Genomic DNA, 72089 nt, shown 5'->3' with positions numbered 1-72089 from the left:
CCACCCACCCACAAATAAAAATTTTATGATATATTTTCGTTGTTAATTTAAGTTAATATGTTTTTGTTATTTACTAATTTATGTGCTTCTATTTTTTCAGGAAAATGGCATCAAAGAAGATTTCTGTGAATATTTCTGGACCAAAGACTCTTAAAGGTGCATCTTCAAGAAACGTTTGTGAACAAACTCCACCTGAGCTCATGGCTACAAATCTTTAAAGTGCCTCAAGTGATAAGAATATGATTTCAGACTGGAAGAGTTCAAAAGGGGTGAAATTTCCATCAAGAATCTAGTATGTGAAAGAAAAAGAAAGCAAAAATGTCAATATATATCTATATATTGATATACCGAATGATAATGGAATTTTTGAGGTGATGGGAAGAGTCATAGATATGTGTTCGTACTAGACACTGAAGTTGTTTACATACTTACAAAAGCTCCCAAGTCACATGAAAGGATTAAATACCGACTATCATATTCATTTTATGACACGAGAGAGGTATCTACAAAGTTGTGTAAACAAATCATAAATGAGATGACAGAAAACATCGTAAGTATTGTTATTTATATTTGTATTTTGCGTTCTTGAAAGTGTCTCTCTATATTTTTTTAACTTTGTTTTTATTGACATGTGATATTTTGTTTGGCAGAATTTTGTTGAAAGTTGTTCAATTAGGTTGGGAGGCGTTCATTTCATAGAGCATGATATCATGAAAGTTGTTAGCAGTTTTTACTTAGTGTCAGAAGAAGATATGGAAAACAAGCAAAATGTAGTAATTGATGATGCTACAAAACTACATCCAAAGAATCAGATGAAAAGGCCTTTGGTGGATAAATCTAGCAAGGGTAAACAAGTTACTTTTGAGGACGATGAAGTTGAAACTGACAGTGAAGCATATGTTGCCATTACTAAAGATGACATTGGAACTGAGAAGAGCCATAAAAGACCAAAAGTAACAATGCCCAAGAATAAATCTGTTGGGAATGTTATGGCGAAGAAAAATAAAGTTGATGATTTTGAAGTAGTCGTTACCAGCAGTCAAGAACCTAGTGAAACTTCAAAAGAAAGTAGAGAAATCATTACACTAGGAGCTTATTTATAGAATGGCATTATCAAAACAAAACAAAATGCCATTCGACAGAATTTAACAAAGAAAAACTTAATTGATGGTGGTCGTACATTTCAGCTTAATGTCAGACAAACCTATAAGGCAAGTGAAGGACAATCTCAATATCAAGTCAGGAAGCCACATCATCTACATGTTCACAACTTGAAGACATTAATGAGGTACAATCCATATGCTCATGTGGTTAGTTATGTGCTTCTTGTTGATCCACTTCAAGTTCCCAACAAAGAAGCATTTGATAAGTCAAAATGTTTTGAATACAATTATTATGTGCTTGGGGGGAACCATTTTGTAGAAGCTCAAAGACAATTGATGGAGGAATATCCTAATAACCCATGTTTTGAAACAATAAAATGTATCATTTATGCTGGTTTATGAATTATTTCTATTTATTTTTAGATTATATTTTTCTTTTAAATAAAACATGTTGTTCTTGGTAGTATTTGTTATACAAATCATTATATTAACTTTTTGTTACTTTATCTATGCAGTCACAAAGTTTACATGAAAATTCAAGAACAAATGGTTAGATTGTTGAGTGAAGATAGTTGGGATGATGTTGTACGCAACTATCCAGATTCAACTTCTACATCAACATTAAAAGTTTTTTATCTTGCATTTAAAAAAGTATCTTGATTTATACATTCATTTTTATTCCTCTGTGTACTATTTTTCATTTATAACTTACACATATATTTGTTTATTTTATAAAATATGAGGAAGGATGATAATGGAGCACCAGATAGTTTCAAAACCTTTATTGAAAAAATAAAGATCGAAAGACTGAGGAAGCAACATATTAAGAATGTTGAACTTGATCCAACTCTTAATCATTTCATTTAGAATGGGCTAGACACTATTCAATATCAAGTAATACAAGGCAACTATGAAGTCATTGCTAAACTCATACCTGAAAGGGATTATGCTCTAGTCATTGTAGATATTCCCCATGGTTTCAATATTCCAAACATTGACTGTGATAGTGAACATTATACTTATCAAGCTCTTAGTAAAGTGGTTGCGGGATTTGTAGAAGTCATGTCATCACCATTATGGAGATTTGTGACATTTCATTCAGACACACAATTGGCAATGATATTGTCAAGCTTCAAGGGGAAAGCAAATTCAAGGATGCAGCTTACATGGTAAGACATTTAAAATGTATATTTGATTAATGTTGAAAAATTCATTTATGTACAAGTTAATTGAACTTTTACTATTTCATGTTATAGGCAAAAGTCAAATCTTCTTAATAATGAAGATCAACAATTTATAAATGATTGTGAGTTCACTCATATTGATAGTTGGGCAAAATATGATAGCCATATGTCTATGATTTTTAATCGGGTAGACGGAAAGAGTTATAGCAAAATACTGACTTATGATGCTGTTGTGAGAAAACTAACATATGAAGAGAAAAAAACAAAAGGAGAGATAGTTAACATTTATCAAAAACCACAATTATTGATTAACTATCTTATAGACATATGTTCAAATGAAGGAGATTGGGTTCTAGATTTATTTTCTGGCTCACGTAAGTTTTATTATATGGAATTGAATTTCAATATGTTATTTTTTAATTAATATGTCATTGTACTAATTTAGTTCATTATTTCTTTTGTGTTTGATAATTAGGTACAACACTAGCATGTTGCCTTCAAAAAGGAAGAAATTACATTGCAATTGAAAAAGATCCAGTATAGTGCGATTTCATTCAGCAAAGAATTAATGCTCTTCAATTTCTTCTAGATGCAATGCAAGAAATTGGGTTGAAGAAAGGGGACTTTAGTGAATCACATGTGGCAAAAAAGGAAAAGGAACCCCAACCACCATTACATGGAATGTTTGGAAAGACATACATTGGGAGATTCGCGGACATCAAAGATCCATTAGAAGAGAAAAAAGAGCAAAAGGAAGAAGAAAATATTGTGGAAGAAGACAATGATGAAACTCTAGAGGACGAAGAGTTTGGATTACGTTACATTGTTGATTAAATTTAAGTTATGCTTGGAAATCAAGCGTTGCAATGTTTTGAATTTGAAATTTTATGAGAAGAATAAACACTCAATTAAGGTTGTTATGCGTTCAATATTTGTAATATGTGATTTTCGCATTGATTTTTAAGTTAATCATTATTTTTTGAAAAAAAAAAGTGATTATTATTATTCTTTTGACATGAAATTCATTAAAAAAACTATTATTTAACCATTTTTAGTTAAAATCTTCATATAAAAATTGTTATTTTGACATGTCAATTCTAGCAAAAAAATTATCAAAACGTGTAATTTTTTAGTTATATTTATGTTAAAAATGGTTATTTTTATGTCCATTGTTAAAAAATATTGTTTTTTAGAAACAATTATTTCATGTGGATTGAAAAATTAATTAAGGATGTATAAATATGTAGAATATCAAACATTCAAAATATCGACCTTCTAATTTAAAAATTCAAAACAATAAAAACCTCATTACAAAAAAATTAAAAATTAAAATAAAAAAAAAAAATATGAAGAAAACGACCACTTCAAAAATTATCAAATTTACAAAATAATTATTTACATTTTATACATTAGAAAATTTAAAGCCAAAAATTAGGTCTTTTAAAAAAGGGTCTGATGCAGAATACCCACTTTTTCAAATCAGCATGAAAATCACTACCATTCTAAAATGTAATGTACATAAAAAAAATTAAAGTGCCAAAAACTATGCTCTAAAAAAAACGTGTGTTCTACATCACCCCTTTTCAAAATCAAGTCACTTTTTTGCTATCTCTATGAAATGGGTAACAATATCAGTTCCTGTTTCAAAGTTTACATTGTTTAACTCTAGTTAAGAGTTGAAGGAGTCAAACTTAGCCACTAGTAGGCTATTGGGTTGTTTTATAATTGGGCCACTAGGGGAAAAAGGGGTTTCATTCTATTCCAGTGCATTTTCTTATAGATGATTAGAGTCGCTGAGAGTGGATAGAGAGAGAGCAAATAGAGAGGTTTTGTACACTATAGTAACCGATGGGGAACTTGTCTCACTCTTTTCTACTTTCATCCATTTCCATTCAGAGAAAGCGAGAGCAACACAGCCTCACCTTCCGACTAGGTTTTCTCTAGTAAGGTTTCTCAGATCATATCTTATGTTCATTATGATTTTTGAGCTTTATTTTGTTGTTCTCTATTTTCCATATTTTATCTATTGCATACTTAATCATAACACAATGATTAATGAATCCATAAATCTAAGGAAATATTAACCCTCATAATGTATATTTCATATTTTCAAATATATCTTTAGTAAATCTATTGTGATGAACTATCCAATGGAATATCGGTGGTAGTTTGGAGATTACTTAATGCATTGCTACATTAATGATTGAACATGGTTAATCATGGTGAATCTCGTCAACCCTCTTCAACCATTAATGTAATATTAATATAAACATTAATGTAACATTAACATTAGCACCAATGTAGCATCAACACGTGGTTAACCATGGTTGACAAACATTAAGGTAATAATGTTCAACATTAATGTAACAAAAATACATTATTACATTAATGGTCAACCAAGGTCAACCTTGTCAATGAAGGTCAACCATAGTCAACTATTGCCAATCTAGTCAACACTCTTAAACCATAGTCAACCATCAATAATCGTTAGTAACCATGGACCATTTTCAACCATGGTTAATCCTCATCAACAACTTTTAACCATTAGTCAACCATAGTCAACCCCACACACGTCGATCATCAACTAGCACAACTATATTAATAAGGTGTACGCTAATCGACATAATTTTTTCAGCTTTCATATGCCAAGTGGTACCATTATAAGTGGAGAATGAAACCTATCGATATATATATCAACCACTTTATTAATGTGGTTGTGTTAGTTAATAGATGAATGGTAGGGATTTAATCTATATGCAATATCCACGTAATATTGTTAGTAGTAGTCAGGTTAGAAGCTTGAGATTTATCTCAAAGGTAGTTTGTGCCCTTTTGCATTTTTAATTAATTAAAAAAAGTTATATATATATATATATATATTTTGAAATAAGTTTTTTTTGGGCATGTAGTATTGGTAAGCCATGGTATTGACCAATGGTATTATAAGGAAACTTATTTATAGGTTAAGAATCTCCATTGTAAAGTTGGGGCACTCTATGGTTAAGAATTTTGTTACACAATTTTTTGATGTATATATGCTTAAATAGTATAATTCTTATTTTAACAATAATAATAATAATAATAATAATGATGATGATAATACATTTATATTTTTTTTTTCAAATATTGTTATAAGGTAAGTTTTTCGATATATATCATAGATTGATATCTATTAATATTTCTAGCCATTTAATTTGTATAATTGTACTAATTAAATTTAAAAAAATTAATTTACTAACAATATATTACCATATGTATATTTTAGATAAAGGTTTTGATTAATAATGACTTTTTCTAATATTATTTTTCCTATATTATTCTTAAAATTAATTAAAAAAAATTAAATATTTTTTTTAAATAATATCTTATAAATCTAAATAACAAACTACAACATGAATGGATACATTAACAAACATATACTTAAAAAAGTTACATTAACCTTAATCAAGATTTGTGTAACAAATATATTTACATTTTAAGTTGTAGTATCATACCATTATAGGAAAATTGATATAAAAACATTGAAAATTGATTCGATTTGATTTTTTTTTTTTTTTTCATAATCAATGCTATAGCTTGGTCATATTTACTGAAGTCTTATGTTGCAGGCTCATGTCAACAAAAATAAATTTTGATGAGGTTTAAGATCAAAATTGAACCTTCAAGACTTATCATAGTTCTATACAAATTTAAGGACTTTTTAAAACTTCTTAATATAATGGTACCCAATGACACTTACAAATTTATAGTATATTTATTACCACTAATACAAATTTATACAAGTTTAAAAACTTTTTAAAACTTCTTAATATAATGGTACCCAATGACGCTTACACATTTATAGTATATTTATTACCACTATTACAAGTTTAAGGACTTTTTAAAACTTCTTAATATAATGGTACCCAATGACACTTATAAATTTATAGTATATTTATTACCTACCATAAAATTTTAATATAATATTTTTGTTTTTCATAACTTTATAAATCATGAAAACTCTCCTTACATTTATAACAAGTCCATTTGTCACTAGTCTAGTCTATTTAATACTTAATATTTATCGTGAAAATGTGGTATGTCTAATCCACCAAACATTTGTGTGGTGTGACATCAATTCTAATAATCTCTTAAGAAGTTCTACGAAATAGTGAATTGTATTTTGTTGACCTTGATTTCTGATAAGGGAAAATACACACTTTATTCCATGTGCTATGAAAAAACAACATGGAATGTATTGTATGTGTTTTGGCATTGGTATGAAATTTGTGCTTGGTAGTGGAAGCCAACCTAATGCATTGTATGAAAGCACTCACAATGGGCGTAGAAGTGATAATTGGTGTTGGGTAGTTCATTCTCCATTCCAAATTTGCATGTCTATGCACCCTATGTTTATTTTTACAATTATAATTATTATTAACTTCATTTGTGTAGATTGTTTTGCGACCATAATAATTCTCATCATCTTTATTGATTGGAAACAAATTTATATTTATATTTTTTTGGGACGAATTTTATGGTAACAAATTTATATTTATATTTTTTGGGGAAGAATTTTATGGTATAAGTTAACATGAAAATAATAATTTAAATATATTATGATTTAGGTTTTGGTGGGATTATTTTTTTTCTTTAAATTATTTTATTTAAAAATTGGTTAAAAAATTTAAAAGAATCGTTGTAATTTTATATATCAATTATTAAAATTGCACAATCTAAATCTAAATGTAATAAATGTAATAAGGGTTTTTGAAGCATTGGATTTAATTTGCAATAAAAATGTAAACTTAGTAATTAAAAATTATAATTTCGGCAATTCTTTTATATCTAGATTCTAATGATAGTTGGTAGAAAAAGTTCAAATCATAAAATGTTGAGACTTCTCCATACATTATATATATATATATATATATATATATATATATATATATATATGGTCACTATGGAATTATTCCAATCCAATAACAAAACCTGGAAAACATTGGATATATGGAAAAAAACAATAGATATATGGCAATCCCTATAGAAGAGGAAGTGGGCATAAAAGAGGACAATATTTGTGCATATATCCTCATTTCTCACGTGTTGCGATTTATTTGCAAGGGAAAAAATGAAGAAATTGTATTTGAAGCCTATATAGAAAAAAATATGGGCCATGAAAAGTTACAAATTCATTTTTTTAGTGGAGCACCTATGCTCAAATTTTTATCGTCTTCCAAGGTCTATGGAAAGGCACCACATATCACCACCCGTCCTTGACCAATGATAAGGCCACAACCTTTTTTCCAAGTTACTTTTTCTAAACCCATGTCACCATCACCTATATATATCCGCTAATAAGGCTACATGTTCTTGTTGTTGGTTATCATAAACCCCTACCACTTGTCTTTTGGTTTGCTCCATCACCACCTCTAGATTTGTAGAATCACTAACTCTTTTCCCTTTCAGTTAGTGCCTCTTATTCCTCATCTTTTCTCTAGGACAACACATATTGATAAGCACCCTTAATTTGACAACTCACAAAAGAAATTGTTGTTGTTTGAATATAATAAATAATACCTATGACTGAATACCACATTCACCAACACTCACTTGCCAATTCTACTTGACTTATGGCAAAAAATAATCTTTTCTATAACGATCGATTTTTTCGACCCACAAGTTCTATAGATCTTTCTTCCACTAATACACATTGTTCTATTATATTCTTCTTCTTCATACCTTGACTTCAAACAAAATTTCACAAGTCAAATCACTTTCTTTCCTCACATAGTGGGTTTGTCCTCTCACAAAATGTTTTAGTTGTCTCCTTAATCATATTGTTTATTATTGTGGTAATGGATAAATTTATCTCCTTATATACATTGCTTTTCTACCCACTTAAGAGATTATCCATGGATGAGTTATTCTCTAGAAACTTACCAACAAATGAGCAATTCCATGGGCAAGTAATCCTGATAATGCTTTCATGCATCTTTTTGAGTTTGGAAAGTGGAAGCAATATGAGAAGCATAATGAAGCCATAACTTCATTAATATTAAAGTATCAAAGTCGTGCAATTATAATGCAATTGCTTAGAGACAAGGATTCCACCATAAGTAAGTGTGATACCACCATTGAAACCACTACAATAGCTAGTTTTGGTAGGGGTTGAGGTTAAAGGTTCCAAGTGGTGTCAAAGAAACCTACAAGAGCATTCAAAAACTAAATATTTTGATGTTTACAAATGTATGGTGTTCCAAAATTTACTTTTGATAGGTAAGGGGTGAAGAAACGTTGAATGGTATCCATTCTCACAAATATTTATAATGGGAGGTATACCAACAGGCTCATCTAAGAGAAATTTTGGGGCATAGTAAAATCAAATTGAACATAGCACAATCATAATAGTTATCCATCCAAAATAGTAACAAAATGGAGCTACTATTTGTAATTTATTCAAAATCTCAAAAGGCTTCCCATGCCCTTGAGAATGAAGACTTAAAATAAGCTTCTATAAAAACAAATAAATCATCAAATATTGTATCTCAAATGCACAAGGAAAAATCAAGGAATTAATCCTTTAGAATAACAAACATGTTACCTCTTCAACAATGATTTGTTAAACTCTTCACCATGTAAGCTCTTGTAACTATTATGAAATTCCTCCACCCTCATGTAAGTACGTGGTCATCCCCTAGGGTTTGCAAGGAAACCACCATGGAATTTTTGTCTCATCATAGCTCCACATGCACACAAAATAGAGTTTTTATATGGAACTTACATGTCATGACACATAATTCCATCTTCTTCCACTTCCAAATATGCTAATTTATAACATGAAAAGTATAAAAAGTGGCACTTGCAACTTTTAGTGTACATGTTGAAGATGATTTAGAATAACATGGTGAATACGACATATGATAAACAAGATCAGTAAACATGGAATGCGAGTCTTAGATTGGTTGCAAGAATAAAATATAGGTAATGACAATGGACACATGTGCATGTTATTTTGGATATACTTGCATATGAAAAATAACAAGAGAATAGACATTATCAAATAGACTAAAGAGGGTTAAAGTGTGGGAGAATTGAGTGAAAGGGATTCTAGTTTCCAAAATAATTATATCATATTCATATTTAGGCTTTGATTGATATTCATTCATGTACTTTGCCATGGTCAATGCCAAATCCAATAATGATATTTTTTATCATCATCGTCCTCATTTTCATTTTCATTTTTATTTAATTACATTTAGCATCCCTCCTTCCCATGTTTGGGGCCATTCCCATTCATTATGACGGCAATAATAACAAGCATGTCATCTCCCTTCTCAATTTCTCACCACAACACCTTTATCTCATTGGCTTTCAGTAGTGGGAGAGTGCCAAGGAAACCAATAACTACAAGAATAAGGAATCAATATAGAAGATCATCAATAATATGTATTAAATCAATTCATGATGAGCCATGGTTCTTTTTTTTGTTTTCTTTGCATATATAGAAATAAGAACCATTCTTTACTACATTTTGACCAATTTTCAATCTTAACAATGAAGAAAGGTGGTAAACCATAACAAACAAAACCACTATCATCTGCTTCAATGGAACAAATGAATTCCATGAATGTATGTGGCCACTTCATTAGATATTCTCTATAAGTTTAACTTAAGACCCAATAAATGCACCAATACCACACAATTGCAAATAATTTATCCAACAAACATATCATCCCTTATATTGGCTTTGGAATATATATATCTATATATATATATATGCCAAAACCAATATAAAGGATGATTATGTTTGTTAGGTAAATTATTTACAATTGTGAATAATAGTATTGTATTGGTATTGGTATTACAAGTATATATATATATAAACTTGTATCCCCTTGTATCCCCTATGATATTTACTAATATTTGATTTTAGTTAAATAAATTACTGTTATCGCCATCACAATAAGAAAGCATTGATTTTGCACATTGATGATGTTCAGTTCACACACTTTTTTAAATGACACACAAAGGTTTAGTTGTTTTCTCAATGGGTGCTATAATCTTGGTTTCATAGGGATGGCATTTACAATTCACTATCGTGTCTTGTCGTATTAACATGGCTTCAATGCTAAGCTCAATTATCATTATCATTGGTTAGGATCTACAAAATGCATTTAATATTATAATGAATGCAATCTTGATAATTATTATAGAAAACCTTCAAATAAAGGACCAAAGAACCAATGCCTACGCCAATGATGTTGCATAACTAGGGGAAACACCACTTTATTGAACTCTTGGACTTTGTTCATTATAGAACATCTATCGACTCCTTTACAAAATGACGTGATGAGGTTTCTAATCACACCATTTGGTAATGTTATGTGTAAATCCAATATGTATGGAAAGTTTAAATCCACTATCTAGCATGCTATGGACTTGCTAGAGTGAAAGATTACACTAAAACACGTTATTCAATTTATGGATTATCAGAAGAGAAACATGAAAAACTAATAGATTTTTTCCTATACACTATTGCATTGAGTGTGAAGATTGAGCTTTTAACTAAATTCTTTAGTGATGGACAATAGAGGTTATTTTCATTTAAGTGGTTTGAGTTAATAAGATAAATAACATAGATTTCCAACTCTTTCAATGTTGTCTATGTTGTTTGTAGGTTGTTTGATACATTACTAATGACAATATGTGCTAAGCATGAAATTTTATAAATTATGACAAAATTAAAAAAAAAAACAATGTGTTGTTTGAAATAACTTTTTTAGTAAGGAATTAATTGTTGAATTACTATTAAATGTCTCTCTAAAGAAAATATTGTCAGTTTCTTCAATGTCCTTGAAGGAAGAAAATCCTTCTATTTTGTTGTTTGTTCATTGAACTATAGAAAAATCTCCATTTCTCTTTCTTTAACTCCACAAGTGTTTCTACTTATTTTATTTTAAAAAATAAAAGGAGACCAAATTAGAAATTTGAGTTTATTGTTGTTTGTTTTTTCATTCCTTTATAGAAAGAAGGAGAAATTAGTGTAGAATATTAGATTTCGCTAGAGAAGTAATGACATTGCCATATTATAATGCAAAACTAACATCTATTTGCAAGCAACACAAGACTTGGATTTTGTAATAATAACAAAGTCTCTCAAGTATAGTCAAAATAATCCATCTTAAGACCTCTAACCAGATGAAAGTTAAGAAGGAAACTACCAATCATGAGAGGAAAGTTTCCTTGAAAACTACATAAATGGAAAAATAACAAAAGGAAGAAGAGCTTCAACAGAGAATTGAAGGAGAAAAACCAAGAGAAGTAGTCCTAGAAAGTGAACCTACAAGTATGGGGTTTTTATTTGTAAAAATACCAAAGGGAGATGAGAACCTAAAAGAACTCACCCATGAAGTACTAAAATCATGCAAAATATGTGAACGTAGAAGCCTTATACGTAACATCAACATGCCATACTCCATTTGAGTAAATGGAATCTTTATTGTGACAATCCCAAATCAAAACGAGGAGAATATCACTACTTTGGAGGAGATAAAAGTTTCCCTTGAATATGAGAAAGGAAGATTTTTGGGCTTGTAATCAATCATTTTTAGTCTTCAGTAAAATATCTTTAGTAACATTTCAACTATATGCAATAAGAGAAATGCAAAAAAAATTCATTTCCATACTTTTTTTTCATTAGATTTGTTAGATAATGGATATATTTGGATCTCTGTAATATCCCCTGGTTGATTTTGTATGTAAATAAAAATAAGACCAAGGTCATGGGACACGTATTCCAAGCTGAATGTTGGGAAAAACATAGTGATGGGTATCACTGGTGATTAATTAATGGCTATGGAAATTGGCAAAGGTATTGACAAAGGAAAAGTGACAATAATTGGTATTTTATTTATGAAAATAAAGGAAAATAGGAGAAAAGGGAGATGAAAGGTCACATATTTGCATGTGAGGAAAATTGAAAGAAAAATGAAGGAAAATGAAGAAAATAGAGGCCTCAATAATAAAAAGGCTTCTAAGGATCAGTTCACAACCTTTTGTCAATTTTAACTTAGAGCTTTCTTCTATTATTTCATTCTCTCATACTCTTGCACACTTAGAGAAATCTTGGAGCACTCTAGTTTTTACTTGGATTGGAGAAGAAAGCAAGCGAAAGCAGAGACGTGCAAGAAAGTATGTGGATCAACAACTACACCTGGATTGCTTTGAAGGTAACATGTTACATGTGTGATTTCCTTGTTGATTTATGAATGCACGGTATATGCATGTGATTTTCTAGTTATGTGTTGTCATTAGCCCAGAGGATTACCTGGATTGACAATGGTTTTAGCTTTGCCTTTCCATTTCTTGGATAACCATGGTGTTGTGGGTTTTTTCACTTGATTTTTTTCTAATTGGTGCTCATAATTCCTTATGGTTGTGGGTTGGAACAAATGCTCTAGAAGCCTTGGAACAACTTGGTTTGAGTTACTAGTCCTAGAGCCTAGGTTGGGACAAACGATCTGGAGCCCTTGTTGGGTTGAGTTACTAGTCCCTAGAGTTGGGTTGGACAAATGCTATGGAGCCTTGGAAGGTTGTGGGTTGAGTTACTAGTTCCTGGAGCCCTAAACAACTTGGGTAGAGACTGATCTAGTTGGTGTTAGTGATGTTCGACTCTGAGGTGGAACCGATAGTTGAGGGTTGAGGTGGTTTGGCCTTTCGAAGCCCTGGTTTAGTTTGTATTGGTTTATTCCATGAGTGCCCACATTCAAGATTGGAATATGGTGCGAGGGTGATTGGATGGAAGAGAGATATCATTCAATCCAATTTATGGTGGGATGGTCCATGGAAGTCCCTGACTTGGTTGGTATTTTCATATGTTAATAAGAGTTATTCTTCTATTGTGAATCATGTATATATGTAGTGAATATGTTGGCAATATTATGACTGAGTTTCCATGGTTTATATGCTAGTTATTTTCTGGTTATACACTGGTCATATGATGTGTATCTCATATGGATCTTGTCATGAATTGTTTAACTATTAATTAATTAATGAAAATATGGACTAATGCGTTGTTGCAGAGATGTGGAGAGGGCATAGGGCCTTCTCAGTGATTCTCAAATGAATCTTAGACTTTTATAGCTTACATGTTTGTCATTTGTTTGACGAAATGTCTGTTGTGTTCTAAGCAGTCTAGGTCAAGTTCTGCCTTCAAGTTTGTATGTTTAGCCTTCTTTTCATGTCATTAATGATTTTGAGATGTTTCAAGAAGTTATGGGTAGTCGTCTGGAGGTTGACCTGGAATTGAGGCTCATATCTTGGGACCATACCCTTTGAATTGGACACTTAGGGTCACAACTAAACCCAAGCAGGCTTGTGCATGTGGTTGGAGGCCTATAACTGCATGGAGGCCTTGTCATGCATGCAGTTGGGGGTTAAAGTGTGTGAAAAGGAGCCCCAACTCAGGGTTTGGTGCCCTGGGGTGGTTCTTTGGTCCCGAGTGTCCCTGTAGCCGTGTGGAATGTTTTGAGTTGTCAATCGGTGGTTAGTTGTAGGCCCCACTTCCTTAACTAGAGCTAGGAGGTCGAGTCATGTCATAGTAAATCTTTGTCTAATGTTTACCTTGACAGGCAAGTGAAATTGGGTAAATAAGAGAGCGGTGGTTACAATCTCAATAAAAATATAATTTGGATGTTAATTTCATTTGAAACATAAATTTAACTATAGTACATGTAAAATTATTTTGAAAGACTATTTATTTTAAGGGATTAAATTCCTTTTCTATCTAATATGTTTCATAAATGGATGTTTTAGTTCGACATTCATTAATTCAATTTTTTTAATCATAATATTATTAAAACCATCTTTACTATTTTACTCTATATATTGTGTCAATCAAAATTAATATATTTTACTAAAAATTACCAAAGTAACATCATTGCATAATTTTGCACTATGGAAAGAAAACATAAGCATCAATAATTTCATACATCCAGGAAATTAAACATAAAAATCAATTAAAATATCTTTACTTTCAAATTTCATTCCATCATCTAATAGGAAAGTTTAATAAAATGGAGGAAAATATCTATTATTATTTTTCAATTTTATTTATTCTTATTTTTATTATTTTTATCAATAATTTCTTGAACTAAGTTTTTACTATTGTTTTTGTTGCATGGTCTAACTTCTTTCTTTCTTTTTTTTTTTAACCTTTAACATCATTTTTATTACCATGGGAAAGAAAGATACTAATGAAAAAAAATTAAAGAAAATATATTTTATTATTTTTACTTTTTTTTTTCCTTATCATTTACTTAGTTTTTACAATTTTTCTATCACATTATCTTTCATCTCTTTTTTTCTTCTTCTTTAAAAATACCGCTATTACCATTGTCATGAAGAACATGTGTAATATGCAATGTTGCTACTTAGTATGTGCTTCTTATGAAAATAATAATTGATAACAAAATTTATTGTAACTAGGATAAAAATAATACTACTACCATGTAAAAAATTGTCTATATTTATAGCAATTTTTTAAATATATTATTCTAGGTAGATTAATATGTTGAGTAGTAAAGTTACTTTTATCATTGCTACGTTAAATGAAATGAGAAGCAAATCAATTTTTATATTGATCCAATGCATATCTAATACCTAATGCTTAGTTTAAATATAGCTAAGTTAAAAAAAACAATAAAGACGGATAGATGAATAAACTAAGAACTGTACTAAATAACGAATCAAGAAATAGAATTCCATGGGAAACTTGATATGATAGGACGGAGCTCTGCAAATTCAATGGTGGCCCCTCGTTATCATCTTGCAGGGAGGACTTTCTTCCAGGCTCGCAACAGTTCAGTTGAAGGCGTTCTCAAGTTTGCAGGCGTCCCCTCTCATCTAGAGAAGGAATCAAGTCTGGAAAGGGGTTCCTTACTGTTTTTACTTTTGCAAAAAGGGTTTCACTTGTCTCAATTTCACCTGTAATCTCCAAGACTGCATGGTTGGGGCAATGTCCACCAGTCATCCCTTCTTAGGTGTGAGCCACGATCCCTCTTACAGCAACAGGATGGCGAGGAGATGGCTAGGGTTCCTGGCACGCCATGCGACACTGCCAATGCATTGCATCAACCAAACCAGCCAGAGATATACCCTGGCAATAGATCCGCCACCCACAAGATGATGCGAGAGTGGATAGGGGCCAAGGGGCCTGCTACGCCCTGGTTTTCAATGGGATAGGGGAGGTCTCATGCAAATGTATGGAGGCCGACTACAGTGGACCCAATAAAACTTGATGCAGTGACTGGGTACTTAAAAAATGACCCATACAAACTAGATTCGGAGGAACCATGGCTTGGACAGAATACAAAAATCAGTGGTGCATTGGGGTTTACAGAGAAAACACCCAATCCAACAGATCATGGCGCCAAAATGGTTGTTTCAAACTGTATGGGTGAAGATATGATACAAATCTTCATCAAATTGATAGGGGTCAGACATCATTGCATGCAGCTCAGAAAGGGGCTGAATATTCAAGAGTTAGAGAAGGAAATCCAGATCAAACTTGGAACCCCCACCAAATATCAAAATCTGATATATACAGGATATAGTCTACAGGATTTCCATACACTATAGGAATATGGTATCATCAATGATTCAACCATCATTCTTAATCTGAGACTGCATGGCAAATGCAATGGAGCCATCTCAAAAAATACAGGTTCCTTTCGTGACACAGTCAAAGGAAAGGAAAAAATACAACACAAATCAGCACTAGCACTAGAGCTACCAGGTCCCTACATTGTGGAACAAAAACTAGAATCCCCAATGCTCCAAGTAACTCTGTCAGAGGTAAATAATCTACACATTGATCTATCCAAAAATGATGTCATTTATAGATTTAATGGGTTTTGGCCAAAATCCAACGCTCTGCATCAATGGATCTTCTCCACATGGTCACCTAACTGTGAAATACACCTATGCTCAAAAGGTTTTTTCATAGTTAGATTCAACACAGAACAAGAACGAGACAATATTATCAATCAGGGGCCTTGGTTTTGGGGCAATGTTGGCCTCTTCACCACCCCCTGGTTTGCTGATTTTGATGCAAATACTATGAAAGTCTCAACAATGTTTGGGTGAGGCTACATAACCTCCCTCTACACTTCTGGCATCACAAAGTTTTAATAGCCATTGGGAATTCCTTGGGGAAATTCCTAAAAATAGATGAAGACAGAGTTATTAGGGGAATCTTCATATTTTCCAAAATATGTGTAGAAGTGGATCTGATTCAGGGGCTACCTGATCACATCACATTGAACTACAACAATACACTGAGGACTCAACCGCTTGACTATGAAAACACAACATTCAGATGTTGCAACTACATGCAAATAAGGCACCTCCAATACACCTGCCCACTAGCCAGAAAGGACCCCAAAGGGAATAAGAAACAACAAAAAAATCCCAAAGGGTGGCAGCATACCAACCTGTTGGAAGAAGAGCACATGTAGACAGAACCTATAGGGAACCAATTAGTACTTGACATACAAATGGGATAGAAAAATACTCAGGAAGAAAATACCCCAGATACTCACCTCGGGCCAGGCAATATGTAACAACAACAAGAACCTCAGCTGGAAATAAGCTGCATCAAAAGAACTCATGGATCTGAAGGATCAAAATCTAACAAAGAACTTCCAATGAACATAATGGAAAACCAGCTAGCCATAATTGCACCCACTCCCAACTCTGAAGGTTGGCGAAGGGTGGAGAAGAAGAAGGGCAGAAAAGTATAGGCCGATTGGATTTTATTTTTTCTTTTATTTGTAACTTTTGTTCTCCTGCCATTATAGGGACAGCCATCTGCATATGCTTTAAGCATCTACAAAATGTAATTTTTTCATATGAATAAAATTACGACTTTTTCTACGGGAAAAAAAAACGAATCAAGAAATAAATAATGAATTAAAAAACTAACTAACAACCAATTTGTTATGCTCTTAACCTGCAAGACGATAATAGAATACGAAATATGCGAAGAAATATACCTAGAACATAGAACAGTGAGAAATAACAGCAAGTATTTTATTATTCAGAAAGCAATGTTCACTTGCCTCTTCGAGGGGGCAACCTCCAATAGTGCAGAGCTCGATTACAAAATAAGACACGGTGCTTCTCGAGGGGAGACTCTATCCTTTATATAGGATTCATACATGCAATACAATGGTTCTTATTAATACCATCTATTTAATACCATGGCCCTTTTGCAACTAACTGTGGTCCCTTCATTAAATGTGGGTTAATCACTTACAATTATTAATATGGGCTTTATTGACTCTTTACTTAACTATAACTATGACTTGATCCTATTACATAAATAAGGGGGTTAGGGTGGGGCCCTAACATGCCCTCCCCCATAATAACAGCCTCGTCCTCAAGGTTGAAGTTGCGGAAACTGCAGAAGAATAGTGGCTAGTTCCCTGGTTGCATCTTCCGAAGAGGTGTCTTTCCACTTGACGAGGAATTCCTTGATCATGCGGCCACACAGGTGCCTTTCTCATGTATCAAGAACCTATTCAGGTTGGAGCCAGATTGATCCTTCTTCATCCAGTTCAGGTAGATTGGTTTGAGTTCTGCAATTGTTCCCAATCACTTTCTTGAGGCATGAGACATGGAAAACTGGATGGATTTTTGCAGTGGGTGGCAAAGCTAGCTTGTAGGAAACTTCTCCAATACGCTGAAGTACTTGATACAGTCTGTAGAATTTCAGAGATAGTTTCTGACAACCCTTGTCTTTGAGTGATGTTTGCTTATATGGTTGTAGCCTCAAAAATACTTGATCCCCTTCTTGAAATTGGTGTTCTGAGTGATGTTGATCTACCTGTTGCTTCATGCAGTTTTGAGCTTCATGAAGATTCCCTCTAAGGTGAGCCAGCATGGTTGTACGGTTCTGTAGGAGTTGATCCACTTCTTGTACCTTCAAGCATCCCTTGATATAAGAAGTAGGGGAAGGAGGGCGTTGACCATAAACTGCTTCATATGGAGTCATTTTGGTGGTGGCATGATAGTTGGTGTTATACCACCATTCAACTAGAGGTAACCACTGTACCCAGAGATGTTGCTTTTCTAAAGTGAAACACCTAAGGTATGTTTCCAGACATTTTTTGACAGCTTCGGTTTGACCATCAGTTTATGGATGATAGGAAGTACTGAGTTGTAGTTGGGTACCTTGTAGCCAGAAGAGTTCTTGCCAAAAGTTATTGGTGAAAACTAGGTCACGATCAGACACAATGGAAGTGGGCATGCCATGCAATTTGAAGATCTGATCCATGAAATATTGAGCAAACAAAGTCGGTGTAAAAGGATGGGGTAGGGCGCAAAAATGAGCATACTTAGAAAGTCTGTCCACAACCACCATGATGACTAACTTGTTTCTTTACTTTGGAAGACCTGTAATGAAATCCATAGAAACCTCCATCCAGATTGAGGCTGGGCTGGGCAATGGCTGTAATGTGCCTGGGGATTTGATTGTTTCTCCTTTGTGGCGCTAACAGATGTCGCATTCAGCTACAAAACTAAGAATCTCCTTTTTCATGCTTGTCCAAAAAAAATATTTGCGAGTGCGAGCATACGTCTTCTGAAAGCCTGAATGTCCTGTAGTGGGAGATGAGTGCAACTTCGCCAAAATGCGGCTTTTAAGGGTGGATGTTCGTGATATTACGACACTGTCCTTGTAGTAAAGAATCTCATCCTACCATGAGTAGCTCGCTGTGGAATTGGGATCCACCTGCAATTGATTAATGAGTTGGGAGAGCTAGGGATATGAAAACCATTCCTTGCAGGCCCCTCAATCCATTTTGGAATGGGAAGGGAAATTGCGAGCAGGGTACTTTCCTCCTCAAATTGGTAGGATAACGCATCTGCTACAATATTTCCTTGCCCATTCTTGTAAATTATCTCATAATCATATCCCAGCATTTTGGCGAGCCATTTATTTTGTTGTGGTGAGGATAGGTGTTGCTCTAAAAAATATTTAAGGGTTTGATGGTCAGTGTGGATTTGGAAATGTCGCCCCAATAAGTATGGTCGCCAGGTATCTACTGCATGTAAGATGGCCATCATCTCCTTCTCATAAGTAGATTGTCCCAGATTCTTCCCACTTAGTTGTTGGCTCGTGAAGGCCAATGGTCGACCTTCCTGCTTTAAGACTACCCTAATACCTGTACCCGAAGCATCACATTCAATCACAAAAGATTTGGTGAAGTCGGGTAGTGCTAAGACTGGATTTGAACACATGGCATGTTTGAGAGCTGTAAAGGCCTGGTGTGCTTCATCATTCCAGAGGAATGAATTTTTCTTGAGGAGTTCAGTAAGGGGCCTACCAATGCGACCGCAATTGCGGACAAATTTGCGATAGTAGCCTATGAGACCCAAAAATCCTCTCAGGCTCTTCAATGTCTTAGGTTGAGGCCAATCCTACATGGCCTGGATCTTTTTGGGGTCCACCTTGACACATTCATGCCCCACAATGTAGCCCAAATACTCAACTTATTCCATGCCAAAGGAACACTTGGACATCTTGACAAATAATTTATGCTTGCGGAGCAGTTGCAAGAGCAGATATACATGCTGAAGATGTGCGGCCCAGGTGCGACTGTAGATGAGGATGTCATCAAAGAAAATAAGGACAAATTTTCTAAGATATGGTTTGAGCAGGTGGTTCATAAGGCTCTGAAAAGTGGATGGGGCATTACAAAGACCGAATGGCATGACCAGGAACTCATAATGGCCTTCATGAGTTCAGAAAGCAGTCTTTGGGATGTCTACTTCTTTCATGCAGATTTGGTGGTAGCTGGAGCGAAGGTCAAGCTTAGTAAAGAATTGAGCCCCATTTAGTTCATCCAACAAATCATCAACAACCGGAATGGGAAATTTATCTTTGACTATCAACTTATTAAGGGCCCTGAAGTCTGGACACATATGCCATTCCCCATCTTTCTTGAGCACCATGACCACCGGCGATGAATAAGGACTAATGCTGGGACGAATGACACCTGCTTCCAAGAGTTCCTTGATTATTTTCTCTATTTCATTCTTTTGGGCAAACAGGTATCTATAGGGGCACACATTGGGTGGTTGGGCCCCTATGACCAAAGTAATGCTATGATCATGTTCCCCTCTCGAGGGTGGAAGCTCATGAGGCTTGTCAAAGACTGGCAGATGGTTGTTTGAGATCTGTTGTATCTTAGGATGAATATGAACAGGGTTGGGTTCGCAGGCCTGGATGGCATTAAATTGAGCTATGACTCCATGGTGGCCCTTTTTAAACAATTTTTCCATCCAATGTGAGCTGATGATAGAGGGAGCTCTCGCCTGGAGTCCGTGGAGGGTATGTGTGTGGTTGTTCTGCTTAAAGCTCATATATAACTCCTAGAAATCCGTTGTGATTGGGCCAAGTGTGCGAAGCCATTCAGCACTGAGGAAAATTTTGCACCCTCCCATGTGTATGGAGAACATGTGGGTCTTTAATTGATAATCCCCCATTTGAAGTTTGACATTTTCACAGCGGCCTTCACATTTCTTTTTTCCACTAGAAAAATCGTAATTTTATTCATTTTGAGTAAAATTACATGTTGTAGATGCTGTAATAGCATATGCTGTAACAAAACTTGTCCTACTAAGATTAGGAGCTAATAATCAATCAACAGTCTATCTAGGCTTTCCTACCCTTCTTTTTTTCCACTTTCCACCAGCCTTCATTGTTTGGCGGAGCTATTACAATAATCATTTATGCTTTGTTTGTGGCAGCCATGATGTCTTTTTCAGAATCTGTGCTTGTTGTAGAGTATGCTCGCTTGTTGCCTCCAATTTCCTGTCTAAGGTTCTCATATTGCTGTTGTGGGTTGCTTGCATTTAGATCTGTTGCATCTTCAATCAGGTTTTCATTATTCTGTAGATGGTGCGGATAGCTTTCTTTGCTGATTTCTGGATTATTCCTTCCGTCTTCATATTCTTGAAGTATACTGGTGGTCTTTGCATTCTTTTCCTCTTCTATATCCTCTGCCCATGTGGCTGTAAATTGCCATCCGCGGCCTTCACATTTCATTGTTCCCCCATCAACAATTTGGACCTGGAAGTTAGAAACTGCTCGGACAAAATAATGCACTGCTTCCGCGACTGTTTGTTGGATAAAATTATGTGTACTTCCACTATCAATCAAGACTACTATTGGTCGATGCTTAATAAAACCTTTAATTTTTAGAGTTTGAGGCGAAGAAATCCCTGCCAAAGCATGCAACGAGATAACTGGTTCTTCAGGTACATTGTCCTGCTGGTTGTCCTCTTCTTCCTCCTCTGGTTGCTCAAGTGGTGGGGCTTCCTCCGATGCACTATGATCAGTAGCATCAATTTGAAAAAAATTGGGCTCCTTGCATTTATGCCCGGGGGAGTATTTCTCATCACAGTAGTAGCATAATCCTTGCTTTCTTCTTTTCGCCATTTCTTCTAGTGACACCTTTTGAACCTTGAGTGTCTGGGTAGTGCTTTGAGCCTGTGGGGGGCGACCCTTGGTGATGAAATTTGGCCGATTGGACTGGGCCGCCAATGCACGTTCAACTTCACGAGCTATCCTACAAGCCTACAGCCATGAGCTAGGGTGGTGCAGTCAGACGTGGGCTTGTATGGCTTCTTTGAGACCACTGAAAAAATATTCTGTGTAGAACTCATCTTGTAGACCTCCAGTGTGGAAAGCTAAGGCTTCAAAGGCTGCAATATATTCATTCACTGTTCCTGTCTGTCTGAGCTTAGTGAGACGGCCCAAAAAGTTAGAGTCATGGTCAAAGCGATCCATAAGATCTTTTTTGAATGTATCCCACGTCAAGGGCCTTCCATAGCAACGTTGATGCCATTGCCACCATTTCCATCTTTCATTGTACAAGTACATGATACCCACATTAAGTTGAGTCACATTATCCATGATGTAATTGAGTGTGAAATATTGCTCCATTTGTGATATCCATGCGGCCGGGTTAGAGCCATCAAATTTATACATGTCCAACTTGGGAGGTTGCGGATGGGATGGTTGGGGGGTGCCAAAGAGGTGCAGAGACTGGCTAGACTCTCCCTCACTGTTTTCATTGCCAATATATGCCTCCTCGCATGCCTCCACCTTGCCCTTAGAAAATGTTGTAGTTATGGCCTTCAACTGGTCTTGTATTTCTTTCAAGGATGATTCAAGGCTGTCCATCCTCTCATTTTCGATAGTTTGAGCTCTAGTTTGTACCATGCACTGAGCCAATTTACTTGAAATTGGGGACCGCCCGAACTTTTTGGCACTAACAATTGAATGGTACCACCTTGCTCAGCTCGTCGTCCTAATTCTTATGGGCTAAGTCACCAATAAGCGCCTTGGGGGTCTCAGACCCCCTTTTTTTTTTTAACGCCTAACGGAGTTTTACTCCTTGCTTAGGAATACTGTAGTAGCCAAATCCCCGAAATGTCAACGCTGCCAAAAGTCCTGCGAAAATCACACCCAGGAAGAGGAACCCACACAACTACTCAGATCTGGATGGCGGATCTGATGGATCCGAGAGATCTGAATGGCTAATCAGATATATCTGAACGGTAAAACAGATTGTTGTTGCAGATCTGATGGATCTAATAGATCTGAATGGTTGTTCTGATAAATCTGAACTACGGAACTGATTGCTATTGCTGCTGCAAAACCCCACTTGCGAGATCTGATCTGGCAGAGATTATGTGTGATCCAAAGATAGAGAAGGGAACTATGGTCTCAAGGAGTGTCAGGTGCTACAGATCACAATATACATAAGGGTCTGACAATAGTACTCGGCCCAATTTTTCAGGGCACTAACCAAGGAGGATCAACCGTACCCTTAGCCGTACAACCCGACTACCCTATCATATGGGTGAGTAATCTCTCCGAGTGCTGTTCTCGACGTACTGTAGTAGCAAGGCGGCCGACGGTTTATCTATGGCAAGGTTTCAAGGGATCTAGGGGGCTTCCGATATACCCAGAGCGTACTTGGAAGACAATCCATGCATGGTTCTGTCTAATGCGCTACTACTCAAAGGGGTACCCACAGGGGTTACAAGGGATTCCAACAAGTGTGACCACCTCTTGTATTTTCTACATGCATGCCCGCCCAAATCCGCAGGTTTATACACTCAATGACAGATCCCATGGTTTAAAGACACCGGAACATGTCTCTAGCCAAAAAATTTTTTTGCTAAAAAATGGATTTCCCACTGGCCCTGGAAAGTGCTCTGATACCACTTGCTATGCTCTTAACCTGCAAGACGATACCAGAATACCAAATATGCGACGAAATATACCCAAAACATAGAACAGTGAGAAATAACAACAAGTATTTTATTATCCAGAAAGCAATGTTCACTTGCCTCTTCGAGGGGGCAACCTCCAATAGAGCAGAGCTCAATTACAAAATAAGACACGATGCTCCTCGAGGGGAGTCTCTATCCTTTATATAGGATTCACACATGCAATACCATGGGGCAATACCATGGTTCTTATTAATACCATCTATCTAATACCATGGCCCATTTGCAACTAACTGTGGTCCCTTCATTAAATGTGGGTTAACCACTTATAATTATTAATATGGGCTTTATTGACTCTTTACTTAACTATAAATATGACTCGATCGTATTACATAAATAAGGGGGTTAGGTTGGGACCCTAACACAATTACAATATAATCTGAGTAGCCTTTAAGTATGACTTTTTGAAAAGTTTTTAGGTTTATGTTCTGATCTAATTTATCTAGAATCTGGCAGGGATTCATGAAATCACAGGTTTGATAGGTAAACTCTTCACAATCAAAGTGCCCCATGGGTTTTTGAGGGTGCCAAATCTATATATGCAATGAAAAAACCAGTTTAAACAACACAAATTAAGATTTGGCCACGATTTTTTCGTCGGATTCCAACTAGAAATCTGTCAAAAACTCCAAAAAAGCACACTTTAAGACTAATCCCAATATAATATTCCATCAACAGATATAAAAAACTACAATATCACCTTATTAAACTAATTTTTTTTCTATTTAATTTATTTCAAACTAACACAATCCCCTCAATCTTCCTAAGCATTAGTAGTTTTATAATCCCTTTAGACATAAACATAATATCTTGATAAGTTATACACATTACCTGAATGCCTCTAAGATTTAAAATTAATCACATACTTGCTCCCAAATGAAATTATTATTGGACACGCGGTCATCATGCAACCACAAAAAAGATGTAGTTATCTCAGTTTCTTAAATATTGACACAACCGACCTACTGTAAAAATAAGGATATTATGAAACAAATACAAGCCCTCTTAATTATACCAATTTTCTTTGAATTCTCCATTTAAAAACAAGTACTATACATTAAATTGATTCACATGTGCCAATTATATATATCATTTTTACACTTACCATTCAAAATTAAACCACATAAAACTAGTTTAATCAATGATTTCAACTAATCAAAAAATAGAATTTTCCAATTTAAAATTTTTTAAAAATGATTTTAATTTTTATAAAATTAAATCGAATATAATAATTTCTACAAAACTTTATAAAAAAATTTACATAACAAAAGAGTCAAATATTATTTTATCATAAAACAAAAACAATATAATCTACTTGATAAAATATTAAAAGAAATTGAATCCAACAAGTGTTACATAGTAGCTATTCTCTGTTGCTTAGCTTAAAGATATGTAAATTAAAGTGAAAAACAATAAAAGAGCTATGTGACATTGGCTATCAAAACTCTTAACAGAACATTGGCTATCTGAAGTGTCTACTAGAAATTCAATTGTGTGCATAATGAACATTTTGTTCCAACATTTACTGAAGACTAATTTAGTCTCCAAAAATGAGTTAAGTAGTTCTAAGTGGGATTTGTATATAGATAGGATGATCTTGGTCCTAGTGAACTAATTTTGATGTGGGCCTTTGAAGAAATCAAATGAAATCAGATTAATCTACATTCAATTAAATTGGTTCTTAAATTTTTACACAAAACTAAAAAAATTTACATAATTTTTTCTGGAAATTCTTCTACAATATAAACAACTATAAACTTTACCCGGGAGAAGTGCTAGTGGATTTCCACTGCATATATATTTCATGGGAAAAAATATTTATTGAAAATATAGAAATTAATATATCTAGTCAAATTTATGGTAAAAATATATTTATATTAACATTGTGTATCTTAAAAGAATGTGTTCACTTCTACCAATTACTTCAAGGTAGAATTTCTAATTTGTGAAACTATGTGTATTGTAAGTTTTTAGTCATTGTGAACATTTTTCTCGAAATGCAGGGTGGAATATCAAATTTTAAGCTTCCTTGGCCATATAAGTGTTAGCTTCACACCTGTAATGAGTACTTTGACTCCAAGTATTTCAGCGTTGATTAAGAAGCATTGAAAACTATGGATTGTTTTCAAAACTTCGGGAGCATGTTTATAAAATAGAACATGAATAATTCTAATTTTGTTATTTTGAGCATCTATTTGATTGTTTTATTTAAATAAGTACTGACAACAGTAAAGAATTTTTCAGTGCCAATCCATCTCCGGATTACTAAGGTCTAGCAAAACATATATCCCTTATAAATTATTAACTAATTATGTTATATCAATACCATAATGATGATCATTGTCATAAACTGTTATCATTTTAAAAATAAATAAAAAATGTTTAAATAAAAATGCATTTTATACCACTCATTTTTTGTTATTTGCTATTATTTATAGCAAGATATTATTTATACAAAAATATTTATATTTGGTACACACCTTGATACCATGTTGGGAACTCAATAGCTAATTGAAATATAAATATTGTTTAGATTTTGTTTTCTCATTAAATGGACGAAAACATGAGATTAAGCACCATGAATACCCCACCGCGAACTCACACTTCAATGGGACACACTGCATGGCCCCCAAAACCTACTCATATTTAACTATACATAGACAGAGAGGCGACCATTAATGGTGTATGTTGAATTGCTCAGTGTAGACAGAGAGGCATCCATTATTGACGTATTTTGAATTGCTCAGTGTGATTGTCACAAGTATATAAAATTTGGCACAAATATATGCGATATAGAGTTGGGTATCCATACAGAAATAACCAACTATTGAAGTACACAATGAGTGGAGATGCTCCTAAGTTTGTGCAAGTGGGAGCCTCAACATGCACTCTATCCAACATTCTGAGTTGCAATATGACTTAAAAAACCTACGGATATGTTAGCATTACTTAATCTCATAAAGATTGGATTGCACATGTAATATTAGAACATATTTGATTTGATTTGAAGGTACAATGCAGTAAATCCTCCAACACAGATTTCTAGGTATTGGCCAATAAGATGTGTAAATAAACCACCAATGAGATAAGAGATAAATATGAATAACAAAAAGATAAAAAATAAAATAAAATAAAATACTAAAGTGTAACTTTAGTAAATAAAAAAATATTTGTTATCTTTGACCAAATTAATTCAAAATCAGCATAAACTAAATGCATAATACTTGTTGCGGCAGGTAAAATAAGAAACAGGGGACCAATTAAAAACAATTTAAAGTCTCATAATGCAACATAAACTGAATGCATAATACTTACTGCGACAAGTATAATAAAAGAGGGACCAATTAAAAATAATTTAAAGTCTCATAATGCATACATGAACTCACTACAATGATGTGATAATGTAGAATAGTTCACTGTAAAAAAAAGATAAAGAGTAGTCAAAATGATATGATAATGTAAAATAGTTCATTATAAAAAAAAGATAAAGAATAGTTAAAAAAAAGATTGTATTCAAATAAAGTTTTAAAAATCTATTTTATTTTCATATATATATATATATATATTAAAAATTTTAAAAACCAAATTCAAAACTACAACATAATTCTAATAAAATTTTAAAAACAAAATACACCTTTTAAAAAACACTTAACCATGTTCCACACTCCACACCATATTCTACACTCCACACAAATGAACATGAATAGGCAATGAAGAGCAAACTAAGGATAACCAAGTCCGAACATGAATTGTCAATGAAGAACAAACTGAAGATACCCAAGTCCAAACACATATTGAATTCATAGAATACCTAGTCAAGTCCAAACACATATTGAAATCATAGAATACCTAGTCTACTGCCAAAAAAACTGTTATGAAAAAAATAATAAAATCAAATATTAATATTTAAATTAAGTTGTAATTTTCTAATTAATTTTTAATATTTTTAAAATAAGTTCTATTTAATTATAAAGATGGACTTCAAATAAATCAAATATTAGTATTTAAAATAAATTATAATTCTTTTATTTAATTTATAACATATTTAAAATACAATAAATCTAACTTTAAATGGGTTTTCAAAGGGAAACGAAGTTTACTCAATGACCTGATAAAAATGTCACAAGTTGACCAAGCCTGTCAATAAAAATGTGCCATAGGGAGACAGCTCTTCTCTCACATTACAAGCCTCGACGAAAACTTTATGTGCGAAATTTCGGGACGAGGACGAGGACGAGCTTGAGCTTTTCTAAATCAGAGGAATGAAGCAATTGGCCTGGCGGCATGTACTATGGTTATGGGTTTGGAACCTACCTTGAACCCAAGTCGTAACGGCTAAAGGTCTGCACAGATGCAGTTATAACATTTCCTATAGACAGTGCATGCAGGATTCTTGAATCTTACCATTAATGCAACCCTCGTTTTCAGTCTCGTGCTGGCATATGGTACAGGAGGAATCGTTGGTATACTTGCGGGAAAGGTTATGATCTCTAAAATGCAGAAATTGGGTTCATCTGGTATGAAAATCTCTACAGCTTAAACACAACAAAAACTACTTTTAGAAAACAATAATCCAGAAGTCAAACTGTCGTGCTTTCTGCTGGTAATTTTATGGATCTTTCTCTTCATCATTGATGCCTTTTTTATGAGTTGGGTATGAAATATCCATTGGATTATCAGCGAGCTGTTAGAAAACATAATTCAGACCTATCAAGGAAAAGGAACCATATGCATTTCTCAACTATGTGATATGGTGATATTTCAAATTGAGGAAAACTGTCAATGGGATGTTAATTCACTGGTGTGAAGATGATGGTTTGTTATGCCATCACCAGGGTTCGAATCCGGGGACATCCTACCCCACTCTTGGTGGCATGGTTGGGACAGATAAGCGTCTGGGTGATTTTGGCTGACAGATACCCTTGTCGTGCCATCTCAGCGAAATGAAATATACCCATATCTTGGCATGAAATCTTAGTGGAATGAAGTACAATCGTTTCTGTGTAGTTGGCCTTCCATTACAGGAGAAAATAAAGAGAAGAACCATTCTAATGTGAAGAACAAAGAGAAAAACCTTTGTAATGTGAAGAATAGTGGCTCAGCACAACAGCAGTGAAATTCAGTAGAACTCCAGCCCCAGGATGCAATTATATCACACTTGTACAATAATCAGAAGGTACAGATTGATGTCCAAAATAAATAAACCTCAAATCTGAGAATGCCTAGGTACTGTAATCACAGAATATTAGAATATCAGAACAAGTATCTGCAACTCAACCCCTAGAATATCTGTTTAGATGCAGAGTTGGTACTGGGCTTCACAAGCGATTCTCCGTCACTTGCTGTCAAACCCATCAAGGCAATATCTGCTGAAATGTTTTACTTGGAATTTCCATTCTCCCTTGCTGGCATTATATGAAATAAATCTGGCACCCTGCTCTTCAGTTTTCCGTTTTAGCCTTTTCTCAAAATTTTCGACCTCAGGGCCTTTCAAGAACTCTTTACCTGTCTTTTTGTCCTTGCATTTCACATTTAATAGTGATATTTCTGCAGGCTTGTTTAGACCCTGGCCTACAGGAGGCTTTTTGCTTTCATCCATGTACACAAGGATCTCGCACTTGTTGAATTGGATAATGCCCTCCAAGTCTAGGCATCTAACATCTGTTTCCCCAAAAAACTTCACTGATCCATAACCTCTTCTACCCACGACAAAATCTTTAACCTGACTGCAATAATCAGGTTCCGCACTCTCTTTCACTGTTAATTCTTGTATCGTTGGTTCCATATAGTAGTCAGAGTGCCAAAGCTTTGGCATAAGATCTTCAATTTCTGTAGCATGCATATAAGTTGTGGCAGATTCACCATTTCTATTTCTGGATATTGACACATATCGAGACCCTTTAGGGTTATGTTCTTCCAGAGAAACATTCTGTCTTGTAAAAAATTCCAAGGTAAACTTATCAACGGATTTTGATGGCAGAGGACTGTTATAAAGGTCCGCATTATCAGTATCAGCACTTGGCCATGTATCGGTAGTGCCTATCAAACAGAAAAACAATTAGTCAAAAACATCAGAAACCAAGGGGGAGAATTCTGAATAAGATAAATACATCATTTTATTTTACCCTTATGCCATATTATAAAAATTGAGATGAACAAAATGATCAAGCGGATTAGTAATGCATACTTTGTGCAGACGAATTTTCAAGACTAGGCTGTCCAGCGATAACGTCCACTTCCGATGTCCAACAGTGTTCCTGCAATTTCTACGCAAACAATTTTTTTATCATTAAATTTATACAAATTCAAAGCAGGCACGCAAACAAAATCTTGAAAATATTGAAAGATTCGCCCACTACCTTAACTTCAATGACTCAGGTACATTTATGATAGCTTTTCATCTTTTAGTTAGTACCTCAACCATAAACTAAGGTACATGGACCATGAATCGTCACATCATCAACCAGCTGACACTTTATCCGACTCCAATTAAATATTATGTTAATTTTTAGAGTGTAAATTGTAATCTTTCTTTTTCACTAAATCTTTACTCAATAGAATTATAGAAAAATCTAAACTTAGAAATAGCTCTGCATGCAGAGTCACCTGATAGTGATTAAACCGTAAACATTTAGTGCTTAAGAGAAAGACATCATAACATCCATGAGTAATTGCTCAAGTTTGGTATTATTCTAGGTGCATGCGCACAGAGGCCATATGGATCTGCTCTTGATATTCAAAAGATATTTTACACTCATTGATATTCATGTATAGGCACACTGATAGGTCTGGATTCTTAATGCATTAATTGAGAAAGACACATATGGAGATGCATATGAATAATCAGAAACAAGGAGATCCCAAACTTCTTTCTTCACGAGAAGAAGCACATTGATAGGTTTGGAATATGGATACTTCAATTCAGAAAGATCCCAAACTTCTTTCTTCACGAGAAGAAGCACATTGATAGGTTTGGAATATGGATACTTCAATTCAGAAAGACACATATGGATATGTATACTAATGATCAGCAACAGGAAGCTCCTGAACTTTTTTCTTTACAAGGTGCTTGAGCACCTTTATCTTGCCTCAATCAACCCTCAACTTGCAGTCAGAACCTACATTTGTTTCCAAACTGACTTGCTGACAAATCGCTTGCAATTGAATAGAAAGCTTTGCCTCTTGGTTGCAACCATTTAGGAGTACTTCCAACAGCAATCTTCATAACTATTTTTGTATCCTGCATTTAGAGTCCTTAACTACGTGGCTCATTGATTACTTTGAGGCTTGGCAAGTCCAAGATTGCAATGATTGTAACTTATCTATTAAGATTTACTGGGGCAGCTGGTCTCTTGTATGCTTCCCACTGGAGTCTGCTGGGTGCAATAGACGACTGCTGGCTACAACTGTCTTATGTTGAAAATAGGGGTGTATGTTGAAATTCTCAGCACATGTTAACAGTCCTAGCATTCTGACCTAACCCCCCTACTTAAGAACAACAAAACACTGAAAATACTATCAAAACTGCAATTCGATATTTAATAGGCACTTAAACACATCAAACTGAAAATTATAACAGCAAGTAAAACAGATCCGAAACTCAAATTACATCCCTGTTTTATTACTCTGGAAAACAGGAAATAATGGAAGTGTCAAAACCTAATTATAATGACTCATGCTCTCTACTGAACTGAATGCTTAAACCCTACCTTGATCTTTCTTTTATAACCGAGGGAAGGCTTCTAGGGTTACAGAGATAGTCTGATCCAAAAATGGATTCGCTCCCAAAATAAATCCTAACCCCAAGATGAATAGTCTTAACCAGTGTTACTTGGGAGCGGGAGTGAATGCGGGGAGCGGGAGCGACATTTTCAGAAGCTCCCAGTGTGGGAGCGAATCCCAGACCGTTTTTTATATAATATATATATTTTTTATATTTTTTATATTTTGACACATATGTCAACAAAAACATGTAGAATAATGAATTAGATATAAAATACATAAAAAAGCATACATTGAACCATGTAACAAGAATCATCTAGAAGTTATAATCTTCATCAACCACGTCCACAAGTTAGTAACATAGTAACATACAACATATTGAGTCTCATGATTTATCAATCTTAAAGTTTCAAGCTTTCAAAATTCAATATATAACATTTATCATCATTGATCACCAAAGTTGTACTTGTAAGCTAAGTGTAACCATTACAACAAATAATATCTAACATGAAATGAAATGTTATAAAATGAAATGAAATGAAACAACTTTCAACTTTCATGAAGCATCATATTCATAATTCATTACTAATGAGTTATAATTGCCAACTTCAAACTTAAATTGTCATATATTGTTTAAAAAAATATCATAATAAATATGAAAGAGTCAATAGTTATAAAAGCTACTAGAAACTAGAAAAGAGAAGTAAATCTATTATCTATTTCTTATGCTTGGGCCTCTTGCCACCACGAGAAATGTCTAATTTTTTAGTCTTGTTGGAAAATCAGGATCTTTGTCATTAATATCACCCTCTAAGCATTAATATCCGGAGGTATATTTGTCATTACCTCTGTATCTGTATAGGGATCTTTGTCATTAATATCACCCTCTAAGCATTAACATAAGATAGAAAAAGCATAGCATGTCGAGTCAAGATTTTGTTTGAGTGATGCGTACATTTTTAGGAGGGTCATGATAGAGGAGTTCGACAACCAATGTCACTAACATTAAGGTACATAGAGGGATTGGTGCTCTTGATTAAATACGAGTTCCATACCCTAATACATGACAAAATTCAATGGAAACATTGCAATCCCCCAATCCTAAAATCCTGAAAAACTGATAACTCTGCTGGATTTTGAATGAAATCTAAAATTCTACTTTCTCCATATGAAATCCAATGAGGCCAGAACCACTTTCAAACATCCTCAGTCATTTCATGGTAATGTTAAAAATTTAAGTAAAAGGATGAAAATGAAGATTAAGGATAATGTAGAATGTCACTTTTAAATGTAGAATGTCACTTTTACTTTAATTTTCATCCTTTTACTTTAAGAATTTAACATTACCATGAATAGCATATCAATACTAGGGCCTAGACTTGATCATAGTAAAAGCATGAAAATGAAGATTAAGGAGAATGTCACTTTTACTTTAAGAATTTAACATTACCATGAATAGCATATCAATACTAGGGCCTAGACTTGATCATCCCACTCAAAAATTATTTGTTTCTTTAAAAAAAAATTGCATTTTGAACATTACTACGAAAAAAATTGCAAAAAAGGCAAAACGCTCCCGAAAAGGCAGGGAGCAAAATTTTTTTTAGGGAGCGCGCTCCTGAGTCGCTCCCGCCTGGAGCGTGGATTGGGAGTGGGATCGGGGGAGGGGGCTCCCCCGCAACACTGGTCTTAACTAGTTCACTTCTATCAAGGAGAATGACCCCTCCTTGGGATCTCCGCACTTTCCTTGGTCAATACCCATGTGCTACCTTTTAAACTAGAAAAGCAAACCTAAAATTGAAATTGCTAGAATTCTGAACATTGATTTACAAAATAGAAAAGCACTGTTAATCCTGGAGCTTGCCTTTCTCAAACTAGAAAAGAAACTAATAAAAGCCACTTGCTAATTCTAGATTGCTAAATAAAGAACTGCAGTCCCTTACATAATACTGATCTCTCTTTCACAATCAATGTACCATACCGCTGGGTAGAGGATTGATGAGTGCACCCTACCAATGGCTGTGCGAATTGTAGCTCTGTCACATATGTTTGTACCTGCTCTACTGTTGTACCTTCTTGCACTACTTCTGATACAACAAGATGAACTTCCTCTTCCCTTGTTGAATTGTTCTCTATGCATGTACCTACAACTGTACTTCTATCACTAAAGCTGTTGTATGAACTGCTGTTACCTGACACTGTACCTTCTCTACATGTGCTCAAGTTTTGGACACCTTCAGAGGTGCTTGCTGAACTAAAAGGTGTGCCTAGGACAAGACCATGTACAAAGGTACAAACTCTCATAGTGTAATATTCACTCTCAACCACGATCAACCTTGTATTATATCTTTTTATATTTGTAGGGTTGGCTAACTATTCCCAGCGTTCAAATCCAGCTATCATATTTTATAGTATTCCTCTATTTATGACCCCCTCTCTTGAGGAGGTTTTCTCTAATATTATCCAACGTCAATTCGCATAGAGGAATGTGGGAGAATATCAAGCTGATTCAAAAGCTATCTCTACACCTTCTAAGCATGAGTTCAAGAATGCTAGGGGTAGCTCCATAAAGAAGAAACACGTCTGCTATTTCTGTCGTAAAGAAGGAAACACCTTTAGATCTTGCATTTCTTGTCTTCAAAATATTGAAGAGCTTTCCAAACAAATATGGTGTGATAAAGTGCTTCTTGATGACACTGTTGGATCCCTTCTCAATGCACATTTGGGTGTGCACTCCTGCTATTAGTCGTCCTCCTCTCAAGAATGGATTGTTGATTCTGAAGCTATTAAGCGTATGATCAAGCATCAACACCTCCTCTCCAATTACCAATAGTGACATTGTGGAGAGAAAGTGGTCATTAATAATAACCCATCCTTACCAGTTTCAAGAAGTAGTGATGCCATCATTCACACCGCTAAGTTTGCAGAGGTTTGTCATGTTCCAAGAATTGGATTGAAGCTTCTTGTCCTTTACTACATCACACTAACAAAAAGGTGGAATTTTGGCCAAATTAATCAGTTGTAAAGGACATGAATGATGGTTTTAAAGTGGTTTCGTCAAGGTATTGTGATGAATTTGATCGTATGTACAGGTAGGGGAAGACTCCTTCCTTAAAATGGAAAGGGTTTGCTGCTATGGTAGGCAATGCTGACAATGCCAACATTCCATGGCATCAACATTTGGGACATGCAAACTTTGGGCCTTTGTGACATACGAGTCATTTGAACATGGGCGATGATCTCCCACAGCTTGAACCACCCAGTGGTGTATATGAAGGAGGTGTGTTGGGGAGACACCATCAATAGTCCTTTCCCAAGGACACAACAAGGTCAGCTTCTCAGCGTTTTGAGTGTTTTGTGGTCATATTTGTAGGCTTATGGTCACTTTTTCCCTTGGGGGAGCTCAGTGCTTCCTCACCTTCATTGATGATTTTCCCTCCTTCCTTTGGATATACACCATTCAATCCAAGGATGAAGCTTTTGGGAGCTGGGGAATTTAAAGAGTCCGCAGAAACTCAGAGCAAGAAAAGGATTGGTAATGACTGCAAAACATTTCTAATTTCTCATGACGTCTCTTGGTAGAGCATTGCTCTCCTACACTTCGTAGCATAATAGAGTAGGTAAATGTAAGAAATAGTTCGATGCATCCTTCACTCCAAGGAAATGGCCCTTTAAATTTCACAGACAAATGGTTTTCTATGTTTCCCACATTATGAATCAAACACTTACTCATGTTATTCAAGGTATGACTCCATACGAGAAATGTAAACAAGCCTTTAGTTTCACATTTGAAAGTTTTTGGATTAAGTGCATAGGCCCATATTACTAGTGAAAAGTAAATAAATTGAAAGCTAAAATCACTGCTTCATCCTAGTGGGCTACAATGAAGTTTACATGTCATATCATCTATATGTCAGTTCGCTCACAAGTTAATTGAACATAAAGATGTTATCTTTGATCAAGTTCCTACTCATGTTTTGCTAGGATCATTTTGATTCCTTACTAATGATTCCCGACATGTTTCGGTGGATCTTTTTCCTTAACATTATGATGTTGGTCCTATTACCCACCATTTTGTGGGTAATATCCCTAAGAGAAAAATTTTCGCCAAGATGGTCCTTAGCCGACAGCCCCTTGCAACCATCAACTAGCTCATTGTGCCATTTCTCCGCCACCTGAGCCAGCCATGTGGTCTCTCACCCATCTACCATGATCTTATGATTGAAGGTGGGCCTCCCGAATCTAAAGGTATGCTTTGTCATTTTGAAATTGAGTATTGTGGTTTGCTTATCATGGACACTTCTGGGCATGGATTACTGGGGGGATTTGGTGGAAAGGATGGGCTAGGTCTGTGCTTCTGACCCCTAGACCCCTTTTAGGAATTAACCTTGGATTCTAGTCTCGTGGGATCTCTTTTACTGCCATTTGGTTTCAGGGATGGTTTTTCACGAGAAACCCCGATTTTGGTTGCATGGCCCTGCTCTCTTATCCGCTTATATTACCCTCTTTCCACTCATTATTACCCCATCCATCATTTCTCTCGCCTTCATCCACATTCCTCCATTAGGTCCACATAGGGTTAGCTTGCCCCTTCCCCTTGCCCACACCTTGGGTCATGGCCTGGAATGAAGCCCAGAGATTGATGCAGCTGAAAAGAAATTTAAAAGCATATATGGCCACATTCAACAGGAAAAGTACCACAAAATGCAAAAGATGGCTGGGACAAAAACATTTTAGCACGTGGGAAAAAGCCAATACATGAACTCTACCCCATTATCATGGCAATCACCCTGGTTCCTACAGGTTCTATGAGCCTTCTTCATCATATAGGAATCCATGATTGTCCCAATCCCTGGTGGGCGATGAACCACCCCATATTAAAAAGGGTATTCCACTGCTATATCTTACACATCATGCTCTAACCCCTTGAGCCCCAAGCAGTTAATGAAATAAAATCACAAAAAGGAAAAAGGCATAAAAGAAGGGTGGAAAAATCAAGGTCGGGGCACCTCATGTACCACGATTGCTCCCTCCTATACATTATAAACCCAAGTGTGGGCTTCCCTCTTATTAGCTACCCTTGCACCTTGACATGTGACCTAGGGCTACCCCTTTTCATCCCCTACTTCATTCACCATATCTGTCACATGCCACCACCTTTTGAAGGATGTACCTTGAATATTGTTCCCTTTAGAAGTAGAAACCACCTAATAGGGTGCTTGGTTAACCCATTTGGAGTTTAGGAGACATTGGCACATCTTGAAGCCCATTATGGAAGGGCAAGCCATTATGAAGTCCCCACACGTGGTCCATGATTAGGTAAGCTTATTTACTCGATTTCTTTAATGACTTGTTGCACTGGAAGACTAAGGGACGCATTGGATGATTGCAAATGGTTTCCATTTGGGGTTTGGTCTCTCTATACGGGGTCCTAATCCTCTAGAGGGCTACATTGGCAGATGTAGGGTGAGTGTTGAGAGCCACGGGCCTCCATAGCAGCAGATTGCACTCCATGGATCCCCACAGCCATTCAGAGTTTGCTCGTGGTTCACTTTTTGGACGAGGAGGATGCTCTTGATCCATCATGCCCAGCCGGACCCCAAAACTACACCATACACTTGGCAGATGATCCAGGACTTCCACAATGATGTGGCATCACCTACACCATTATCCTAGCCCTTGAGGACAACCTATAGGCATCTTCGATTTGTTTGGAGACCCATGAGGACACTTATGTGCCCCCATATGTCATTTGGAGCACCACAGGTTATTACAAGGGGCCACCCCCTTGCCCACTACTTTTGAGTGTCCTTCTCTTCATTATGGCACCCATGGACCTCATTAGGCCTCTTAGAGGGCCCTACGACAAGCATAGTTTATTATTTGACCTCTTAAGAGGCTTTCTTCTTCATTTATGAGCTAGTTTGGTGGGCTTGTCACCAAAAGTTGAATTATTAGCACATTATTTTATTTTTGGGGCTTATGTAGACCAAGGAGGCTAATTCAAACTCCTAAGATGTGTATAAATACAAGTGAGGTGAGATCATTTCTCATCATCGCTTTGGATTGGATCTCTCTCTTCTTTAGAGAATTTCACACTTTTTTCTGGAGGATGAGTTGGAGCTTTTATGGATGAATTTTGATGTATGGTTGTTGGTCTATCTTCTCTTGGAGCTTCTCTATTGTCATTTGTGAATGGTTGGATATACTCTACTGCATGTAAGTACAAAATTTTGATGTTATTCTTGTTACTTTTTGTCATATATGCTAGACTAGGATTTTCGTTGTTCTAGGGCTAATTGTTGCATGCAATTGTTGCTTAATATTGTGGAATTGTCTCTATTATAACGTTCTCTCCCTATATGGGACATGTAGTGTGAGAAAAATATCCTAGGGGTAAAATTTGACCTTGATAAGCCATTCCTCTTGTGAATTTGAAGTATAAAAGCTACAAGATTGCTTTCACTTGACCTAGAGAGTTTGTGAAGTAATTTTGAGGCCTCCTTGATTGGGAACCAAGAAATATTACACATAATCAACATAGACTCCATTCTCCCAAGGATTAAGGCACTGATCTACCAAGGGTGGTCGCCAAAACTCTTATTGTTTCACGTTATCCCAAGTCTAGCCACATTGGGGTGCCTAGGGCATCAATTTCCAAACAAGTTAGCCACTAAAAGAATTCGATCTCCTAGGGCCTCCTGCGCTGGATTTTCCTCTAGCCCTCGTCCAAATTTGAAGACATTCTGACAATGGAGTTGGGAGAAAAGCCAAGCCCTAGCTCCGAGACCAAAAATTGCCCTGCCATTGGGTCATGGATTGGAATGAAGCCCGGTGGTTGATGCAGTTGAAAATAAAGTTAAAAGCATATATGGCCACTCAACAGGAGAGTACCATAAAATGCAAAAGATGGTTGGGACAAAAACATTTTAGCACGTGGGCAAAAGCCAATACATGAGCTCTACCTCATTATCATGGCCATCACCCTGGTTCCTACAGGTTCTATGAGCTTTCTTCATTATATAGGAACCCATGATTGTCCCAACCCCTGGTGGGCGATGAACCGCCCCATCTTAAAAAGGGGATTCCACTGCTATATCTTACACATCATGATCTAACCCCTCGAGCCTCGAGCAGTTAATGAAAGAAAATCACAAAAAGGCAAAAGGCATAAAAGAAGGGTGGAAAAATCAAGGTCGGGGCACCTCATGTACCATGATTGCTCCCTCCTATACATTATAAACCCAAGTGTGGGCTTCCCTCTTATTAGCTACCCTTGCACCCCGACATGTGACCCAGGGCTACCCCTCTTCATCCCCTACTTCATTCACCATATCTATGACATGTCACCACCTTTCAAAGGATGTACCTTGAATATTGTCCACTTTAGAAGTAGAAACCACCTAATAAGGTGCTTGGTTAACCCAGTTGGAGTTTAGGAGACATTGGCACATCCCGAAGCCCATTATGGAACTACAGGCCATTATGAAGTCCCCACCTGTGGTCCATGATTAGGTAAGCTCATTTACTTGATTTCTTTAATGACATGTTGTACTATAAGGCTACGGGAAAAATTTGATCATATGCAGGATTGCAGATGGTTTTCATTTTGGGTTTGGTCTCCCTATACGGGGTCCTAATCCTCTAGAGGGTTACATTGGCACATGTAGGGTGAGCGTTGAGAGCCACAAGTCTCCATAGCAGCAGATTGCACTCCATGGATCCACACATCCATTCAAAGTTTGCTCGTTGTTCACTTATTGGACGATGAGGATGCTCTTTATCCATCATGCCTAACCGGTCCCAGATCTACACCATACACTTGGCAGATGATCTAGGACTTCCACGATGATGTGGCATTACCTACACTATTATTCTAGCCCTTGAGGGCAACCTACAGGCATCTTCGATTAGTTTGGAGACCCATGAGGACACTTGTGTGCCCCCATATGTCATTTGGAGCACCACAGGTTATTACAAGGGGCCAGCCACTTGCCCATTGCTTTTGAGTGTCCTTCTCTTTATTATGGCACCCATGGACCTCATTAGGCCTCTTAAGGCTCATAGTTTATTATTTGACCTCTTAAGAGGCTTACTTCTTCATTTATGAGCTAGTTTGGTGGGCTTGTCACCAAAAGTTGTATTATTAGCACATTATTTTATTTTTGGGGCTTCCAAAGAGGCTAATTCGAACTCCTAAGATATGTATAAATACAAGTGAGGTGAGATCATTTCTCATCATCACTTTGGATTGGATCTCTCTCTTCTTTAGAGAATTTCACACTTTTTTTGGAGGATGAATTGGAGCTTTTATGGATGAATTTTGATGTATGGTTGTTGGTCCATCTTCTCTTGGAGCTTCTCTATTGTCATTTGTGAATGGTTGGATATACTCTACTGCATGTAAGTATAAAATTTTGATGTTATTCTTGTTACTTTTGTCATATATGTTGGACTAGGATTTTCGTTGTTTTAGGGCTAATTGATGCATGCAGTTATTGCTTAATATTGTGGAATTGTCTCTATTATAATGTTATTTCCATGTATGGACCATGTAGTGTGAGTGAAATATCCTAGGGGTAAAAATTGACCTTGATAAGCCATTCCTCTTATGCATTTGAAGTATAAAAGCTGCAAGATTGCTTTCACTTGACCTAGAGGGTTTGTGAAGTAATTTTGAGGCCTCCTTGATTGGGAACCAAGAAATATTACACATAATCAACATAGAATCCATTCCCCCAAGGATTAAGGCACTGATCTACCAAGGGTGGTCGCCAAAACTCTTATTGTTTCACATTATCCCAAGTCTAGCCACATTGGGGTGCCTAGGGCATCAATTTCTCGACAAGTTAGCCACTAAAAGAATTCGATCTCTCCTGCGCTGGCTTTTCCTCTAGCCCTCCTCCAAATTTGAAGACATTCCAATAGTGGAGTTGGGAGAAAAGCCAAGCCCTAGCTCCGGGACCAAAACTTGTGTTGCCATCCCCAAGGCTAGCACTTCCTAGGGTCAAACCAACATCTTTGAGAAATTATATTTTCTTTGATCCTCTCCCCACCTTGTCTAGGGTAAGAATATCATTCATTGCTACATTCCTTCCTCATACCATAAACTGGGTCCACTTGGCCCCATGTGGTCCCACTCCTTTGAAAGACCATTCTTCAACCATCTAGGATACCAATTCTAACAAGGATTTTAGGGATTGGGAAACTCCTTCACAAGTCTTATCCCATAAACCTAACCCTTAAATCCTCTTCTCCTTTCCCTAGATTACCTAGTACCTTGCTTACAAAGCAAACAATCTTTATCCTTCAAATTCTGGGAAAGGGATATTCGGGTCACTCTTATCGATTGACTTATCCTTCATTAGTGACCCCACACATACCGGGTCTCCCCATCGATGAAAGTCTGTAAATAGAAGGGAGGCTTAGCTGAGGTGACAACAGGCTAAGACTCCATTTGTTGCCCCTAGCCTAACATTTGCCCTTCAGGTCCCCTGCTAGTTTGAGTGGTAACATTTTGGCGCCATTGCCAAGGACACGAGACGTGTGTTTTTTTGCTCATACGACATATTGACATCAGACATATCATTATTGGCAACTCCACTAGAAGAACGAAGCCCTAGTTCTTCATTTAACTTTAAAGTTAATGCTTGCAGGGTGAAGCAAGCATCTATCAAGGCACTTTAATTCACCTTGGCGACTCCATTATAATCTTAACATGCAAAATCATAGGAAATGGAAATTTCTTTTGGTCCTATATTTGAAAAACTCAATAACCAAGAGATTGAACAACTGCAAAAGAAAGCAGTGGAATATGCAGAAACTTTTCAAAATATGTTGGAGGGCATGGATATGGAATTCATGCTCAGGTTTTATAGGTTGCAAGAAGTACAACTCAACATAGTAAGGTGTGCTTATGAAGAGGATCCTAGTCGTCTCCTTGAACTTGCTCACATAACTTGTGCCGTGAAAATTTTGGATAACCTCATCAATAACTATGTGAAAGGGAATACCTCCTCTAAGGATGGCGAAGAATTGGATCCCACGAGCCTCCAAGTCATGCAAGAAAGAATGGATCAATATAGTAGGTCATATAGGGAGATAGTAAGGGAATATAATTCTAATGAAGTTTTCTCTTTCTTATACGATGAAGAAGTGAAGCTTTATAGGATGAAATGTGAATATAAAGAGAACCCAACTAATGCTCTCCTCCTAGAAGCATACCACCAGAATCATGTAACAAATACCTTAGCCATTGCTCTTCAGGAGAAGGGAGAAGAAGAGAGGTCCCGCTTGTCAAGCAACCAAGATGGAGATGACCTTGAGGACCTCGGTGATGAGCAGGAAGATGAGTCCTTGTTGGGGCTATAGGATGAGCAAGATGATTTTGAGAGCACATGTGTTGAGGACAATGAAGTTATGGAAAGTAAGGCCGAGACTGACCTTACCTTTCTCAAAGATATCACTCCTGGTAACTCTCCTTTTGAAAATCTTGAGGAAGATGATCCCGTGGGCTCCTTGGAGAATGACATTGGAGATTATTTCTGCATTGAAAAAGAGAAATGGGAGATCATTGGGCCCCAATTTGATTGTGCTCCCATTTATGATACTGACAAGGAAGATGAGATTGAGATTTGTTTCTCCTTTATCCCAGACATTACTTGCAATGACATATCCATCGATGCCTTTGGGAAGGAGAATTATTATTTTCCCTTGCATGAAGAAGGGCAGTTGGAAGTGATTGATTCTCCTTTTAACAAAAGCCCAATCTTTGATGCTGATAATGAGGAAAGAAATGAGGCTCCCAACTACCCACCTTATGACTATGTATTCATGTCACTTGAGCCTTAGATTGTGGGGAAGGAAATTTCGTTGAACATAATACTTCACCCTCTCCTTTGCCTTTCCCTCTTGTCACCACTTTGAGTATTCCTCATGTAATTCTCTCATCTCTTTTGATATGATCTCGAGTGACCATGCCCTTTTTCCGTTTTCTAAATATGGTGTCAGGGGAGAACCCTTCATTAAATATACTCTATCCCCTTTGACCTATCCTCAGGATTATGATCACTCTGCGACCTCCCCTCTCTGATGTGACCACCACATTGAGCGACCTATTTGTTGTAATCCTTCTTTCTTTCACCCTTCGTTCCCCTCTCATCACAACCATGTGACATCCTCAAAGCATGATATTACAAACAGTGATTGTGATGAGGAGTTCTTGAGAGTAATCATTCATTCCACCATTGTGTACCTAGAAGGAAAGCCCGAGACCTCTAGATTGACCAGTATTCTTTCTCCTAGGACTTCCCTTTACCTCAAATGGGGATCATGTTTTCCCACCTCCCACCCACTTCATCCTCCATGTGACTATATCCACATTCGATTTGGGGGTTGCTACATTAGTAGTCATATTGGTAGGCATATGTATATTAATGTGATCATATGTTCGTTGCATTGACTTTATGTTTACTCTTAGTATTAGCCTTACTATATGCATGTTAGGGTAGTATGCATTGCATGCTGATTTTGCATTAGAAATAACATCATATGATTTTTCTTATGATAGATAGATGCATATTTGCATATTTTATTTTTCTGTTGATTTTATGGCCTAACATATTAGCATGTGCGATCATGAGACGTCGCGAAAGCATGATGCCCCATGTTTTTCCATCTATTATATGTGCAGATGATAGGTCTACGGTAACCAAGAGATTGCTGGAGTTCTCATGACCTCCCGTTCGAGTAGCTTCGCCCACTTCTTCGAGAGATCACATCCCAGTTGGAGCCAGATTTCACCCACCATTTTGTGGGTAATATCCCTAGGAGAAATTTTTTCTCCAAGATGGTCCTTAGCGGGCAACAAACAACCCCTTGCAGCCATATCAGCTAGCTCATTGTGTTATTTCTCCGCCACCTAAGCTAGCCATGTGGTCCCTCTCCCACCTATCATGATCATATGTCTGAAGGTGGACCTCTCGAATCTAAAGGTATGCCTTGTCATTTTGAAATTGAGTATTGTGGTTTGCTTATCATGGACACTTATGGGCATGGATTAATGGGGGGGATTCAGCGGAAAGGATGGGCTAGGTTTGTGCTTCTGTCCCCTAGATGCCTTTTAGGAATTAACCTTGGATTCTAGTCCCGTGGGATCTCTTTTACTAACCATTTAGTTTCAGAGACGGTCATGGTATTTCACAGGAAACCTCGATTTTGTTTGTGTGGTCCCGCTCCCTTATCTGCTTATATTACCCTCTTTCCACTCATTATTACCACATACATCATTTTTCCCGCCTTGGTCCACATTCCTCCATTGGGTGGAGGGTTAGCTTGCCCCTTCCCTTTGCCCACACCTTGGGTAATGGCCTAGAATGAAGCTTGGAGGTTGATGCAGCTGAAAATAAAGTTAAAAGAATATATGGCCACATTCAATAGGAAAAATACCACAAAATGCAAAAGATGGCCGGGACAAAAATATTTTAATATGTGGGCAAAAGCCAATACATGAGATCTACCCCATTATCATGGCCATCACCCTGGTTCCTACGGGTTCTATGAGCCTTCTTCATCATATAGGAGCCCGTGATTGTCCCAACCCCTGATGGGCGATGAACCGCCCCATCTTAAAAAGGGGATTCCACTGCTATATCTTACACATCATGATCTAACCCGTTGAGCCTCAAGCAGTTAATGAAATAAAATCACAAAATGGCAAAAGGCATAAAAGAAGGGTGGAAAAATCAAGGTTGGGGCACCTCATGTACCATGATTGCTCCCTCCTATACATTATAAACTCAAGTGTGGGCTTCCCTCTTATTAGCTACCCTTGCACCCAAACATGTGACCCAAGGCTACCCCATTTCATCCCCTAATTCATTCACCATATCTGTCACATGCCACCACCTTTTGAAGGATGTACTTTGAATATTTCCCCCTTTAGAAGTAGAAACCACCTAATAGGGTGCTTGGTTAACCCATTTGGTGTTTAGGAGACATTGGCACATCCCGAAGCCCATTATGGAATGGAAAGCCATTATGAAGTCCCCACCTGTGGTCCATGATTACGTTAGCTCATTTACTCAATTTCTTTAATGACTTGTTGTACTGGAAGACTAGGGGATGCATTGGATCTTATGTAGGATTGCAGATGGTTTCCATTTGGGGTTTGGTCTCCCTATATGGGGTCCTAATCCTCTAGAGGGCTACATTGGCACATGTAGGGTGAGCGTTGAGAGCCATGGGCCTCCACAGTAGTAGATTGCACTCCATGGATCCCTACAACCATTCAGAGTTTGCTCGTGGTTCACTTATTGGACGAGGAGGATGCTCTTGAACCATCATGCTGAGCCGACCCCAGATCTACACCATACACTTGGCAGATGATCCAGGACTTCCACGATGATGTGGCATCACCTACACCATTATCCTAACCCTTGAGGGCAACCTACAGGCATCTTCGATTTGTTTGGAGACCCATGAGGACACTTGTGTGCCCCCAGATGTCATTTGGAGCACCATAGGTTATTACAAGGGGCCACCTCCTTGCCCACTGCTTTTGAGGGTCCTTCTCTTCATTATGGCACCCATGGACCTCATTAGGCCTCTTAGAGGGCTCTACGGCATGCATAGTTTATTATTTGACCTCTTAAGAGGCTTAGTATTTCATTTATGAGCTAGTTTGGTGGGCTTGTCACGAAAAGTTGTATTATTAGCACGCTATTTTATTTTTGGGGCTTATGTAGGTGAAGGAGGTTAATTCGAACTCTTAAGATGTGTATAAATACAAGTGAGATGAGGTCATTTCTCATCATCACTTTGGATGGATCTCTCTCTTCTTTAGAGAATTTCACACTTTTTTCTGAAGGATGAATTGGATCTTTTATGGATGAATTTTGATGTATGGTTGTTGGTCTCTTCTCTTGGAGCTTTTCTATTGTCATTTGTGAATGGTTGGATATACTCTACTGCATGTAAGTACATAATTTTGATGTTATTCTTGTTACTTTTTGTTATATATGCTGGACATAGATTTTCGTTGTTTTAGGGCTAATTGCTGCATGCAATTATTGCTTAATATTGTGGAATTGTCTCTATTATAACATTCTCTCCATGTATGGGCCATGTAGTGTGAGAAAAATCTCCTAGGGGTAAAATTTGACCTTGATAATCCATTTCTCTTGTGCATTTGAAATATAAAAGCTACAAGATTGCTTTCACTTGACCTAGAGGGTTTGTGAAGTAATTTTGAGGCCTCCTTGATATTGAACCAAGAAATCTTAAACATAATCAACATAGACTCCATTCTCCCAAGGATCAAGGCACTGATCTACCAAGGGTGGTCACCAAAATTCTTATTCTTTCACCTTCTCCCAAGTCTAGCCACATTGGGGTGCCTAGGTCATCAATTTCCCGACAAGTTAGCCACTAAAAAAATTCAATCTCCTAGGGTTCACTGCGCTGGCTTTTCCTCTAGCCCTCTTCGAAATTAGAAGACATTCCGATGTTAGAGTTGAGAGAAAAGCCAAACCCTAGCTCCGGGACCAAAACTTGCCCTACCATCCCCAAGGCTAACACTTCTTAGGGTCAAACCAACATCTTTGAGCAAATTTTATTTTCTTTGATCCTCTCTCCACCTTGTCTAGGGTAAGAATATCATTGGTTGCTACATTCCTTCCTCATATCCTAGATTGGGTCCACTTGGCCCATGTGTGACCATTCTTCAACCATCCGGGATACCAATTCTAACAGGGATTTTAGGGATTGGGAAACTACTTCACAATTTTTATCCCATAAGCCTAACCCTCAAATCCTCTCTTCCTTTCCCTAGATTACCTAGTACCTTGCTTACAAAGCAAGTAATCTTTATCCTTCAAATTTTGGGAAAGGGATATTCGGGTCACTCATATCCATTGACTTATCCTTCATTAGTGACCCCACACATACTAGGTCTCCTCCCATCGGTGAAATTCCATAAATGGAAGGTAGCCTTAACTGAGGTGACAATGGGCTAAGATTCCATTTGTTGCCCTTGGCCTAGCATTTTCCCTTGAGGTTCCTTGCTAGTTTGAGCGGTAGCAGGTCCTACCCTTATTATCCCTATGAGTATTTCCTCAATCACTCTTCCTATAGTGATTAGATAGACAAATGGTGATGATTTTTGGCTCCAATCATGTAGAAATCACTTCTCCTAGGTTGAATGTTCATTCTAGCACTCCACTAGTAGTTGAGTAGTTCAATGGTGATGAGGAAGACTTCTTGATCCATGCATTTGATCCAATTCCTCTTCCTCTGACTAGGTTAAGGCCTATGCCCAAGTGGGCTATATCCACACTTTGGAACATTGCTGATTTTCTTGGAGTAGAGGGGCAATAGGAACATCATTAGAAGCTGCCTCTAGCATAGGTCCTTCTCACCATGGTTGATGATATGCTCAGTGAACTGAGGCTTCTACCACCACCAACACTTCACTATATGGTCAATGCTATCAAATATTTGTTGTTAAGAGGGATGTCAATAATGTCTTCTCTTTATGGTCCCTTGTTCAAATTTAGAGGGGATGTTGAAAATAGGAGTGTGGTCTTAACTTTTTCCTATGACCAACCTTGGATATGTAGGCTCAAAAATCCTATTGGGGAATGCCCCCAATATTTAGTTGTGTATGGTTACCCAACTCTCGTTCATATTATATCATTCAAGTGACCCATTTATTTTTAATAAAAATGATTTACCTAAGGTCATCATCAATTGTTGTGCTCTCTCTAGGAGAGGTGTGAATATGTGATATTTGAAATTTTAATGTTTTTCCTTCCCACTTTCTTCAAGCATGAGACATAAAAGGTGCATTTGTGACCCTGCTAGCAATTCAAGAGCATATGCAATTTGCCCCACCCTTGCTAGAATCTTTAAGGACCATAGTTATCTGTTACCAGAAACAGGACGATAGGCACTGTTTCTGGAAAAAAACTCACTAGAAACGGGATGGGATAGAAAATGCCGTTTTCTATGTCCATTCTCATCTTCATTTTCAGCACTCAGAAATTTATCTTGCATTTCCTTTTTGGGAGGTGGCTTGGGTTGCATATCTTCAACAATGCACAAGATGTGCTCGAGGAAGAATGTACAAAGACGATCTGACCAAAATTGCATACTAACGGAAGTTAGGTAACTCCCTAGAGCCCTTTCCTCTATAATTCATCTACCGGGGGTGTGACAATGAAGGGATTCCAATCAGCGTTCTTGTAATATGTTAGCAGCAATGTTGCAAGAAGTGTCCCCCCCGCCCCCCCCTTAAGTTCTAAGGCCCGAAGCACGTCCCGTGCGGATTCGTATAGGAAGCGTCCCCGGAAGCGTGCTTCCGCCTGTTTTGGATGCTTCCTGGAAATTTCCGAAGCTTTCCTCCAAAGCGCGCTTCGTACGGTGCTTCGGCCGTACGAAACATGGCGCTTCGGAGGGAAAAGCGTACACTTTCCATACGCTTCTGTACACGCTTCCGAAAAAAGCACCGCACGGCCTAAAAAAAATTGATTTTTTTATTTTATTTTTATTTTTTGGTGAGTTTGCTTGTTGGGGGTGGGTCCACCTTGGGTTAGGGTGAGGAATGAAGGCAAAAAAAATATAAAAAAATATAAATATAGCAGATGCTCCCTCATGGTAATGTTAAATTCTTAAAGTAAAAGTGACATTCTCCTTTATTTTTCATTTTCATCCTTTTACTTAAATTTTTAACATTACCATGAAATGACTCAGGATGTTTGAGAGTGGTTCCAGCCTCATTGGACTTCATATGGAGAAAATAGAATTTCATATCCTATTCAAAATTCAGCAGACTTAACAGTTTTCAGGAATTCAGGATCAATGGGATTGTGGCATTTCATTAGATTATATCAAGTATGAAGGTATGCGATTAGCATTTAATCAAAAGAACCAAGCCCCATATGTACCCTAATGTTGGTGGTGTTAATTGTTGAACTCCTTTGTCACGCCCTTAGCAAAATATTACCTTTCAATGAAGTCAAAATCATCGATCAAGCATGTTCAGCTTTTTCTACCATATTTTAAGTCTTGAATTAGGTAGTTTGATCAAAATTGGGCAATGTTGACTAACATCCCTAGACAATCGAGGTAGAGGCAAAGGCTAGAGAAGACGAGAAGAATCTAGATTCGAGATGGTTGATGCTCGAATAATTAATCATTAATGTACAATGGAGGCTATATCTATCTTGATTTATGCAAAAATATGCATGTTTTCATGTCTTCTACAACTAATTTGGTATTTGGGATGTTTGTTTTGAGTATAAATGCAAAAAAATATAAATATATATATATATATATATATATAGCAGACGCTTTACTTCCTAGATTTTTGGAAAATGATGCTTCCGCGTCCCCGCTTCCGAAAAACGTCCCCGCTTCGTTCCCACTTCGTGCAACATTGGTTAGCAGGCCCTTGACCAGGGAATAAGATAAGAGAAGACTAAAGCCTTAAATGGTCATAACTATAAAGGGCCTTAAATGGCATCATTCCAATGGATGTATGGTACGGTATTGTACCAATTGTTTGCCAAGTGCAACCATTTTGGTCAAGAAGCATGCTGTCTTGCATCAGTATAAATATTTGTTCATGAGCTTTGTTTGTCTATATGTTTGAGAATGGCAGCTATGCTTAGCGTTAGGGTGGTAGCACCAAGTCTAAACAGCTCCTACCTAAGGTTGATAATGTTCTGGGTCACAATCATTGGTATTATTCTTTGCAAGCCCGTGCAACCTATAGATATGTTGCATAATCAATCTGGTAACCCTTGAAGCTTTGATAACGCTTTCTATTGGAATAAAATGACCATACTTAGTCAATTGATCATTCACCACAAAACTGCTATTTTTTCCTCCCACTAGCAGCAAACCTGTGATGAAGTCTAGGCTGATGGATTTCCACTTTTCACTGGGAACAGGCAATGGATGTGAATGTCCTGGACTCTGAATAGTCTCTGTTTTATTCCTTTAACAAGTTTCACATGAGGTAACCGTTTTTGTCACTTCTCCTTAATCCCTTTCCTGAAGAATTTAAACATGGCAACATGACTATTAGTAGGCGAGGAATGATATTGTATGAAAACCCTCATTTTAACTGAGTTGGATACAGCTGCACAAGAAAAGATGATTCTTATAAAAGACCAGTCACCAGATCATATGAGAAAATACCAGCTGTCCTCTGTTTGTGCCCTTTCAGGGGCTTGTGTCATAGCAGCAACCCTCTCATCTTGGGTATATTTAGCCAATATCTGTAATTTCCACCATCGTTCCACTGTAGATATTGCTCTTAGTTTTAGAAGGTGGGATAAAGAGTTTACGATTGCATTGCTTGCCTCCTTCATGTCCAGAATTTCAAAGTCAAAATCTTGTAATTCTCACCCACTTAGTTTTCTGCTTGCTCAATTTTTTTGTGACAAGGAATACTTGAAACTTTGGAAGTTTATAATGAAGTGCTGCCCCAAGAAATATTGTTTGAACTTTCTTATCCTTATCATAGATTGATAGCAGCTTATCCTTATCAGTAAACTTCTGATTTTCAAAGGCAATTGGCTGCTGATTTTGCATGAGGACAATTCCTAGGACAGTGCCAAATGCATCACATTCAGCCAGAAAAGGTTGTGAGGATTTTGGGAGTGTGAGTATGGGGCTGGAGGTCAATACCTTCTTCATATCTTGAAAGGCATTCTGTGCAACTCTTGTCCATTTGAAATTGTCCTCCTTTGTAAGATCAGCGAGGGGTGCCATAAGGCCTCCAAATCCCATAATAAATTTTCTATGTAAGTTGCATAGTCTATTAAACCCTTTCAATTGTGTCACATTCTATGGAGTGGGCCAATTAATATTGGCTTGAAACTTTGCTAGATAAACTGATTCCATCCTTACCTATAATGTGACCCAACTTCCAAGTATAAAGTGCATTCTTTGAAAACTCGCACTTTGATTACTTTGCAAATAAAGAGTTAATTCATAGGAGTTCTAAAACAATTTTCAAATGATGCAAATGCTCTTCAATACTTTTGCAATAAATGAAGATTATTGTCAAAGGATATCCAGCTCATCTTATTTTGGAATCAGGCCGGTACATTGGTTAGCGCAAATAGCATCACATGAAACTCATAGGGGCCACAATGAGTTCTAAATGCTGCCTTGAATAGGTCACATTCCCTCTCACTTACGAGTGATATATAGATCTGATATCAGTTGTTATAAATACTTATGCCCCACACAATTTGATGAGTAGGTCGTCTATATGAGAATCTATTTTGAATGGTCCTCTTGTTTAATTTGCTATAGTCAATGCACATACGGAAGAGCCATCCTTCATTCTTACTAAGAATATTAGGGGATTCAAAGGACTTTTACTAGGTACTATATGGTCCATATCCAACTAATGGTGCACTATTTTTCTATATTGTCCTTAAAATCTTCGGGTATGTCTATGGGGAACACTCAATCGTTTGGACCCCTTGTACCAGGGCAATGATGTGTTGTTGTCCCTTCTTTGGTGGCAGCCCATGAAGTAGATTGTGGAAAACCCATGCAAATTCATCCATCAATTGCCACACTTTCCTATTGTTGCTAGTTTATGTGCCTTTACCTTAACATGCAAATCTTTCATGGAATTACATTGAAGGATGAAACATAGTTCAGCCTTGACAAACTGTTGTCATTTCCTTCCACACTTGAACTGTTTTGTCATTTTGGAATTACATTGGAGTATGAAACATAGTTCACCCTTGAACTGTTTTGTCATTTTGGAATTACATTGGAGGATGGAATATAATTCACCCTTGAACTGTTTTGTCATTTTATTTGGGAAAATCCTGGAAAGATATGAATATAAATATGCCATTAACATTTGATACAAAGATATGAATATAAATATGCCATTAACCTATGTTGCCAGGAAACGTGGGTTCGGGGACGGGGACGGGGACAGAATTTTTGGAAACAGGGTGCGTGGGTTCGTCGGGTAATATAATAATATTAAATTTTAATAATTATATTTTATAAATTAATAATTATAAATTTATAAATTATAATTAATAATATATATGAAATTTGAATTTGTATATTTTTTCAACTTTAAACGAGAAAACTTTAATCATTTAAACATGCACATCATTGAACATTCAACATTGACATTGAAATTTCAAAATTTATCACAAAAAAACTGTTCATTGTTTACATATTAATAAGAATCATGAATCATGGTATATGTCCATTGTCATACTACATTCAAAATTTGCCTTAAGGCATCTTCAAACATGAACTAGGAAATTTTAAAATACTAAAATAAAAATACTAAATAGCTAAAGCCTAAGGAACAATGGCTTCCTTAAAGACCAAAAAACTAGAAAATACAAGTTATTTGACCTCCAATATTATTGCATCCCTTTTTATTAAAAAAGAACTAATAGGTATAAGAACCAAGGCTGCTTGGAAGTGGGAGCCAGAGTGGGGGACACAATTTTTAGAAGCTTCCAGATTGAGAGCGTTTTTTATACTATATATATTTTGAATCATTACATATAAATTCTGTGGTTTTTTTTTCAGGCTTCTGGCTACATTAAAGTATAAATTATGGCTGTTGGCAGCATATATTTCACTGCTGTCCCACCAAACACACAAGGCAGCCCAATAAAATAAAGTTTAAAATGTTGAGTCTTTGAGAACTCAGAATACTTTAGGATTTTTGAGCGTACTCCTGAGTTTGTAGGAAACTTGGCTAGTGTATCTCAGTCAGCTGTGTGTGACAAAATCTGTCCCAAGTTTCACCAAAATAGCTGAGTCTAGCATTTACTTAAGTTAAGTAAATGTTGGACTCGCTGCTTTGGCATTAGACATCTTAGTATCTTACAATGTTACATGTAAATTCTTATTTTATGTTTGAATTTTTGAAATAACTTATAAAGTTATAAGTAGCATAAACATGTCATTCATGCATGCCGTATCCTAGTATGTATTTTCAAAATATAGTTTTTTTAATATAGTTTTTTTTATGAAGAACCCAAAGAACCCGAAGAACCCAAAGAACCCGAACAACCCGAAGAACCCGAAGAACCCAAGAACCCATTAAAGGAAAAGAACCCAATTTTTTTTTTTGAAGAACCCGGTTCTTCATGTAAGAACCCGGTTCTTCTGGGAAGAACCCGTACCCGAATCCGGTACTTAGGTGAAGGAACCCGGGACAGGTTCGAGAACCCCACCCCCGGGTGCGGGAACCCGTGCAACATAGCCATTAACATTTAGTATCAAGAAATGGAAAGATATGAATATACGTATGCCATTAACATTTGATACAAAGATATGAATATAAATATGCCATTAACATTTAGTATCAAGAAATTAACGTGTGAAGAAATAAGTTGTTAATAGTGAACTGTCAACGAACAATAAGTATTAAGTTATTGAACTATCAATGAAGTTAACTTATTGAAATGATCAAGGAACAGGAAGTAATGAAGCTGAACCATCAAACAAGTATTGAACCATCAACTAGTAATGAAGTTGGACCATCCAGGAACAAGAAGTAACGAAGTAAAAGATGATGTTATAAGGGGGCAACCTCCCATATTACTCCAAGGGGATAACCTTCAATTAGTTCACATATATTAGCATAACTCTTCCATGCTTATGATATCTTATTTAAAGAGTATAAAATAAAGAAGGAAAAGAACATAGTGGATGTGGGATTATTAACATGACTCTTACATATCATGGCAAAGGAAAGGAAGGCAAGCTCATTTTGGAGCTAGATTAAATGAATAAGGCAAAGTTGGTTGCAAAACAAATCTCTCTCTTGGACAACACATTATCAAAGGAGACAGTTTCAAATATGTTCTTCCAACCCTTGGTCCCTTGTTTGTTAGGCTACATGTGAACGCATTGGACAATGGACATTGGAAACACGTTTTACTTCTGTTGCAGCTATAAATTTAATTACTGTAACATTCAAAGATAACCTGTCATTCAAAGATAACCTGTTTGGCAGTAGGTCCCAGCTCTGAAAATAAGTACATTACAGGTACGGGCTAAAAAATTTAGAGATGCATTAGGCTTCACTTTGTACTTGTCTATTGTGGGAGTTGGAAAGAAGTGGAAGTATTTTGATGCGAAAAGTGCTGTCTTTTCATAGGCTAGTATTTCAGAAACACAAAAACGTTCTTCATATGATTTTGAATTCTAGTTTAAGATTACTACCTCATATTTAATATAGTCGTAACTGGCAATCACATACGCTCAACAAGCTCCTCGTGAATTTTAAATCTTTTGTGTCTATTTACATAATGTAATTGTTTTGAGTCGGTGCCATATTTAAAGATATCCCAAAATATTCCCGATTGGAAATGACATATTTTAAAGTCAGGAAACATCAATATCCCTCGAAACTCAACTTACTATTATTTTTGACCGGCGATGCTGGTTCGTTACATTGTTAGTAGAGGGAGATTGGTCTGACTGTTGAATAAATAGAGCCCTTGGATTCTCCCTTGGAATGAATATTGCATTTGCATCAGAATTACAAAGTGCTTCTTCAGACCCATTGTAAAATGATACCTGAAACCCACAAATAAAGATAATAAATAGATAATAAATTAGTGGAATATAGAACTGCGAAAACTAATATAGCCTTTTTTCGGGTTAGGTAGAAGATCTATGTTGATGTTATGTTTTCATTGTGTATTATAGGAAAAGAATCGGTTGATTCTAGTTTCAAATTTGGTATAGCCTTTTTTCGGGTTAGGTAGAAGATCTATGTTGATGTTATGTTTTCATTGTGTATTATAGGAAAAGAATCGGTTGATTCTAGTTTCAAATTTGGTATGTGTATTAAATTTTTTTCAATTACTAAAATATTCAGATGAAAAATTAGTATAGTTATGTTTTTTTTAATATTTAAATGAAAAATTAGTATGGTTGTGCTTTTCCCAAAATATTTAGATGAAAAATTAGTATAGTTATGTTTTTTTTATAAAATATTTAAATGAAAGATTAGATTGTAATTTTGAAAAATTTAATTGGATTTAAACTTATAATTTATAATTTTTTTATTAATATTACATCTTTAATAGATGATTTAACATATTGAATTCTTTTTTAGTTTAAGTTTTTCCTATCTATAAAATTTGAAATAAAAATAACTTTGAAAAAAAATTGATCACTTCAAATTAGAAGCTTTAAGCATTTGTCTACCACATTTTATAATTGAAAAATAAGAAAAATTTACATGATAGACTAAATAATGATAGCTAAACACAATAAAAGTAAATGTTCAAATTGAAAACAATTTATCCCTTACCTTGGGACTATCTGATTTAAAATTGTATGCTCGAGATCGCATGTGATTCCTCGATCTTTGAGAAATATGTCTTGGAGTTAATGAAGATATCTTCCTTAATTGAAGAGTTTTATCAATAACCTATCAAAACATAGAAGTATGAAGTTTGTTATAAGATACAAATACAAAATTCTAGAAACTAAAACTTAATTATAACTTGATGTGTGCGAGGAGGATATCAACATTTGTCCCAACTATTTCAACTACACTGAATTAACTTTTTAAACCAATTTTATTTTACTAATTCATTCATTATATGTGTCTTATTTTTGTATTTTTAAATGCCTTACCTAGTATCCTTTATCTATCATCATTCTGTTTTGATGAGTATTTTTTGCTTATAATGTATGCCTTTTGCTAACCCTTTGACCTCTAACATTAATGTGAGTTTACTAAGGTCATGCCATTGTTATCAAGCTTTAGTTTTAGATGGTTGTTAGATGTTCAAAAGGTTAAACTAATTCAATAAATACTAGGTAAGTGAATAGTAATTTTTGGTATTCTTTTTCTCTAAGAGATATATTACTAAAATTTTATTTGGAGAATCTTGCTAGTAAGGTTGTTTTTATACATAGTTATACACATATTATGCAAGGTTATATTTTAGAATTTTGTTTGCAACAAAAATGTAAGGTCTCTTAGTTTCTCAAATCTCACGGGGTGTCTCTTGTTTGTATTTGTCTAGAAAAAGTGTACTAACATGTTAATATCTCCTTTTATAAAATAGCTATTTTGTGAAGAAGATTTTAATTATTTGACATTTTGATGATGAGTGAAATGTTCACTAAAAAAATATTGACAACAAATCTAATTCAAATAGAATAAAAAATTAAATGAAAATAATCTTAACTATTAAAATAAGTCCAAAAAATAGAACAATTAAACAATTCATATGTCAAATTGTAAATGCCTCCATTTTAATATAATAAATAAAAATAATAATCTAATTTCAAAGTCACAACCCAATGTGTATTCCATCACACACAATATTACAAAAATAAAAAATAAACATAGATATTTAAAATACTTTAACATATAGATATAGCCATCATAATCACTTAGGGACACATTTATTGACACTTACAAACACACACACAAACACACACACACATATATATATATATATATTTTAACTTTTTGAACATTTTTTTTGTCTCGGGCGTTCGAAAAGTCAAAACACACTTAGCTCAATGTTAGGCATGTGTAAGATGTGTCCTAAAAGTGTATAATCCTAGAACAATGAAAGTCTAAGTGTTTGATATGTTGGACACAAGATACATAGAGGGAGGAGAGTGTCCAATATCCTACATTTAAACTTCTATGAGATAAACAAAACATTAACATTGATTCTATCACGTATTATCGTACTGGGAATTTAAACCATATCATGTTCAACCATCTACAAACAATTTTATTTCAAAAACAATCTATTGCCCTATTTGTTTATTAAAAGATTTGCATTAGAGGTTAAAAATGGTATAAGCCTTCTTTTGACATTATGTTAACAAATGGTCAATATACAATTAGTTAACTTGGGAAAAAATGAGCATCACATTCAAGGAAGATAAATACTCAAAAATGAATATAGGAAATTAGTTTATATGTTGAAAGTTTAAATGGAAGCGATATCTAGGACCTTGAGCTTATGTAGACCTCATCATTACTCTTAAGTCTTATCCATAATAATTTGGATCAACAATAACTTGAGTTACTTGCAGGTCATACTTAATGAGAAAATGAATCAATCAACTCACTTTGACTTAAGTTTAAGTTAAGAAATTGACATAAAGAAAAAATCTCAAAATTTTGTTAGAAACAAAATGCATGTTGTCAAGACCACAATGATTTGTTTTCATCATTGTAACTTGCAAATGTCCAACAAAAGACTTCCAAATAATTTTAAATCACTCCAACAAGGCATTTTCACACCAAAATCAAGATTGAAAGTGAGTATTTCAAACAAAGAGTGGGTTGTCAAATGGAAATAATTGTGAACATCAAATTCAAAAAAAAATTTAAACCCCCCATGTAACAACATTAGGTAGGAAGTTTTTCTTTTTCTTCTCATACATGACTCTAAAGTCTATAGTTTATAGTTCTATGGTTTATCATGGTCCATTTTGATACTATGTATTTTTTATGATTGTGTTTTTTGTTTTTGTTTTGGTGCATATGGTGGAGGATGCTACATATATTACATTGTAAATCAAGATTATTATATATAGGAGTCAAATAGCTTTTAAACAAGAATCCTTCGCCTACATGAACAAGTAGGGTTATTTAGCCTACATATCAAAGTTGACTAGGTCAATCTTGAAGACATGTAGTAATACACTAAAAGAACAAAGCATGGCCTTAACCATTATTACGAGTACACTACTAATACATATGTATGGACCATGGCCACATGTACAAATTACACAATTTCAACATCCCCCCTTGCATTGAATAGGGGGCCATGAAGAGAAGTCATTACAAAGGATTTACTTCACCCATTGAATGAAGCAAGGGGATATGGATGAAAGTATTTATAACATAGGATTCACTTCCCCCCTTAATGTTGAGTAAGATGCCGATCCACCTCCCTTAAAGTTCATATGGTTTATACCAACATTGTTCCACAACTTAGTGATGATGGTGTCAATAGAAAGTACCAGCAATGTTCCACAACTTAGTGATGGTGGTGTCAATAGAAAGTGTAGTGAAGTTAATGTTGGGAGTTGGGCTTTTGAAAGCGATGAAATGCAAAGCATCTAGAGTAAGCTAACATCATAAAAAAAAAACATTGCAACATGCTAATTGATTGAAGGTACAAAGAGTGGCTCAAGTTGTCCTTGACATTGAAGTGGCTAAAAATAGTACTCTAATAAAGGCCAACATTATAATGTGGAAAGTACAGATCCATTGCAAAAAAGTGAGATTCATCTGTGTAAGATTCTATAAGTTGTGTAGTGAATCATGTGGACTGTGAGTAGAATCTACATTAAAGAAAGCACAAAGCTCCCTCAAACGAATAGGTGGTTGTAGGTCCACAAGTGTAACTATGAACCAAATCTTGAGATAGAGCCTCACAATTAGTGGAAGCATCCATTATAAAACTACCAACTCTTGGAACATGAAAAATACTTCCCAATGTGATGTAGTTGATATCAACACATCTCAAAACCAGTGAGGCCCAATATGCATAGTATGTGCACCATAAGAAAAATCCTCAATAAGAAGGTACAAAGAATGGCTCAAGATATCCTTGAGGTTGAAGGGTTAAAAATTGGTACATCTAATAAAGACCAACATCATAACATGGAAAGAACAAATCCATTGTAAGAGACCAAGATTCATTCTTGGAAGAATTTGGAGGTATTGTAAGAGATCTTTTCAACCTATGAGTAGAAGCTTCATAAAAAAGGGTAAGAAAGCACATAGCTTCCTCATATAAATAGATATTATGAACCAAAGCCTAGGATATAACATCACAATATGTAGAGTGCATCCACTACAAAACAAGTAACCCTTGGAACATGAGAAATGCTTCCAAATGTTGTAGAGTTGCTATCAACACATCTCAAAACTAGTAAGGCCATGAATAGTGCACTGCCATATGTGTACCCTAAGAAGAATTTTCAATAAGAATGAAACAATCGAAGAAAATCATGAATAGGGTCTCCATCAAAGATTGTATTTATATCATAAGTGTCATATAGACAATATATTGGAATATTTTTTCATGTACTTGATCCAAAAAACTTGAAATACAAAATTGATCAAGGATTTCACACAATAGTTCAAATCCATATTTAGAGTGTATAATTAGATGTGCATTATAAATATTTTCAACATTGTTATCTGGAAGATGCCTAATGCAAATTGTTCCTCCTACAAGCACTTCAATACATTAAAGTCAAGGAAAGAAAGACTCGAAGATACAACTCTTCATATTACAATCATTGCATATATAGTTATTCTATATTGCCAAAATGTAAGTAGCTCTATTGAATAGGGGAAAGATCTATTATGAGGTCATTAGGTTTAACATAGAAGAAGGCTTATTAAAGTTCTTAGGGAATTCTTTATAGAGACTAAAGAAGAAAAAAGTACCGTCCAAGAAAATTGCATCATATTTTTTTGTTTTTGTGGTAGCATAGGACTTAGCCGAAAGCATAACCCTATAGAAATATTATTGCAAAGAATGAAAAAGAAGATAGAGTTGGATTTGAATAGATGAGAAAAAAAAACCTAAGAAGGAAGAATCAATTTTCTAAAGAGGATAAAAATCCTTACAAATACATGAGGAACCGTAGAAGAGCAACACAATCTAAGAGGGTTATTAAGCATATATATTAAATTTGATTATAAAGAAGAAAAGCCATTATTGCAATTACTAAGGATAAATATGGATGGATTGTGGCCACTTTCACATATTACATCAATAATTCCAACACGATCTACACATTTCATAAAATTAGCAAACCTGACTAATAAATGGATTGCTGAATATCATTAACACAGAAAATATTATTCTAAATGGAATGTTGTGTTCATCTCATGAAAAAAAACCACCAAAAGCATTGGTTTCATAAGAAATAAATTCTTGTTAAGAAGATCACATCCCACATAATACCCTTACTTCCCATTCATCCTTTTCTCTTTGAACACACAACTTTGTAATGTAGGGGAGAAAATAGAGAATATTAAACTTAATGACAACCCATCACAACCCAAGTCCAAGACTCGTTGGCCACTTCACAATCCTAAATACGTGCTTAACCAATTTAGTCTTGTGACAAACCACACAACAATTAGTTCTTAACCTATTGTGATGCAATTAATCCTTTACTCCTAAATTGTCATGAAAAAATGACCTCCAATTAATTAAGTATTAAAAGAATAACAAGTCTTCAAAATATTAGGAAACATTTGGAGCTACCTTGATTTGTAATGTTGAACATTCCACTTATATTTAAGGTGATTGACCATTAAGCACATTTGAAATCCTTATTTTGTTACTCCATAAATGGCTATTCATAATACCATTTGTTGGGGGGTCTATGAATGTCCAAACCTAGTTTCAGTAAACCATCTTTTTAAAATTGTTTGGCATATTGTTGTAAAGATACGTTGGTCAACTTCCTAAAGCCTTTGATAATGATTTAGAGCTCATCGAGAGAGCTACATGCCTATGTTTTTGTCCCACTAATCATCCTACACGTGAAAACTTTTATTTGCTAACCATTTTCTAGCAAGGGAGGGACTAGCAATCATCATTCTAATTCCATCATGCAAGTTTGAATTGATTATGTAGATAAATACCATCCTCATGCATAATCCACATAGTCTTGCATAGATTTGAAAGGATTTGGCCACAATGATGTTAGTATAGAGAAATATTTGTGATTTCAATTTGTAACTTTGAAATTTTCAAACGATCTAATATAGATCACAAATATGATTTTATGTATAATCATTAATTTGCCGTGTTAAACTATGATGTCTAGATTTCATCATTGATGTTGTAAAATAATGTCTATTCTAATGTTCGAATGATGGACTTTTGATGAATGGATACAATGTCTAATAATTTCTTGTCAAAATTTAAATATCATAAATATATTTGTATCTCTTAGTTTTTTTCCAAGTTTTTGTTGACCCTTGTGTGTCTATGTTGACTCTTTGTCTTTCCAAGTCATTTGAGTAGGAGGTAGGTTGCTTTATTCTTTACTTTAAAATCAAGAGACTTTGAAATGAGTAATAAATCCAATCAAAATTAACTAACTATAACATCAACATTCAAATAAATCATTACAAATATACTTACAATCTAATCACATAATCCATGTGTGAAATATTCAAAACAATAAAATCCCTCAAATAGTATTGTTTACTAAACCCTCTTGGTATTCATTGCATTCCCATAGCTTCCATTTCATAAAGTATGATGTGAGGTTAAAATGGTAGTCAAATATTTAATAAATTTGCTTCGCATAGAAGTGAAAACAATTTTCAAGGTAAATAAAAGGAATTTTGAAGGAGAGTTAAGTAAGTAATGTTGAGTTGATTTGCTACGACTCTAACAACAAACTCATTCTAAATTTCCAAATTTGTTAATAAATACAATGTAGGTCCTAGGCTTCTATGTTTTTCCATGTGTTTGTCATTCTTCCGTGTGTTGGAAAGCTAACAAGTGAAAATATCCAAAATGCACCACTAAACAAACCTCAAATTACACGAGATATTGGAACTTGTGAGAAGGTTTGTGAGGGAGAAGCGAACTTGTATGAACATCAAGAACTTGAAGAGGATCAGCCGGAACCAAATAATGAGAAGGCAATCGGGGGCAGCAGTCGAAAGCCAACTTCCACAAGATCAACTGGGGCATGTAAACCCAAATCAAGCATGATACCGTGGGTCATATTGAGTGATCCAGTGATTCAAGCACACAGGGATCATATGACAGAACATGCGATCATATGCAAGCTTATGGGGTTATGGCCAACACAGAGGGCGCTACATGTCTAGATAAGGAGCCATTGGAAGCCAAACGAGGAAATACACTTACATCTAGGTTCTAAGGGCTTCTTCATAGTGGTGTTCACGAGCCTAGAGGATAAAGATAGGGTGTTTGAAGGAGGGTGATATTTTTACGTTGCAGCGGGACTCTATATGAGGCCATGGATGATGAATTTTGTCCCAGAATATGAAACATTCACATCGGTGTCAGTATGGATAAGACTATAATCCCTTCCTCTGGATTATTGGTGACCAGAATCTTTGAAAACAATAGGCAACAGGCTGGGACATTTTCTAAAAATCTCAGATGGGACTCTAAAAGGAAAATACACTTCCTTTGCCCGAATATGTGTGGAAATGGACTTATCTGGAGCCCTTCTGGAAGCGATAATTTTAGAAGTATGTGATGAAGAATGGGTGTAGACGGTGGACTATGAGCACATCCCAATTCGGTGCCGCAAATGCCATGAACATGGGCATTTATTCAGAGACTGCCCAATAAACAAGATGGAAGGAAATGTAAAATCTACTGAGGATAAAAATCACGAGGGTTTCACCAAAGTTGGGAGCAAAGGGAAAGGAGGCAAACACCCACAAAAGAAGATGAATGAGGATCAACATTCAAAACACAATCAGTTCAAAATCCTAGAGGAAGAAGAGGGCAACAAGGAAACTGTCTAGGAGATGGAGCAAACAAACAATGAGAAGGATAAAGAAACTGACATGGAGGACATCATAGTAAACGACCAGAAAAAGGATGATCTACCAAGTAGTATGGAAGTAAGTGGGGACCATGAGATGACTCCAAGTGAAGAAGGAACACAGGACCATGAATTACAGGAAATTTTAGATAAGGAAAATCTCGATCTAGAAAAAATTTTGGAGCAAGGGATGACCATAGGAGTGGAATCCCTACCTAAGGAGGATTATGACAGGGTGCAACAACTCTTTATTTGGAGATCACAAGCGAAGAGTGCAAGAGTCAAAATAAATCATGATAGCCCGGAACATAGTGGGGTCAAAATGTGGATAATGTACATGCACAATCTTCAAAGAACTCAAGAAGGAAAAGGGGAAGAAAAGATAGAGTGAACTGCTAAACAAATGTGGAAAGCTACTGATTAACTCAAGTAAGATGAAATATCTTACCAACTATTCCTTCAATAACCTTTCTTAATGAAGCTTACAACCTGGAATATTAGAGGCATAGGAAATAGAAGGAAATGATGAAATCTTAGTAATATAATGAAAGACGAGAAACCATATATGATTTTTATTCAGGAAATGAAATCTTTGATGGGCAAGATCAGAAAGATTCACAGTAAGTGGCTAATCAACTATGAGTATCTAGAGGTTAAATCATACAACTCAGTGGGGGGGATTCTTATGCTATGGGACCCACTTAAATTTGGGATCTTGGATGCTGAAGCATCAAGGAACTATCTTTTTGTGGTTTGTCAACCTGTAGGTGATAAGGAAATATACATGATCACAAATGTTTATGGACCTCAAAGGAAAGTAGACAAACTCAATCTTCTCACCTCCCTTGAGGATCTAAGAGCAGGACACCCCAATATGCCCTGGATAGTTGTAGGAGATTTCAACATGATAAGATCTCTCTCAGAGAAAAAAGGTGGTATTAGATAGCTAGGAAGAGACTCCATGGCCTTTTAGAACTTCATAACAAAGATGGGGCTTGTGGATAGAGAAAAAATAAATGGAACTTTCACTTGGAACAACAAGAGGGGAGGAGACTCTCAAGTCACCTCCAAACTTGACAGATTCATTATTTCAGAGGACCTTTTTCTTATAGGCCCTGCCATGACAGCTTCTATTCTACCTTTTGGAGGATCAGATCACTGGCCTGTATAGCTGGAAGCCACCTTCATGGGTAAACCAAGAAACAGACCTTTCAAGTTTGAGAATGCTTGGCTCACTCACCCCAATTTCAGCAGTAATATTGAAAAATGGTGGAATGAGGATCTGAACATTCAAGGCACTAAAATGTACATGCTCCAATAGAAGCTCAAGCACATCAAATCCAAACTTAAAGTTTGGAATAGAAAAGATTTTGGTGATATCTTCAAGGCCAAAAGAGAAGCTGAACAGAAGCTCAAGGAGATCAATTAGATCAACATCACAGATGGCTTTAACGAGGAGAGGCAAAAGTCAACTGACTCTTTGCAAGAAGTATGGGAAGAGTGATACTTGCAAGAGGAAATCTTCTGGAGAAAAAAATCAAGGATTTAGTGGATCAAAGAGGGAGGAAGGAACACAAAACTCGTTCATAGATCCACCATGGCTCACAGGGCACACAACAGAATCACAAAAATCAGAGATTCTCAAGGAAGAGAGATTGAAGCCCATAATGAAATGGAATCAATCCTGGTACAACACTTCCTCAACATTGCAGAGGAACCTCTAGAGGATAGATCCAGGTTCATTGACCACTTTACTCAGTTCATCCCCCAGTTGGTCACTAGAGAGGACAACCATAATCTGAATAGGCCAGTGTTGGAAGAGGAGGTCAATGGAGTGATCAACGAAATGCAAAATGAAAAATCTCTAGGCCTGGATGGGTTCAATGTAGACTTCTTCAAAGCCTATTAGGATACAATCAAACAGTATATCCTTGAGGCTGTGGAAGACTCAAGAAAATCCAAAAAGGTTCTGAAGGCTCTCAATGCTACCTTCATAGCTTTAATCCCAAAACAAGAAAATGCCATGACTCTGGATGGTTTTAGACCCATAGCCTTACGTAATGTGGTGTAAAAAATTATTTCCAAAGTGATAGCCGATAGACTTAACCCCCTTCTACCTTCTCTCATCTCGGAGGAGCAAACAAGCTATGTGGAAGGAAGACAAATCCTCAATAATATCATCCAAGCTCATGAGGTGGTGCATTCTTTCAAAAGCAACAAATAGGGGGGCATGATCATTCAGTTGGACCTTGCAAAAGCCTATGACAAGTTAAGTTGGCCTTATATAAAAGCAATTCTAAGAGCATACAGCATCGACTAAAATTGGATAGGATGGGTTATGGCACTTGTCACCACAACCAATTTTTCTATACTACTTAATGGAGTGCCATCAAGAACCTCCATACCCTCCAGAGGACTCAGACAAGGAGATCCGCTCTCACCTTTCCTCTTCATTGTCATGATGGAAGGGCTAGGCAGAGCAATTAAAATGGCAAATGTTGAAGGACGCATTCAGGGTATCAAGCTCACCTTGGATGGAGTGGAAAACACTCATCAACAATTTGTGGATGAAGCTATGCTATAGGGCATACCCACAGTCAGGGAAGCCAGAGAGATTAAACAAATCTTAAACGACTTTGCTAGGGTAGAAGGCACAGAGGTAAACCTCAACAAATCCAAAGTCTTTTTCTTTAACACTAATATTGCTATTTAGAGAAATATTATGAGAATCCTTGGTTTCCAAATGGAGCAGCTACCTTCCAAGTATCTGGGAATACCTCTCATTGACAAACCTCTCAGCAAGAAAGTATGGGAGCCAATATTAAATAAAGGTTAGAAAATGGACATGCAGGGCACTAAAATTGGCAGGGCGCCTAGTGCTCACACAAGTAATCTTGCAGGCAATTCCCATCTTCATGTTTTCAGCTCTTCCAGCTCCTAAAGGGATTAAGTAGCAAATTCGGAGCATTAAAAGCGATTTTCTATGGGGCAAAGGAGAAGAGAAAAAGAAGTGGGCCTTAGTTGCTTGGGACAAGATATGTATGCCCAAAAGCCATGGTGGCCTGGGGCTTCAAGGCTCTGAAACCCTTAATAGAGTTTCGGGAGCCGAACTTTGGTGGCATTGGATTAAGGAATCGACAGCTCCTTGGGCTAAGATTTGGAAGCAAAAATATGCAAAGCATTGGCAGGAGAAGGATCACATCAAAATGTCAGGGCAAATCAGAGGCTCCCATATTTGGAACCTGGCTTGGGAAAATAAAAGTTTAGTGCAGCAGCATAGCTTCTGGGAAATTCAGGCAGGAAATATTGCATGATTTTGGGAGGACAACTGGCAATAACCCAATATATAAGGAGGAATTAGCGGCTCTCAAGTGTGACACAGATAACAAAGGTCTACTCATGGCCAAATATTTTTTGGACCAGGACAAGAATAATGGAAAATGGAGGAAGTGGAAGGATCTAGGCCACAATGATGAAAGTCCTATGAACACCATGGAAAAAGAGCTTAACCAGGAACTAGAGCATAGAAGGATTCTAGTCTCCTCCCTACTTGACCAATTGAGATGGGTAAAGAACACCGAAGGCAACTTTAACCTCAAAGAAGCTAAATAGGAAGTTATAGGATTTAACTATAGAAATCCCAATCAAGTTTGGAGGAAACTTTGGTAGAGCCCCTACTCGATGAAAATAAAAATATTCATCTGGCTAGTGCACCAAAGGAAAATCTTGACCTGGGAGAATCTCCAAAAAAAAGGCTTCATTGGGCCTTCCAAATGTTACCTATGTGGCTGACATGAGGAAATGATGGAGCACCTTCTCAACCTCTGTTCTTTCACATCCAATGTCTGGGACTGGGTGGCCTCAATCTTTAGACAAACAAATAGGGATGGTCTCAACATCTCCAACACTTTGAAGAATTGGAGAAAGAATTTTTGAAGGAATGAAATTATTATTATAGCCAGGATCCTAGTTCCAGGCTTTGTAATTTGGAATTTTTGGAAAGAGCATAACAATCGGATTTTCAAAAACAAAGGTTGAAAAGCCCAAAATATCATTGAGCTAATTTTCAAGTAGCTCAAAGGCACAGTTAGAAGCCTGTTGAGGACTCTGCCTAAGGATCCTCCTCTGCCCCAAGAGGTGAATATTATACTTCATTTGGGCCTACAGTCAATAAGCCCACAGAGATTAATGAAGGGAATAAACCAAATAAATGTAGACATCAACATTTGGAAGCCTCCTCCTTAGGGCTTTCTAAAGGTTAATGTAGACGGAGCCTCTAAGGGCAATCCAGGGCTAGCTGGCTTTGGGGGTGTTGTCAAAGATGAACAGGGTCAGATAAAAAAGACTAACCATGGCCACTTGGGCAAGACCACTAATAATATGGCAGAGCTCATGGCACTTGAGCAATGCTTGGAAATCTTGTTGGACTCAAACTTACATAATGTCATCATTGAAGCGGACTCGGAATTGATCATTAAAGCATCCAAGAAAATATGCAATGGAACTTCTCCAGATAAAGTATTGAAGCATTGGAAGCTTTTGCAAGTCTTTCAGCGAATCCACTCCCACTTACAAACCTTAAAAATAGTTAGTTTTGTCCATGTGAAAAGGAAAGCTAACATGTTAGCAGATTGTCTGGCGAACGAAGGAGTCATCAATAGTGATAGGGATTATAGGCCTGATTGGGACTTGTTAACCCCAGGTAAACTGTTGGAGGATTGTCTTGGTCAGGCGGACAAGGATATGGAGCTATGGATGCACAGGAAGGATCGAAATGACTCAGGGGACAGGCGAGAGGATAGGGCACCCTAAACTGGCACCCCTTTGTGGTTCTGGCTGTAATACCCATCTCAGTATTACATCGGATATGTGGTGAAAGAACCGGCTATGGAAGCCTCACAAGATCGATCTTCCTTTGCCCAATACACTATGTGGAGGTTTTGATGGTGTTTGGGGTCACACAGAGATTCTGAATAAGCGACATAAGAGCTGTCCGATTCTCTTGATCAATGGTTGTCACTCAGCGAATGAGCACACTAATTTTTTCGCAAAGAGCTCGATTCTAAAACCACAAGTGGTCTATTAGGTAGGGTCTAAGTGGTTTCTGGTTTCTTGGAGAAAGGCTTTGATTCCACTCTATGTGTGACATGTTGTAGCGAGAGGTGAGAAAATACCGCTTACATCGGGTGGTTATCGCTCGCGCTACTTTTCCACCAGATATTGGCGTAGACCGTTGTATCCTTATCAGGTGATCAACAGTGTTGGATGGATCGTGCACATTGGTTTGGTGTTTCGGATTCGAAAATGTTTAGAGGGCTAGCCTAATGGTTTAATCTGATCCGGGAGATAGGTTCATGTGTGTGGGCTTGGGGTGGGCCCGTTCTCAAAGAGGGTACTTTACATCCTGGCAGTACGAATTGCAAGGCACTCGACTCTTCAAGATTATTAGAGTTTTTTGTTGGTATTTGGAAGCATTTTTGTGGACCCCTAGTGGAACACATGTGTCTTTTGTGGGGACCTCTATTCGGTGGAACCGCTTAACAAAATGTTTAGAGTTTCCTTGGGTTTTTGACCACTCAGTCAGATAGTCTAATATCGGCCTCTTGTCTTGCACACTACTCGCCCGTGGGGTGTGTGGTTGTTTTTTGCCTGCATAACTGCCTGTTGACTGCTCACAGAGCTGGTGTGGCTTTTGTAAATTATGTATCATTGGATAGTTTAATAGAAGGTACCACTCTTATCGGATGAAAGAAAAAGAGTAAGTAATGTTGAGTCATTATGCATGTTAAAACCATGTTCATGATACCATGAGAAAAAGAATATAATAAGCGCACATCTAAATTTTAATTGCTAATGAAATTTAACAACATATGCATCCACTTACTTCGCATTACAACAATCTCAAACTTACCGGCATACTAGCAATGCCATATTGAATGGAGGGAACCTTCCCTGGACTTCATTCAATAAGTATTGTGGGTGTTGTTGGAAGAGTCCCGAATGGATTTTCTACAGGTACTTGAGATGCAACCATTTCATTGTGTACCACTAGACCATGAAATAATAATTTTATGGGCAGTTAGATGCTAATAGACTACTAATATGATGCATTTTAAACACAATGCTTATACACAACTAGCCTTTAAAATCAAACAAAATAGGATTTAACTCACTGGTGTTGATAGTTTTTCTCACTAGAAATCTGCATGCATGTGCCATGAAAACCTGTTGTAGCCATTGAAGTGGCCACACAAAACAATCCACAAAATGATAAGAATATTTTATAAATCGTATAAAAAAAGATACCGATCCCACCAAAATTTTTATTTTTAAAATTTAATTACTATAATTAAAAATAATTAAATATTTACATCTTAATCTCAAAATTTTTAAACATCAATAAATTTACATCTAAACTTGTTTTCATCACTATTTATATTTAACAAATCTAAAATTAAAATATATCTTTATTTAAATATATTTACATACCTGAATTAACTTGGTCAAAGGGAAATCTACCAAAATTATGGTTGGGAATCAATAGTTGAATGCCATTAAACATAGAAGGCTACAATCAAATTCACAAATGGTTAGAGTAGCACTTTCATTTGAATATTAAATAAATTGTACTTAATGCTTGATAAAAGTCTAACATGATGTGAACCTTGCAAAGTTAACTACTTTCAAACTGCAAATAATAGTTTATTTAAATGGATAATATGACAACAAGAAAAAGGAATTAATGAAGTACTAATAACAATAAAATAGAAGGAACATACCATTATTTGTGAAGTGGTAGCAGGTTTTCTTTTTGACATCAATGATGGAGTATTGTTGCCAAGACACAAGGTGCTTGCATTCATTGGAAAGCTTGTCTTAAAATCAGGTGTAGATACATTAGAAACAACAACTACCTTGTCTAAAATAGGTTTTGGGAATGTGAAAGGTCCTGGTATTAGACTAGTTTCAATTGAGTTGCTTGACATAAATGTAGGAACTGTTGTTGGAGTTTCCAGGGTTGAAGAAGATGAGGCAACATGGGAGGATCCAAGCAAATGGAAGCTTAATGTAACTAAAGGTGAGGATACCGGGGATCAAAAAAGCCCCGATGAGTGAGTTTTTCTTGATGGACTTTCTTGTACATATGTCCCACTTAATATAGGTGTTGTGAAGGTTGAAGAAGGTTTAAATTGTGAGGAAATGAAAAGAGGAGAGCTTAATGATGTTAAAGATGAACAAGTAGTTGATCCTAAATTTAATGAAGGTGGACAAAATGATTTGGATGGTGCTTCAATTGTTCTATTACTTGAAGGACCCATTGGTGAATGAAACCCAAATTTACCATAGTCTAGTGTTTTTGGAGCACATGTTATTGAAGATGTTGTTGGAATGGAAAAATTCAGGTTTGAGAATTGAAAAGGTGTTTGGCTTGTGTTAAGTGAATTTGATTGTCCAGCAAATAAAAAATATTAAAACTTATTATGAAAAAGTAATTAGTCATGTTCAAGTCCACGTGCCATATAAATAACTATACATGTTGGATGAATACACTCATGGTTGCGTACCTTTATCTCCCAGTTTATAGTCCTCCCATCTTAGTTACTCGTGACTTTTTTTCTTGCATGTAGGAATGGCAGATATGGAATGAATTTTTCCAAGATTTTTTCCACCGTCTACTTCAATTGTCACTTTGTAAGGTGTCAATCTAATTCGATCATCTTGCTTTTGGAGCATTGGATCATGAAAAAGAGTGTTACTGAATCTTGGGGTTGTTGGTTGGGTTGCTTGACAACATAGTGAAAATAACAATGTGAGCTAGATGAAAATAATTTTAAATATCAAGTTCAAGAAATAACAATTTACGTTTCATTTTTAATTTGAGAGTTTATACAAGACATGCCCTAAGGTCAGGCTTGCGCTACATAACATGAACTTGTTTTATCTTACATTTTAGGTCTAAGGGGTATATATTCCACCAAAATTTATTGATATTTGCACCTAATCTTGTCTTTTTGAAATGGCTTTTAGGTGGGGTAAACCATAATTGGAACATTGTCGGATGGTTTAATACTCTAACAACTTCATTGGTGAATGTAAATCCATCTTGGAAGCAACATATAACCTTGATGCAAAGAAACAATCATTGTTTTGTAATATTCTACCATTTAAACATATATAAAGGCTTGTTAAAAATTTTCTTAACAATGGCTTGGTTATTAGCACCAAGTTGAGATGTTGGAGTACTTCTAAATGTTGGATTTCTTGTTGATGAACTTAGGTTTGCTCCAAATATAGGATATGCTTGACCATTATCTACATTTCTATCAAATTCAAAGCTTTGCTAGTTGAAGCACTAAAGGTAGGATTGGAGAAATCCCCAGATGATGTGCCAATTGAAGTGAATGAATGTATGGGAGAAGATACAAAGGAAGGCATACTTGTTACCCCAAAAATAGGTTGATTAGATGTACCAAAAGCAGACATTGTGGAAGAAAAAGGATGATCACTAAGATTTGCTTGAGATGTGGGGAAAGTAATTCCAAATCCCGCATGACTGCTACTTGGAACGAAACCTTCACATGAAGGAGTTTGATTAAATGACAATGTTCCTGCATTTGAAAAGAAAACCAATTTCATAAAACTAAATCATGTTATTTAAATTTTCTCAAGATATTATGTATAAATGAACATTTATATTCTATAATTTTCTCTTATGAATTGAGCATGTCCTAATAGATGGAAGGTAATTGAAATATGTACAAAAAATATTGAAAAAAAGAAATATGAAGTCATAACTTAGAATATGAATATTAATAAAACAAAATCATAAGTTGTTGGAAAATCTTATATCATGATTTTCAATTGCAACATTACAAGCTTTGTCATTTCTCTTTTGGAAACAATGCTTCTATAAAAATTTATAGTTGTTCCATTGGCTAAGTAGCCACACTATGGCACAAAGAGCATAGAATAGATGGTGATGGGGTGTATTGTTAAGTCGCTCCATGATGTGAAGGTCAAGGGTTTGAAACTCCGTGGGAAAAAATCCAGTCACGTTAAGGGTTGGTGTGGCCGAGGTTAGGTGCGATCCCTGGGTGATTTTGATGGCTTAAATGCCCCTGGGTTGCTATTTCTCAAGCCACAGTTTAAGACTAATGTAATATCTAATGAACTTAGACTACTTGAAAAACAAAACATAAAAAAGTAGCCATGCTATGAGAGTTGTCTTTACATTGTCAAAATCACTTAGGACTTCCACCTGGTCTCATCCTCACCCACTCTGTGGTTTTGAACCTAGGTTTCCATGTTTAACATAATCTCAATCACCTCTATGCTTACCACTACACAACCCTCCTTCCATGGGAAGCCTTTATCATTTTAGCACATGGATTGGGAATTAAGGTAAGAAATGCAAATTTTCAATCATAGTTCCAAATTACCAATTACTGGTTTATATCTAAATTTTCTCGTAAAAAATTTTTGAAACTAATGCTTTCCATGAGCTAAATAATTCTAAAATAATTTTCTTCTATTTATTGGAGCAAAGATCATGCATGTGACATGTGTTAGTTATTGGGGTTACTCCATTTTCACTTACTACTTTATGGAATAGGGATGGTTTAGTTTGGGTGGATGCTTGACCTTGGTTACAATGTGAGCATGATCATTAAGCTATTTAATGTTAGCATGATTATTAAACCATGGTCAAGCATGATTATTGACATTGGTAAAAGTGCTAACATGATTATTAAACCATTGGATGCACAAATGGGTGAGTCAGTTGCTTGATTGGGGAGTTTTTACCAAGGAGGAGGATTGCTAGGAACTTGGAGGAGGGAACTTAGCATTAGGAGCTTGGGATCACATAATATACATCTTGGAGGTTGGAAAATTGAATTGAAGATGCTTGGGTTGAGGGGCATGCTTCATGGAGGTTGGTTGTGGACGTAGACACATATGTTGAGGGGGAGCATTTGAGATTAGTGACCACATTGGCACACATGTGAAGAGCATTGGACACATGAGAGGACATGCCAAGCATAATTAGAGGAGGAACATCTTGTATGGGGACACTTGGACACCCCTAGGGAAGAGGAGCCTTAGATTTATATCTTGTTGGAGAGTGTACCATCCCAGAGAATTGGTATCGAGC

Source organism: Pinus tabuliformis, chromosome 9 (genome assembly GCF_031772625.1).
Source record: "Pinus tabuliformis cultivar Carrire ecotype Pingquan chromosome 9, CPIR1, whole genome shotgun sequence".
Classification (NCBI taxonomy): domain Eukaryota; kingdom Viridiplantae; phylum Streptophyta; class Pinopsida; order Pinales; family Pinaceae; genus Pinus; species Pinus tabuliformis.
The sequence above is the reverse complement of the archived record's forward strand: the minus strand, read 5'-3'. Positions refer to the sequence as shown.